The sequence below is a fragment of the Rousettus aegyptiacus genome, unplaced genomic scaffold, assembly GCF_014176215.1.
Source record: "Rousettus aegyptiacus isolate mRouAeg1 unplaced genomic scaffold, mRouAeg1.p scaffold_m13_p_2, whole genome shotgun sequence".
Lineage (NCBI taxonomy): Eukaryota > Metazoa > Chordata > Mammalia > Chiroptera > Pteropodidae > Rousettus > Rousettus aegyptiacus.
Window position 1 is genome coordinate 103,093,966 of NW_023416295.1, and position 72,089 is coordinate 103,166,054.

The 72,089-nt window shown below is 33.5% G+C and overlaps 1 pseudogene; it reads right to left on the reverse strand.

The window, feature by feature from the left end:
• Positions 1–37,677: 37,677 nt before the first annotated feature.
• Positions 37,678–37,796, reverse strand: LOC118613910 (annotated as a pseudogene).
• Between the last annotated feature and the right edge of the window lie 34,293 nt (positions 37,797–72,089).

A 72,089-nucleotide genomic window follows, 5' to 3' on the forward strand; every position in this document is an offset into this window, starting at 1 on the left:
ACTGCATTTGTCTATAAAAACAAATTAAGAGAGTAGTAATATTTAAAACAGCCATAGCAATGACACCATAAAATGTTATGAGATTAAAAGTTATTTTAATGCATAGTTTTAAAGTAACTTTCAATACATATACTTCCATAATATGTACTTTCGACAAGGCTTTAAGATATTCTGAATGTTAAAAATGTATTTGATGTACTAAGATGCAAGTACAATGTCATATTTTACCAAAAATATTCAGACGATCTTGGATGTATTGTCAGCAAACAATTTCATATTTCAAAGATGATAGGTAAACTTCTGGGCATTTTGTAATATTTGTAACAATATAATTATAAATATTATAATAATATTTACAAGAAAAAAATAAAAGGTTCAACGATTTATGAGCCATGAGAATTTTTTCCAATGATCTAATCTAGGCAAAATATGTAGTATAGTTTTCAATTCTATATTGGGTCCTACTTAACTCCCCTAAATATCCAGCAATTCACAGTAATAAATTTTCACAATCCTGAGGTTTGGAAAAATTGAAATATATTTTTGTTTCCCTAAGATTTTGTACTATTTAAAAAACATCTTTTATCATTTTCTTCTAACTTATAACTGATTTATTTTTTCCAGATAAAGCGTTGCAACTGAACTTTAATGTAACCGTGCTAACATATTTCCATTCTTGTGAAGGTTTGAACTTTATGTCATTGAATACACATTTTTTGCTTGAGTATAGCCACAGGTATGCCAATGGGGAAGGCCAGCTCTATTCTCCCCTTTCCCCTAAAGATTCTTCACACCATCCTTTAGGAAGAAGGGTGCTGCTATGATAGATCAGGTATAAGAATATTTTTTAACTGTTTCTAAAGAGCTAGAAGTGGGAAGATAGTCACCATGTCAAGTAAATTTTAGCAAGTTAAATATTAGCATGCAGACATGAAACTTCCAGATGATCTCATCAGATGAAGCAAGGTAACCTTCAGGGCAGCACTCTCCTGGGATGCAGCATGTTATCTCCACTCACATGCCTCAAGATTTCAGTGACAGGGTAGTTCTGTCAATTAGGACAAGCCCCCAAGTAACTGAAATTACTCTGTGACTTAAATAACAAAGATGTGTTTTTCACTCATGCTAAATGCTCATTGCAGGTCATATGGGGGCAGAAGTAGATGTAACATCAGTATCAGTCAGTTATATAACCTCTACTTTTAGTTACTTACAATGCATGCTAATGCATTATATTATGAATTGCTTCTATTTTATTATGAATATTAATGCTACACTTAAAGTGGCAATTTACGTGTGTAGAGAAAAAATGTTAAAATAGTCATGCAGCTATTATAGTCAGACGTAGTGTCTAATAATATCAAACATGAAGTACAAAGACATCTTTGATGTTTTTCAGAAGAAAATCATTTTGTTGGTGGGAATTAAACTAGAAATTGATCTTTCTTCCAAAAGGAGTTGAGATAGAATGTGCTATACTACCTCAGGGCCAGTAGAAAACAGAGGCCATATTCAGAGGACAAGACAAATCCTGGCTAACGGATAACTGATAGCATTTTGAAAAGCTGGGTATATTAAGCAGTTATAAGGATTTGATGGCATGTGATTATTGCTGAGCAGAGTATTATTTAATTTCTTTTTACCTTTCAGCATTTTTCAAGTATTCGAAAACAGAAATGTATATTTCAGGAAAAAAAAGGAGCAATCAATGAGTCTTATTTAAAAATTTTAATCCATTTAAAAATTTTAGTGTAAGGAAATAATTTAAATATAAAATACCATGAGGCATGAAGAAGTCGGTCTAAAGAACTTGGATGGAGGTAGAGGGGCGGGGAAGAGAGTGAGGGAGAGAGAGAGAAAAAGATAGGAAGAGGGAGGGAATTCACTTACAAAAATAAAACTTCTCACAAAATCTCTTAGCAAAGTAGGTCTCCACTATATATCGTTTGTTGTAGGTGGTACACATTATTGTTTCTATTAACCATATAGCAAAATGTCAATAGTTCTAATTCCCCACAGTTGGTGCCATCATTACAATAAAAATTTGTTGTCTGTTGTAAAGTCATAAATTAGCAAATCCCATGCAGGTATGGTTATTCATCGTGCTTTAGGTCAGGTGAACCCAAATTTATAATTTTTGCCAAAGTCTGGAGCTCAGAATACAATGATAAGGAGAAAGAGTGCTATTCAGGTCTTTTCCCTAAAATATAACAAATTTTCAAAAGGACATTACTGTTAGTCTCTGAAAGGCTAACCCTAGACATCGAGGTTCATAGAATCAGCAGAAATTCCTTTGCTCAAGCTTGGCCTGAGAGCAACAGAACAGCCTCTCTTCAAGGAACAGTACGATTGTGACAGCAAAGGCATCTGTAATCAAGAGCTGAAAATAATGACCTTTTCTCTGTTTCATGAGTACCACACAAGCTTCCAAGATCCTCACGTGTCTCTAGAGATGGGAGACTCCTCTCTTCAATAATATGAGTTTGAATTTCTGGAACTGCACAGGAAGAGCAAAGATCTAAGAAACAGATTTTAAATCAAAAAAGAAAATGAGATCGCTTTGCCTGAGGAGGGGCCATTAGTTTTGTTTTAATTGAAATATTTGACAAATAACATTGTGGAAATTTAAGGTATACAACACGTTAATGTGTTAGTTATCTGTTATGATTCCCATGGTAGTGATAATTAACATCTCTATCACATAATTAACCTAAAAGAAAAAAAATGAGGAAGGAAGATGAGGTCCCTAGCATCAATCTACTTTTGACATTCTGCTTCCAAAGCTGTCTTAATACTAAAGAAGACTATTAAACCCTTATTTCTTATGATTTTTTCCAGGATAATTTTCATTTCTTATAAAGACTTTCCATTTTAATTTTCCTTATATGTTATTATTGCCCCCAAATTAATTCATAAGAACTTAAATAAAGCTGGACATGTCGATAGACCAAAAAAAAAAAAAAAAAAAAAAAAAAATGTGGTGACATTTCTTACACACTTGATTTTATGGCATAAGATTTTACCTGTTTGTTTGTTTGTTTTTTGTTATGGATATTTATTCCTTTTATTCATTAAAAATACTTACTAAGTACTTACTATGTATTGGGCATACTAGTTAGTACTGGATAAATAGTTATATACAAACCAGCCATGTTCCCTACTTTCATGGAGCTCAAGGTGTATAGCAGGAAAAGAAGTAACAATTAAATAGTAGATATATTGATTCTTTGAAGGAAAAAGATGGGATTATGGGAGAGAATAAGCAGACAGACCTCTTTTAGAATAGAAGATGGTATCCATGGATTTCTAAGTGATGCACCAGAGACATGAAGTATGAGGGGCAAAGGGCCATGAGGCAGGAATTTAACAGAGGCCAGCATGACTAGAGAACAGTGAAAACTGGGCACAGTGACATAAGATATGGTTGGATAGTAGGCAGAGCCTGAATTTGGCAGGGCCTTGCAGATCATGCTATGTAATTTGGTCTTTATTCTAACCACAGTGGGATGTTTTTGGAGGATTTTAAGTAGAGAGAGGTGATGTGGTTAAATAAATGTTTTTAAATGACTGTTCTGGTTGCAGTGAGAAGAATGAAAATAGGGAAGATTAAGAAGGCAAATGAACTGGCCTTCTAGCAGTGCAAATTTGGACATGCAAATGGTGGTCTTGTCAAGAAGTGATAATGGTGTGAAGTGGAGAAGTGGTCAGGAAGATATAAACATATATTTTGGAGATTAAAATAAGAAGAGTTGAAGGTTTTAACACCAGATTTGGGTGAGTAGATTGGGAGGAAGGTGATGTCCCAGTTTTTTCACTTGGTGGATGCGAGAGAGTGCCATTCACTGAGAAAGCTAGATCTGGATAAAAATTGAAGTGCTTGGGGGCGGGAAAAAGATCTGTTTTGGGATATGTTAAGTCTGAGATCTTTATGAGACTTACTGTCCAAGTATTAGGATGACGTTTAGACATATTAGCCCCGAGTTCAAATGAGATTTGTGGATGGAGGTTTAAATCTGAGAGCCTCGATATAAATGTGATATTTATAGCAATGAGTATGATAAGATCACTTAGAGAATACAGAGGGAGAAGAAAGGAAATATATATGGAATGTTAACAAATGGCATGCAAACCTATCTACAAACTAAATTGCTAGGGAAAGAGCATGCAATTTTGGGGTCTGTTATAATTGATTTTACTATAATTCTGATAAATTTTAACAATTGGAATAAAACAGAAGAGGATTATCTACTATTGACCTTGGACTGAAGGTTTACTTCCTTTTCCATGGATATCAATGTCATTAACAAAATTCCAAATGATTTTCTAGGATTCAGTGCATTTAAGAAGTAACTTGATTAGCTGAGCCACTGGGGAGTAAATAATAATTTACCATGATAATCAACTCAAAATTGATTATTACTTTCTTGAGCACTCTTAAATAAGGTGTTAAATTAAATTTTCCTTTTCAGATTAAGAGTAGTGGCTATGTTTTCTGGCTCTGGAAGTGTATTAAACTACATGAAATATTTTATTACAGAGTATAAGCAAATCAGATACTGTAGAATTTCTCAGGCCAAAAGAGTTTATAGGAAATTAGAGTATTATTGCTGGGTATAAACATTATTATGTTAATTACTGTCTTCAAGTATTTAGTGGCAAGAAAAACCTTACAAGTTTGCCAAGGGTACTTTCAGACAGAGCTGTACATCTATTTTTGAGGAAATACTAGGCAGACAACTTCAGACGCCCTCAAATACTGGAGCCAGGAAATATCTCAGGATAAAAAACCTTCCACTACATTTATCATATTAAAATCCAATTATGCACAGAGAAAAGATAAAGAAACATGATAAACTGAAGAATAACATATGTTAAACATAGCAAACATATTATAAAAAGGCTTAAATATCACATATTAGTTAAAAGCATTTACACTTTTTTGGGGAAATCTGAAGAAAAGCATGCAGTGAAATGAGAAACAAACAAACAAAAAAACCTCTTGGCATTTTTAAAAATGCATTCTAATTCATAAAAATATAAAATCAGCTTTATTTTAACTAATAAATTTGCTATACATGACCTTCACTGATATAATACATATCCTATCCAACTGCCACCTTATACAAGGCTGCAAATATCATAGGTATTTAGGTATTATAAATTGTCTCAAGCTACATCTCTGTAAAAGTCCTAAGCATTAAAATAAATAAATCGGAATATATTGGTGTTTACAAAATTCTTTTTAAAGTAATAAATGCGGGTGGATTACTTCAGTTAAATACATTTCTTGAACTGGCTTATTTTTTTTTAAGACAATGGAAGTTTTAACAAAGTGACAAAATTAAGACAATTCAGTTTGTAGACCATTAGGCTTTACATTTGAAGATGCACTGTGATTAGAGAAAGAGACGAATGTCAATTTGATTTAAAAAATGAGATTAAACGTCAAAGATATACTGCTGGGTATTGCATGTTAGAAAATCACAACCTTAGATTTTATACCTACACTTAAAAGCTTAGCTGGAAGTCTAAGCGTAAAATATGAATGTGGCACAGCCCTGGGTCAGGTCATCCTTGGCTCTCACCTACCCTGTTGCAACAGCTCTCTAAGGAGCTTTTTATTTTCCCTGAGAACTATTTTTTTGAGATTTTATCCCTGGTCAACTGTGTTGAACTTTCTGATCCTGCTCTTTTGTTTAATCTGATAGTTTAGCCAAGAATGATCGCATTCTAAATCTTTACTTGCTGACATTTTATTCAGCCTTCAAAGCTCTTCACAGAGAATAAATGTCCCATGTTCCTCACTATTAGACATAATTTTCCTGGTGCTTTTATGGACAATATCATCACAATGGCAGCATCATATGTTCAACACCTACTTTGCGCCAGGCACTGTGCTAACTACGAGTGTTAAATACTTTTTTCCAATTGACAAAAATCTTTGCAAGGAAGATACTATAATCCTTACTTCATAAGAAAAGAAAGCTGAGTCATAAGGTTATGAGCTATAATTATTAGGTGACTCAAAGAAAACCAATTAACTTTCTGTCCAATGTTACTTGGTTAGTAAATAGGGGAGAAATACTTGGAACAGAAGCCTGCCTTTAAATTCCAGCAGTTAGCCTGAGTTGTCATTATATAGGATCATAAGCTCCCTCCAGGCAGAAATTAAGCTATATTTATCTTCTCATTCTCTAGCATTTAGTGCAGGCTCTAGCTTTGCGTAGATGAGAGTGTCCATGAATAAGAGCTGAATGTGTGGGATCCTCTTTTTATTCTCTTTGGACTAATTAATGTGGTGAACTATCAAATATTCATCTAGAATGGACAATATAGTAAGACATGAAAAGCATTTTGTTAATTTATTTGTTCGTGGCTGGATAGTTAAAAATCTTTGGAAGTATAACTTTTGGATATACGTAACTATCAAGAATTTTATGTTGCTCTGTTAGCTAGTTTCTCCTGGAGGAGTTCCTTTAACTGATGAGGTCGAATGATGTAACAGGCGACTTGGAGTTTGTAGTTTGGTCTTACAGGAGTTGAGATTGTGAAAGTTGGCAGAACCCATCCAATGGAGTGGGCCTAGAAAGCTTCATTGCCTGTCTGGATGGCAGATACAATAAGGCAAAGAATGTATCAGCCCTCTTTGGAAAGAGAGAGGACTTTACCAGGCAAGGAACAGTGACTTAGAAATTCCTTAATATGGCATTCCAGGCCTGTAATGATTGAACCCCTGTTTCTAGCTCATCGTGCCCATCTTCTTGCCTTCTAATCTCCAGTCATCACGAGAAATAGCATTTATATTCCTCTGAATAAGCCAAGCTCTCTCTCATCTCAGAGGTCTGGAAAAGCTATTTCTCTGCCTAGCAAGCAATCTACCGAGCTCTCATTTCTCCATACCGTCTCCCTTGCCAGGAATGTTTATTTATTAAAAGACTCAGATCACCTTAAATGTCACCCCCTCTAGGAAGCCTCTCTATTCCCTGAAAGTAGAGTAGGTCTCCTAGCACCTTGTGCTTTTCCCTATCGTAACACTTGTCACACTATTCTTGCACTGAACTTCTCTCACACACTAGACTCTTATCATGTCGAAACCTATTAGATTATCAGTTACTAGGATGATTAATTTTATATGTCAACTTGGCTAGGCCACGGTACCCATATATTTTATCAAACGTTATTCTAAATTTTTCTGTCAAGGTATTTTTTGGATCAGAGTAACAGTAAAATCTGACTTCCTGGAGGAAGAAGAAATTTTTTCACGTCTTTATACTGCAAATATAAATCTACCCTAGGTCTCCAGCCAGCAGGTCTTTCCTGAAGATTTTGGAATTAGTAACCTCCATAATTGTGAGAATCAATTCTTTAAAAAATCTCTCTCTCTCTCTCAACTGCGACTAATGCAATTACTGTTGTATCTTCAGCGCTAAGCGTAGTGCCTGGAATACAGACTTGGTCAAATAAAATTTGATTAGGTTACATAGATCTGACTTGCAAGAAAGAAAATCAATGCAGACATAATACCAAGACTTCTCTCTTAAGATTCAGGGACATGCACTCAGGTCAAGCTACTGCACACAGTGATTGGTTTGTTAAACAGAATTCCTTTCTCATGATCTAGTACAAAAAAAAAAAACCACAGAAAATAAAGGATCCCCATCCATTAACATTTTAGCCAATGGATTGCATGTAATTGGCACTCTGAACAAACCTACTTTTAGTAGTCGTAATGGTACTTAGCCAATGGTCTTAAATGCAAAATTCTTAAAATCTGGCAGAAAGAGGCAAGTGCCTGATCTTGGTGGGATTATGTCAGGGTTCTCAAGTCATTAGGAAGGAGACACTCTCAGAAAGAAAACTCAGATGTCTCCCAACATCTTCATCACGATCATTTAAAATCTATCGCACATCCTAGAATTGTAAGATTTTAGACTTGGACAGAATTCTTAAGAGTATTTGCCAACTCAGGTTCTTAAATATCCAATGTGAATGAGGAAATGGTTATAGAAAATGACCTAGTAGACTTTCTTGTTAGCCAGTCAAGTTAAACTTCTCATCTAGAGTAGCCTGGGCATTTACTAACCCAAAGAAATGTTTGGATGGGTTTGGATGAAAGATTCTGGCTAGAAGTTAGGATTTACTACAGGCAATTCATGACTCTTACAGGCAGTAACTTGTATTTTGTGTGCAATATAAAGAATGGGGAGGTCATTGGCCCAATTTTAACTCATTTCTTTAAATGAGATTGATTTGTCCAGCTTTTCACTAATTTTGATAACTTCTCTGTTTTTTTTTTTTTCAGAAAGAATCAAACAATACAAGCAAAAAAAATTATCAAGCAATTAACAAGCAATGAAGCTGGCAGCATCAGGTAATAAAAGATGAGAAAGGTGAAGGGAAATGGAAATTTGCAAATCCACAAACTGGATAATACATTCCAAATCCAGAATCAGCAGCATCTTTTTTTCCCCTAATAAACAGTTTCTTAGTTATATGTTCTAATTTATCATCTAATCTTGTTAAAACTTTCATTCTACTTGCAGAGTCTTAACTTAGCTCCAAGTTTTCTTTCTGTGTTCTTTTGAAAGGTTTTTCTGAAAGAGCTTATAAATAACTAAATATATTTTGGTTTTCTCAAACAAATAAAAGCCATGGGACAAGTTTCCTATGGATACTATATTTTTGCTGCAGGTATGCTCTTTTGGGCTCCTAGACCCACTTAACTCTATTCTAATGTGTTTGTGTATATGTGTGGTAGGGGCGGGTGGAGAGTAGATGCCTAGGGCAAGGCATTGGGAAAGGTCTTGAAGTTTCCATGCCCTTGCCAGGCATTCTACTCTCCCAGCCCCTCCAAGTATTCACCAACTTAGAAGCCCTCCGAACCCAGTCCTTTATGGTTTTTGTAGCTTGACTGATTAAACCATTGGCCACTGGGGATTGATTCAATCTCCAGCCCCTCCCTGCTTCCCCACCCCAGGTCCAAGGGTGGGACTGAAAGTTCCAACCCTCTAATCACATGGTTGGTTCTCAGGGCAACTAGCCCCCATCATAAGGTGTTGTCTAAAAGTCACCTCATTAACAAAACAAGACACCTTTATTGCTCTCATACCTTATATTCCAAAGGTTTCAGGAACTCTGCACCAGACAGGGGTTCAAAGAAGACCAAATAGCTATGCCTTATTTAAATTACAATATCACACATACTAAAGCATATTTTGAATGTGATCTACATAGTGTCAAAAATAGGTCTTCCCAATGTTATTTAATGTTGCAAATCAGTTAACCATGTGCTGTCCAATAAACAAAACAAAGTTGTTTATTTGGAAACTAAAATAACAAGCAGCGCATTCTGCATTAATTTTAATTTCCCATGCATTCCTCAGCTTCAAAATTATTTATAGAGTTTTTCCTGGAATAATTTGTAGTTTCGATGGTAATATTTAAAGCTACAGGAAGTGGCTTTTGTATCTTTCAATGTGAGGGTTTTTCTCTTTTCTTTCTTCATCCATTTGAGGGAAAAAAAAGGATGTGGATAAAATGATGTAGAAAGCATTTGAGTGGGAAACTGTGGTCCCCACTGATTAAGAACCACAGAAATAATAACTCTCATGCTGTACTTTATGAACTATGCTTTTGCATGTATTACCACAATTACTCTCAGAATCAATGCCAATGTTCAGTGATGATCAAGTAAGAAAGAATCTACTTCATTAAAACAAAGCCCCAATCCACTTCCTTTCCCTTCAAGAGTCCCCCACCATTTTTTTTTTTTTTTTGGGTTCTTTCAGTTGGATTGCTGCGTCACTCTCTCAGCAGGAGATGCAGAGATTACATATAAATTCCAGAGTACTCTTACAGCCTTGTGCGTTTTGGCATGACTAACTCAGAATAACCTTGTCAAAGAGCTCTGCAATTAAACTCTTAATTAAAACACAATATCTGTCATAAAAGCCGCCACGTTAAAGTGCATGTTTCCAAATCTATAAGCAGTGCCTAAAGATCAAAAGCAAATGATACAACAAACAACAATAAAATATGACCTTTGCATACTAGTTTTAATGTCAAAACAACTTTGTAAGAGTCATTACTGATGTTCTCTCTTTCTCAACCAATTGTCTCCTTAAAATTTGTAATTTTACCTTTATCTCTTTTCACCATTCTCATCTTGAGAAATGCTTGTTGTTTTCCTTTGGTGCCATGGACCATTTTGATCCAAGACCCTTAAAAGAATCATCTGGGATGATCTGTCTTCTCTTCCTACTATACTCTGACTTAGTAAATCCCTGCTCATCCTTAGCTATGAGGCCAAATGTAAAAACCTTAGAGAGAACTTCTTTATATTCCCTACCTCCAGTCTAAGCCAGTTTCCCTTCTGCATGGCTCTCATAACCCATTCACCTTTCCAACTTCCCAACTTAACACAGGTTCCAATTAAATATTTAATAATGGAATATGCGGTTAATAATTTTTTCTTCACTAAACTGTATGATCCATGAAGAGAATGACCGTGCCTATTTACCATCCTTATATCCATAAAACCTAGCAAGTATCTGCTAAATGAATGAATGGATTGGTGGATACTTGAAAGAAAGAAAGAGGTAAAAATAAAAAAGAAATGGATGAGTTTTCTTCTGGTAGATAAATTCTCTAATTCCAGCTACTGAGGGTATCATAATATATAGAACAAGTTATCCAATAGAAATGAGCCACATGTGTCATTTAAAACTTTCCCATCGCTACATTTTTAAAAAGAAGCAAATGCAATTAAAATAATTCACCTAACATATCCATAAGATTATAATTTCATGATGCAATCTATTTGAACTATTTTAATGAGGTATTTTACTTTTTTCCCATATTAAATCTTCAAAACCTAAATGTACTTTACTGTTCCAGCACATCTCAATTTGAACTAGCAGTATTTCAAGTTCTCAAGAGCCACATGTCCTTGCAAAGTCTGGAGAGGCAGCGAAGCAGATTTGCTAGAAGATTACGTGCATGCAGAAACATCCTAGAGGGAAAGGCCAAGTACATTTTAGAGGACAAAGTTGAAAAGACACTGGATCAAGATAATTGTCTAAGTGAATGAAGAGGAAAATTTTGAAAATAAATTGTCCTACGTTTATTTGGGCTAGTATAACAGTAATACCACAGGCTGGGTAGTTTATAAACAGAATTTTATTTCTCACAGTTCTAGAGGCCAGGAAATCTACTCTGGAAGATTCAGTGTCTGGTGAGGGCTAATTTGTGGTTCACAGATGGTCCTCCTTGTTGTAACCTCATGTAGCAGAAGGGGCAAGGGACCTCTCTGGGGTCTGTTTTATAAAAGCACTAATCCCATTCATGAAGACTCAATTCATGACCTAAATACCTCTCAAAAGCCTTATCTTCTAATACCAATACATTGGACTTTAAGTCTCAAATATTAATTTTGGGGCAGGGGAGCACAAATATTTAGTTGATAGCAAGACGAACATTTCAGTTTACTGTCCGGCCCTTATCTTTTCATCTTTCCCTGTAAAAGATTCAGGAAGCTCTCACAAAAAATAAAATCATTTTTTCACTAAAATTTCTTCCAGATAATAAGAACACATAGCAGCTGTGAGAATGCCACATGAGAAGGGGGAGAGTGGGAGGGGACCATGATGGTTTAGGAAGGAGACCCAAAGGGGCAGGGGCAACAGTTTTTGTCAGTACTATTTTCCCCCAGATAATGTGCTGAGTGAGAAGTATTATTTATAAAATCCATCTATTTTAAAGCCAGCTAGACCTGGATTTTAATGGTGATTTAATAGTAGCTTTTCACTATGCCTACATTCTCATCTGTAGAAGAGATAGAATTATATCTAATTGAATAAATATATGAGAGAGTGCCATGTTTCCCCAAATATATTACATATATGTAGGGTTATCCATCATCCTGGTTTGTATGGTGCTCTCTCATTTTTAGCACTGAAAATCCTCTGTCCCAAAATCTCTCAGTCTTGGGCATACTTGGATATTTAGTAACCTTGTGTACATGTAAGATATTTTTTATGGGAATTCTTGTAATTTTAATAATTATATATATTAATATTTAAAATGTAGTTCTATAGACCAAAAAAAAAAATACCAGTTATTATTTATAAAGTTAGAGCTATAGTGGGTAGACCTGTGGGAATCTAACTGAGACCAGCAGTACAATTTACAGCATAGTGTTCAGGCATGAATGTCTATGAATATTTCAAACCTTCGAAAACTGAACTCTGAGAATAACTCTTCAGAAATGTGACTAATTGATATAATGTGTATCACTAATGAATATTTCCATATACTCGATTTCCTTGCACATTGCTGAGGGTTTTTTGTTTTGCTTGCTTTTTATTAAAGAGCAAAATTTTGGTTCTTGTGGCAAAATTTTGATGATAGGAGATAAATGAGAATTAAAAGTATGGAGATCTGTATATGTAAAGCACCTTTCATAGGCCTAGCATATAGTGATGCCCAACAATGTTTTGTTTTGTTTTCTCTTTCTTTTTGTGGTAAGAAAACTTAGTAGAAAAAAGACACTGAAATCAGACAAATCAAGGTTTGAATCCCAGTACCGTCAATGACTGATTGGTAGACTATATGCATGTTACGTACTCCTTTCGGGTCTCTGTAAGAGGATCCAATTCAAAACTCCATGAGGATTTTCAATTTTTTCAAGATATCAGTTCTTCTCAATTTGATTGCTAAATTCTTTCAATGTAATCTTAATTAAATCCTAGCAACAATTTCTGGCTTGTAAGTAGTTATAAACAGATATAATGCTTTGTACCAGAGAGGGTGAGGTTCTGTGGTAGAAAATAAAGAACTGAAAAATAGTGACTCATATATGTTTTCCTTATTCATATAAAGTAAATCCAGGGGTAGGCTTCCCAGGGAAATATGAAAGCTTCACATTGTTATAGATCCAAGATCCAACTATATTTTGCTCTACTAAATGGGATTGCATCTGAAAACTCACCTCATAGTCAAATAGACCTGCTGGAGTTCCAGCCATTACAACTCCATTTCAGGTAGCTACAGTAATCAAAACAGTATGGTATTGGCAAAAGTATAGACAAATAGATCAATGAAACAGAATAGAGTCTAGAAAAAAGACCCACATAAATATAGTCAACTAGTCTTGGACAAAGGTATAAAGCAATACAATGGAGAAAAAGTAGTCTCTTCAACAAATGGTGCTAAAACAGCTGGACGTCCACATGCCAAAACAAACAAACAAATAAACAACAAAAAGCAATGAATCTAGATATAGGCCTTATGTCCTTCATAAAAATTAACTTGAAATGGATCACAGACCCAAATGCAAAATGTAAAACTATAAAACACAATAACAAGGGAGGATGTGATGACTTTTTAGATACAAAACCAAAGACATAATTCATGAAGAAAATTAATAAGCTGGATTTTATTAATATTAAAAACTTCTACTCTGCTCTGAGAAAGAGATTGTCAGGAGAATGAGAGACAAGTCACAAAAGATTGAGATAAAATATTTGCAAAAGATACATCTGATAAAGGTCTGTTATCTAAAATATATATTTAAAAAAAAACAACTCTGAAATTCAACAATAAGAACACTAAGAATGTAATTTAAAAATGGGCCCAAGATGTGAACAGACACCTCACCAAAAAAGATATACAGATGGCAAATAAGCATATGAAGATACTCTAATCATATGTCATCATGAAAATGCAAATTAAAACAAGATACCACTACATAGCTATTAGAATGGCCAAAATCCAGAACACTGACAACACCAAATACTGGTGAGAACGTGGAGCAACAGAAAATCTTATGCAGCGTTGGTGGGAATGCCAAATGGTTCAGCCACTTTGGAAGGCAGTTTGGCGGTTTCTTATAAGACTAAACATATTTTACCATACGATCTAATAATCATGCTCCTTAATATTTACGCAAAGGAATTGAAAATGTATGTGCACACACAAGTCGCATATGGATGTTTATAGTAGCTTTATTTATAATGGCCAAAAAATTAGAAGCAACTATATGCCCTCAAGTAGAAGAGATAAACGGGTACATCCAGACAATGGAATATTATTTAGCGCTAAAGGAAAATGATTTATCAAGCCAGGAAAAGACAGGGTGGAACCTTAAATGCATATTACTAAGGGAAAGAAGCCTATTTGAAAAGGCTATATGCCATATGATTTCAACTATATGACATTCGGGAAAAGGCAAAACTATAGAGATAGCAAAAAAATAAATTAAATAAAATCAGTGGTTGCTAGGGTGAGGAGGGAGAGAGGTGAATAGGTGAGGCACAGAAGATTTTTAGGGCATTAAAATACTCTTTATAATATCATAACAATGGATACACACTATTATACATTTGTCAAAACCCACAGAATGTACAAATCCAAGTATATACCAATATAAACTATGAACTTTGGATAAATATGTGTAAATGTAGGTTTATCAATTACAATAAACGTACCACGCTGGTGAATGATGTTGATAATGGGAGAGGCTGACAATGTGTGTATGTTATGGCAGGGGATATATGAGAAATCTCTGTATATTCCTCTCACTTTTGCTGTGAACTTAAAACTCTTAAAAATTAATTTTCTTAAAAATATATAATCTTGAGGATTCAATGAGACGATTGATGTAAAGCAAAATGTCTACACAGAGTAGGCACTTGGTAAAATTAGTCCCCTTTTATCCAGTCTTCAAAGTTCCCATCAGATAGAAGAATCTGTGCAGTCTTAAATTTTCTTTATATTCTCTAACTCAGGGAAAATTTCACATCAACTTTAATTTTTTTCCATCTTCGAGCATTGAGATATAATAGCAACTAGGACTGTTAGAACAAAACTAAACAAAACAACTCAAATGTGATATAAAGCCCAGTGCAGTTATGACAGTATCGACTTAATATGTTCCAGTTGCTGGGGGACAAAAAAAAATATTTAGATGTCTTGGAGCTGTAATATGCTTTCTCAGTGAGTCTAGAAAAGCTACATTTCCATGTCTCTCAAAAATCTTTTTACATGTAACAGTATAATTTTCTTCCTCAGGAGAGAATGAGAGGAGAGAGGGAAGAAAAGTATAAGAAGAAAGAAGAGAAGAAAAGTAATATTTTATGAGTGCCTTCTATGTAACAGGAACTGTGTTAGTACTTGACATGAACATTTAAACTGTAATGATTATATAAAATTCAAATTCATATAAAATCAAAGATATTAGAATGCATCTGCTCTTAGAAGTTAAAAAAAAGATAGTGATGGCCCAATATTCTCATAATAGCTAGTTGTTTGGTTCAAACTTTTAGTTCTAAACATTTCAAAATATATTTTTATCTTTATTCTCAAGGGTCTGTTATTTTTAACTTTCCAGTATTAGCTGTCTTGTATAAATATTTCTATTGATATTAAACATTTTGAAAATAATGTTAAAAAACTACTGTCAATGATATAGTTAAACATAAAAGAGGAAATTGCGTGCACTTTAAATTGCAAAATAAACCCTTCGGTTCCCATCTGTGTACTGCTATCATTAACAAAATCTTGTGGTTCTATTTTAATAGGACATTTTTGTCTCAAAAAAACATGTTGGAATCCTTTGGCCAAAATCTTTGCTGAAAACTATGTTTCTGTGAGAATTAAGCCTTAATGTCCTAAGACTTGTCACGTACAAAGCATTAACTCATCTTCTATGAATTTAGAATGATACTAGCTATATATTATGTATGAAAGAATTGAAAATAGTCACTAAAATAATTTTTCTGTCATATTTAATCTTCTCAAAGTACACCAGGTGAGAAAGATTGTTAGGTCTTTTCTTAATAAAACCGTATGCTTTTCAAAACCACGTTGCCAGTAAATAAAATAGGTGAATGCAAAACAGTGAATGTCAACTAATATAGAGGTCATGTAAAATGAGGAAACAGAAATCTAAAAACTTTACTATACCATTAGTAGCATTCTTTTCCACCAAAAGGCACTGACTCATTGAAGAAAAAAAAATATGAATTAAAAGACAGCTGAGAAAGCAATTCCAGTGTTTTTTAGAAAAAAATACTAGAATTACTGGATGCTTTTTTCTTTTCTTAAAGCAATTCTCAATAACAGTGAAACTAACATGCATAAAAAGCAACTGTGAATAATGAACAATATAGCAATCTAATAGTTTCAGTATATGGGTAATCAAAAAGAGAGAAAGACAGAAAAAAAAAAAAAACCTCCCCAAATTCCTTCACATCTAAACTCTGAATATCACCCACTCTCCATATTATTGGGCAAAATTATCACCCACATAAGCACCAAGTTCATAAAAGGTAGCCAGCCTAAACCTATATTAAGGGTAATAGTCTATTTATACTTCTCCTACCAAGAATCATTCCTCAGAAACCTCATTCTGGAAATCCTCTATACTTGGCATAAGAAAACCAATGCTCAGGTCCCATCTGTATCATCATTAGAGAAAATGACATCAACAATTTACCGAAAAGAAACAAACTTGTTTATAGTAAGTAGCGTTATGTGAATGGCATTCTAGAACATTCTAATCAACGGTAGCTCTACGAACAAAGGCCTGACACTATAAGAGTGTATGGAAGTGCAGTCCGGTGGAATTAAATGCAGAGGAAGTTAGATGGGGTGAAGACAAAGATCCAGATATGTTTTGAATGGGCGAAGAGGTGATATGAAAACACAGGAGAAATCTAAGTATTATTAACATAAATATAGATTTGCCAATACTACATAATCTTATCATACCATGTTTTAAAATTCTATTTTTGTCAAAATATTGTAACGATAGACGTAGCTCATTATTAAAAAATGATCATCATATAAATGAATTGACAAAAACATTCTTACTAATCTGGCCAACCAATTCAGACCTACTTGTTCTAGAAAATATCTCGCTTCATTTTCCAATATAATAAACCATTTAATATGACTCTTCATAACATCTACCTGTCTACTAATTCTATCATCTGTGTCATTTTGTTTCTGTATTGACTGAATTATTCTCATTGTGGCTTCTAGTTTCCTGTTTCTTTTCGTATCTGTTATTTTTTATTGGATTTTATACATTGTGATATGTTGTTGTTGAGTATTGGATTTTTGCTTTGGCATTCTATAATTTTTTTCTGGAACACAATTAAGTTACTTGATCCTTTCGGGACATGCTTTTTAGCTTTGTTATTTGCTTCCAAGCAGTCTTGAGTCTAGGGCTACTTCAGGTCCACTACTGAGGCACTCCTCTTCTGATGACTCTATTCAATATTCTGTGTGTTAGGAGGCTCTCAGTTCAGGTACCCCCTACTTGCTGTGGCCTGGAAACTCAGTGCAGGCAAAATAGGGAATTCCATGGTTCAATTCATTTGTTTCCTTGTCTAAGGAATCACTGTCCTGCACTGCCTGTTGTCCAATATACAAAAACCATTGTTTCACATATTTTCTTTTTTTAAAGTTGTTTAAAGGGGGAAGGGAAGGTCTCCTTCTGGTATTCTATTGTGACAAAATATGGAAGTGTTACTTCCCCATCTGAATATATCTTTATTCAGAAAACCTCAAATTCAGCCAAAATACTCTGCTTCTAATCTCATATATCATTCCTAGCAAAAATTTGTTATGATAGGGAAAAACATGAGACATCTCCACGAGTTAATATTATTAACATAACAACATTATACTACCCAATACTTCAAATTTTCTCCTTTTTTTTTTGGTATCTTAAAATTTTTATTCTTGATAAGGATGCCATAAAAATATTTTAGATATTTAAATAGTATTCTGTATCATTCAGGGTCCATTCAGGAGAAAGAAACCACTCAGTAATTTCAATAGGCATGATATGAGAAAAGAAATATTAACTATTTCCAGGGAATTAGCTACTATAAAAAGATGCAAGAGAATTTTGAAGAATATTATAGGACTGGTGAAGAGTACAGAAGGAAAGAATAAACTTGAAGAGAGGCCTGTTTCCCAAAGTGGGATTCAGACCTCTTTGGAGAAGGTATGGTTGCAGCCTTGTGGATAGTGGTGAAGTTAGCAGCGTTACCAATGGGTCAGAGTTGGTCTATGATCACTAAGCCAAGGCTGGTAGACAGGAAAATGTAGGCTGGAACTGGCATACTTGAAGGTGAGCACTGTTATGTGTTCTGCATGCTGCTGCTGCCTGCCACACACTGAAGTAGGCTGTTGAGAGTGAATGTGCCTGAATGAGAAAGGAAACCCCTTCCTCCTGTCCTCTTACTCCATGACCCTCTACTGGCAAAGGAGAAATACAGACTGAGCTCCAGGATCACTAGCAGGGGACTAGAGTTAAGAAGCAATACTCTTGTAACTGGCCCATGTAATGGTTTCTTTATTTTCCCTTCTCTTTATTTCCTGATAGGATAAGTATGATTATACAAAGAAGGAAGGAAATAAGAACCAACTTAAATGGCTCGACTAAAAACCACTCTGAGGCTAAACATATTTAGTAAATGCGAAAATTAAAGATACCAAAATTAACATATTTGAAACAATATGTGTCTGGGTATCCCCATAGAAAGTGTTTGTACATCTTTGGGATAAAATTCCTCTATGATTTAGCTCATGTCTACCTCTCTACATGCATTTCTCCCTGTTATAGCCGTATTAAACTCCTTTCAGTTTATACCACACATTCTGTTGCTTCTCACCACCGTGTCTTCTCTGTTTAGAATTTCTACTCCATATCATTTCAAGCATTACCTTAACTAGAAAGCTCTTCCCTGGCTTATTTAACTGTACTGAATTAAATGCCCCTCCTCTGCGCTTCCACAATGTTAGCTGTTTATCTCCATCATCACTTAACTTATTATTTTCACTGCACTATTTTATTGTTGATTACACGGACTGTGAGTATTAATCTGTATGTCCAGTATTTAACAAAAATATGGTTTTATGTTATAAGTAAATAATAAATAAATGAGACAGTCATAGTTATCCAGGAATGATTTTATAGGCTCTTGAAGAAGAGCATTGTAAAAGAGATGTATCCAGCAGAGATATAAAATACGTGTTTGATAAGATTTGGTGATAAATTAAGGAGGTACGGAAGAGAAAAAAATGCAGAAATGCTTACATGTTTTCTAATGTTTTAGTTTAGTTAAATCGATAGGAATAATATTGTTAGAGCTAGTAAACACAGGAGAAAGGCAGACTCGGGCTTGTCAAACAGCAAATTACATTGACTATATATTGTCATATTAAAACAAAAACAAAAACAAAAATAAGGACACTATTGACTTAAGAGTAGGCAAAGTTTTTCTATAAGGGACCAGAGTAACTATTTTAGATTCTATAGGTCTGTGGGTCCCAGGTCTGACTGGTCCCAGGTCTGGCTATGATCCAGGCTTGCAGCTAGGAATAGGACCCCGTATTTAGAATATTACGTTAGTGTAGTAGGGTGCCTGTGCCTAAAATAAGCAAACATAATTCAACTTATTGTATCACGCATGTGTGGCTGAATGCCACTAGTGTACTTTGATATATATGGAGCCCATGTGGTCCACTAGGGAGCAGAAGAGCAGGAGCAGAAGCACATGCTCCCTGCAATAAAGTTGGTGCCTGCCTCATGTTGTCCCCTTGAGCAGTCTTCCAATTGGGTGTCTTGCCACTGAAACTTTCCCTTCTCTATCAGCTCAGTGCTGAGAAGGTCATACAGTCTCTGTCAGAGTACTCAAATGTGCTATTTTAGCTCAAAAACAACAAAGGAAAAACATACAAGTAGTGGTCTGGATTTAGTCTATGAGCTGCACTTTGCCATCCCATGTGCAGCTTTGCAAAATGCTTGAGAACTAGTGCATTTTCTTGTAAACTGATAAAGGAAACAATCAAGGTTTTGTTTCGCTTTTCCTCTATCACCTGCATCTTGTAGTTACCAAATAGCTGATGACAGGTTTCTTTTTTAGAGAATCGAAACAAATAACAGATGCAAAAAGCAATAAAATATCATCATTTTACAACCCCAAGTGAATTAATGAATCCACATAATCATCAATGAATGCTAGTATCACAAAAGAGAACTATCCAAATATTGTATATCGCCTTAGAGAAGTATATATACTATCTATGAGCAATCTTGCCAAAAGTATAAAACAATCAAGCCTCTACCTCTAATTACCAATTCGTGGAGTTCAGAGAAAGATGTTAAGTGATAACATAAGGATAGACTCAGCAAAATCTAACAAAATTCAGTTGGATAACAAGAGACTCTATACAATAGACTGGTTAAAGAAAAGGAGGCTACTGGTTTGGTTTCCAGTCTGGCATGCAAGAAGCTGGAAGTTGCTGCTGCATCATCGTAACAAAAAGTAAAAACTTGAACTGAAAAAAGCAACAACTCTTTCTTAGTTCCATAAAAGAAGTGAGGTCACAGGGCAAACTGCTGTCCCCCAAACGGTAGAGACTACCAGGAGAATATAAAGAATCACAACTTACCAGAGTAAATACCCGGGAGCACAAACCTCTGCAGGAGCCAGTGCAGAAAGGAAATCAAACTGTAATTGACAAACTGCTGGAAGCTCGGTGTGGACAAGTCTGAGAGAGAAAGACAGGGGGGGAGCCCATACACTGTGAATTTTACCTCTAAGAGTAGAACCAGGTTCTCACAGTGAATACCAGAGAAAAATCACCTTGTGCTCCTGACAGAGTAAGGGAAAAGGAACCATTTTGAAATACTCCAGAGCACTATGTTCTTAACAAGGTCTGCCCACAGGTGAAACTATTTAACTGGAGCCTTACCTGCTGATGCTTTACCAGAGCCTAAGTGACCTGCGGGAGGGAAACCAATTAAGGGAAAGGTAGGTTGCAAAGTGAGAAGCCAGAGTGAGATTCACAGCCCGAGTACAAGTTCACTAAAAGACTAAGACCTATTCATAGGACTAGAGAGAATGCTTCTCCTCACCATGCCTTACCACCACATTACCAAAGGCCTTATTTATAGCAGTTTCTTTTATCCAGTATATTATTTCCAGTTAGTAAGAAAAAATTATAAAACAAACATGATAAAGGGCAAGAAATAGTTTGAAGAGACAGACAGAGCAAGCATCAAAACCAGACTCAGATGTGGCAGACACGTTGAAATTAATAGCCTTGAAAGTTAAAACTGTGATTGAGATGCTAAGAATGCAAACTTATAGAAACAGAGTAGATGGCAGATGCCAATAGTTATGTGTGGGGGGTATGGGTGCAAAAGAGAGGAGGAGATGTTGGTCAGAGTACAAACTTTCAGTTATAAGACAAATAACTTCTAGGGATCTAATGATTTCATTTCACAATGTAATCATTTCACAATATATACATTCATCAAATTATCACACTGTACACATTGAACTTACACAATGTTATACGCCAAATATATCTCAATAAAACTGAGGGGAAAAAAGATGCTAAGAGCTCTAAGGATAAAGCAGACGGTATGCAACAATAGATGGGTTATGTAAGCAGAGAGATGGAAATTCTAAAAACCGAAAGGAACTGCTAGAGATCAGAAACATTGTAACAAATAAAGAATGTCTTTGATGGTATTATTAGTAGATTGATCACAGCTGAGGAAAGAATCTCTGGGACTATCTCATTAAAAATCTCTAAAGCTAAAAAGCAAAGAGAAAAAGGATTAAAAACAGAAGAGAGTAGAGTGAAATATTTAGTGTTGAGGAAAAAGAAAAACCCACTAACACAAAATTCTGTACTATGTGAAATTATTCTTCAAAAGTAAAGACAAAATAAACTTTATCAAACAAACAAAGATTGAGAAAATTTGGTGTCAGTAGATCTGCCTTGCAAGAAATGTTAAAAGAAATTCTTTAGACAGAAACTGCTACAAGACAGAAACTTGGACCTACATTTAAAAAAAAATAGTATCAGAGAGGGAATAAATGAAGGTAATTCGTTAATTGCTCTAACGAATAATGGTTTGTTCAAAATAATAATAATAATAATGGTTTTTTCAACTATGTATGTATGTATGTGTGTGTGTGTACATATATATGCTTAGTTGTAAGTAAGATAAATGAGAGCAATGATACAAGGCACACAAGGAAGGTACTATGATTGTTTTGTTACTATAAGGTACTCACACTATCTGTGAGCATATCAGTTACACTTTTTATAGTGGTTGCCCTAGTTGTAATATACATTACAACTAATCCAGTCTATTGTCACATAACACTCTATCACTTCACATGTCATCTAGCAATCACACTCCTTGATATTTACCCAAAGGATTATAGCAGCTTTGTTGACAATTGCCAAAACTTGGATGCAACCAAGAAGTACTTCAACAGATGAGTGGATAAACAGTGGAAAATCCCGACGATGGAATATTACTCAGCACTAAAGAGAAATGATCTATCAAGAGACATGGAGGAAACTTAAATGCATATTACTAAATGAAAGAAGCCAATCTGAGAAGACTATATACTGTATAATTCCAACTATATAATATTAGGGAAAAGGAAAAACTATAGAGACAGTAAAAAAAAGATAAGTGGTTTGCCATGGGTTGGGGAAGGGAGGAATAAATAGGTGGAGCAAAGAAAATTTTTAGACAGTGAAACTATTTTCTATAATAATACATATCATTATACATTTATCCGAACCTATAGAATGTAAAACACCAAGAGTGAACCTAAATGTAAACTGTGGATGATACGATTATAATGTGTCCATGTAGGTTCATCAATTGTAACAAATGTCCCACTCTGGTGAGGGATGTTGTAAATGAGGGATAATGCATATGTGGAGGCAGGGAATATATGGCTAATCTCTGTACCTTCTACTCAATATTGCTGTAAATCTAAAGCTGCTGTAAAAAATAAAGTCTATTTTTAAATTTAAAATAAAGAAAAATATGAAAAGGAAACTACTGATTAAATATATGATAATTCTTTATTTGTATACTGAGTAAAAAAATAAATATACAGAACTTTTTAAATTAATGTGACAGCTAGAGATATTTAAATTTGAACGCTGGATATTTGATAATTCTGAGAAATTAGGTTAAATTTTTTTAAAGTATAATAAAATCGTGAGGTTTTTAAAAAATAATCTTTTTCTTATACACAACTAAAATATTAAACAGATGAAATTGTGTGGTGTCTAAGATTTTCTCTGAAACTGTCAAGGAAATAATGTGAGTGTGGCATTAGGATAAATAAAATTGTTATAAATTAATCCTTTTAAATGCAGGATGAAAGGAACATGAGGTGCATTATACTAGCATCTCAGTTTTTGTATATAATTAAAATTTTCCTCAATAAAAAGCAAAACAATTCAACAATATCATACACATACACACACATATATATAAAATGCATACTGTTACTGTAAATTATAATAATAAAATTAACACGCTTGACTACCGAGTTTAAGTTATAAAACCAATGCTATTACATCTAGCTGATTTTCCTCCCTAATCTTGTCTCCTTTAAGTCTATCCCTAGTGGTAACCATTATCCTGACTTTTTATTATTCCCTACAGCTTTCATCATCATTATCATCATTTTATTGTGTTCAGAAGTCACACTAAATATTTGGTTTTACTTGTTTTGAGCTTTTAAAAAAATGTTGTCATAGTTTCATAATCTTCTGGAATTTGCTTTTTTCTCTCTGTTATGATTCTAAACTTTATTCACATAGTTCATTTCACTTAATTTATAAAGTTATGTGAGAACGTTTATGGCATAATTATAATTAATAATTTAAATATCTAGTATCTAAGTAAAACAAAAAGTTCTGGAGAGAAGACAACATGACTTTTCCAGAGTTTTCTCATCTTCTAACAAAAGATAAGCCACATGATAGGTATTTAATAAGTGCACATGTAATAAATATGAACAATAAATATTTGTATGAAAATATAGCTAACGTGCTTCAACAATTACAATAAGAAAAAAGCGGACGTGATTTCCTCATGAAAAAATATTATTTTAAAGTTTTTAAGGTAATTTAGCTATAAAAAGGCAGAAGTTAGAGATTCCTATACTAAATGAAGTTGAGTATCGACTAAATCTTTGACTCGAGGTCAACTGCTAAATTATAACATACAGCATTAAAATACATACTTTTTCAAAGAAAATCTCATTTTATAATTTAATTACATAAAATTTAAATTCTTATTTTAATATTCAGAGCAAAAAAAGTAACCAATTGTTTTAAGAAATGAATAATAATAACTATTTTAGTTAATTTAAAACTGATAGATGACTGGCACTAAAAATGAGGGATGCCTTGAAGTCAAAGTTGATGAAGGAAAGATTAGTCTTCAAAAAAGAATGACTCAAGTTTAAACATTTCTCTTTTTCCTATAGGAAAGATTTTATACTTGGGATAGAGGCCAGCGATTTATTAGGTTAAGTTTTCTTTCAGTAGCACTCTGGTTACTCTCAGTATTCAAACACAACCACTTCACTGTACAAACTCAAGCATCATACTTTATTTTTATTACTTTTAGGAGATTGTCATACTATTGAATTTAGAAAGGGAAGACTAATATCCTCATTGATATTATTGTTGACCAAAGCACTTCTTTGCAAGAAGCATGAGTCTTGGCCAACAATGGCTATTGCTTCTTTAGATAAAGCCTTATAAAAAGTTTAGAAGGAAAATGATGAGCCACAATTTTAATCTAGCAAAGGAAACCATCGCTTAGCATTACTAAGAGCTTTTCAAGTCACAGTAAAATTTGATCAACCCGAATATAAAGATAAGTAGATTTATGTTAAATATTTTGTCTCCTTTCCAGTTGTCGTACTGTTTGGTTCTTCTTCTGTTTCTTTCAGAAAGAGAAATTTGCTACTTTCAATGAATTTAAGAAAAAAAAAGACAATATTATTGTCTAGGTTTAGAATTTTCATCTCTTCCCTTCAGTTGTAAATCTATTGGTTTTTTTTTTTTTTGGATACAATCGTGGACATAAAGATATGCATGAATCCCAGAAATTGGCAGGTGCTGACCCTTTGAGAAAGTATATGTTTTCTGCCTTTAATAATTATTCCCATTTGGCTACCGTTTTTTCATGATACTCATGATTGAAGCCTCAAGCCTGCCAAAATTTAATAAAAATTGTGTTATAGGTTAGGCTTTGTTGTTGTGCCTACCATCCGGTATGACAAGAAATGGTAAAGACATGTTAAATGGAACTAAAATAAGGCTTATGGTTATTGAAATAACCACATGATGTATTGTGGCAATGTGGAGTTTCTCAATAGGCCAGAATTATACTGATATTAATATTTATACCCCCTTGGGGATTTTAAAAGAGTCAAAGATAGTCAGAGTCACTGGGCCCATCAAGCAACCTCATCAGTTTGCTTTTAGTATATCACATTGATATGATCATATTCTCTGTATGGCATAATATGAAAATGATTTTAAAGCACTGATCTAACATATTAAAAATTAATCAAAGGAATTCTTCCTCAATAATTACATTCTGAATACTACTGCTATTAATTAAATATTAGAATCATCATTTTTGAAGTAAATGTACTTCAGTATATATCAGCTCCAAAAATATTTTGTAAGTCAGTAAATCGATATTAAAATATAAAAATCCTTCGCATTACCTCAAGAGAAAAATAAGGTATTACACTATCCTTACTCTTAGATGATTAGAGATATCTTATCTATCTAAATAATTTCCTATATTATAAATAAAACTTGGATCCACAGGACTTTAGAGTACTATAACTGGTAAGTACACAGGCAAATATAAAAGATATTTTTTGTTATATGAATTTTTAAAAGATAATCAACTGTTTAAAATAAAAATGGTAGCAATATAGTGTAGGTTTTCTAACAAATGTGGATTAAAACATATGACAGTAGTTACACAAAACTCAGAAGAAAGAAATGGAAATATACTATAAGATTTGTGTATTACCTAAAAGAAGACTTTACTAAGTTCAAGACGTGCACTATAAGCCATAGAGCCATGTCATTAAATAACACAACAAAGAGTGTAGATAACAAGGCAACGAAAAAGATAGAATAGAATCAATGAATACTAAATTAATCCAAAATAAAGCAGAAAAATGTGAAAAGAGGAGATAACATGTGGAACAAATAGAAAACAAATAGCAAGATTATAAATTTAAACTCAACCATATCAATAATTACATTGTAAACAGTCAAATCATCTCAATTAAAAAAAGCATTAATTATCCGATTGGATTTTTAAAAAAGCAAGACCCATGTTATGAATGGAATTATGTCTCCTTATATATTCAAGTCCTAACCCAGACTACATCATAATGAGATCGTATTTGAGAAAAGATTTCTGCAGACATAATCAAGTTAAAATGAGGTCATTAGGGTAGGCTCTAATCCAATATGATTGGTATCCTTCTTTATAGGTACAATTTGGAGAGACAGTCAAAAGACAGACACACAAAAGGGAAGATGATGTGAAGACACAGGAAGAATGCCAGGTGAAGACAGAGGATTGAAATGATGCATTTATAAGCCAAAAAATGCCTGAAGCTACGAGAGATGTGCAGAACAGTTCCCTCTCTAGCAACACAAGAGGGAACATGGCTCTGCTGATACTTTGAATTAAGACTTCTGGCCTTCAAAAATGTGAAGCAATAATTTTTTGTAATTTCTAAAATAACTTTTTAAAATTACATTTAGCAGACTACTCCACCATCTTTACCAGAAGTTATAAATTTCTGTAATTTTAACACTTCCTTCTCAATAATGAATCAAACAAGTAGAGACAAATTATCAAAGATGTAAAAGACTAGAAAATAAAGTTATTAAACATATCTTAATTGACATTTATAGAACATTACAGCCAACAAGAGCATAATAATTGTTCTTTGCAAGTGTACGTGAAAGATAGACCCTATTCTGAGCCATAAAAGAAGTCTCAGTAAATTTAAAATCACTCATGTCATATAAAGTATGTTCTCAATCATCTCAATTGATGCACACAAAGCATTTGACAAAACTCTCACATCAATTCTTACAAAAGCTGTCAGCAAACTAGAAATATAATTTCCTTAACTTAATGAAAGGTATTGAATGTTTCCTATTGTTAGTATAACAAATGTCACAAATTTAATAGCTCAAAACTATGTAAATTCATGTTATAGTTCTGGAGGTCTAAAGTTTAAAATGAGTTGTCAGGGCTATATTTCTTCTAAAGGTTCCAAGGAAGAATCTATTTTCTTTTCTTTTCCAGTTTCTAGAGGCTCCCTGCATTCTTTGGCTAATGATGAATGGAGAAATACATTGTTGTTTATCCATATAATGAAATACTATAGAACAATAAAAAAGAAATAAACTACTAATACACATAAAAACATGGGTGAATCCTAAAATAATTCTGAGTGACAAAAAAAAAAAACAAATAAAAAAATACATGCACTATGATTTCATCTACTCAAATTTCTAGAAATTATCAAGTAATCTATAATAATAGAAACCAAATTAGTAATTAAGTAAGCATGGTTGGGGGTGAGGGTGGAACAGGAAGGGCGGTGTCTAGAGTAAGATATTACAAAGGGGCATGAGAACATCTTGGAGAAAATGGATATATTTATTATCTTGATTGTGGTTATGGTTCAATGAGTATATACACATGAGAAAATCTAAAATTGTACACTTAAGTAGGTACAGTTGTAAGTCAATCATATCTCAATAAAATGATTTTAAATCAAGTTAAACAATTCTTTAACAGTTTTTGGTCTTTTATGTTCTAAGAGCTAAAATTTATATTAATAAATAGTAAGCGTGCTAGTTTATATTGTATCTGGAATTTGAATACATATCCAAAATTTTTTACCTCAAAGATCATGTTACCAGATGCTAACTGTGGATCAGATTCCACAGAATTTAAACAGCTTTGGAACTTCTGAAGATGAACCTAAAACAAATCAGAAAGTTCAACTTTGTGAACTTAAGGAAGAACTAAGATCTATGTGATTGTTTGAGGATTCTTAGATGTTAAAATCACTCGGGTGTCTGAACACATTTATTTAGTGCTTTCAAATTCAATAAACAAAATGGTCATCACAAAAAGCCTAGTTAATATCTATCTATACACCTGAAACTAAACAATGTTATATGTGAATTATACCTCAATAAAAAATATTCAATAAACAAAAACAAATTCGTTGCTGGGAAGGGAGTAGGGGAGAGGTTCAGATAGGAAGGGAAAACTAGTGGTGAGGTTCAGTTATTTTGTGAGTATGAAAAGGTAATACTTCAGATGTTACACTGCAATAAAGATTCTTAACCTGTCATCCAAGAATCTTAAGGTTCCAGGGATGGGCTCAAAAACATGAAAATGTTTCACAGACACATGTATATTTGTCCTGAGGAGACAGTTCATAATGAGAGGCTTCATAATCCAAAATATTAATTACTATTCCGTGATTTATACCAAGAAAATATTTATGGTAAAATTTAATGGAAATATTCCAAGCTGTTTGGTCTTCTGTTCTTCATTAAGACAATTTTACGACTAGCTGGCTGATTTTTACAAGCTTCATAATACATTATGGGTCTCTTTTGCAATGAAAAATAGGTTCTCACCAAGTATGCTATTAAAAAATTTACACATTAAATGCTAGTCTTGCTAAACAAAAGTGAACCAAATCTTTCTAGCCAGTTCTTCTCTTATCACATGTATAGGATTATCAAATTTATTGTGGACAATCAATAGTTTATAATGTCAATATTATTACTGCAAATATCCTGTTGGGATAACATTCAGTAGATTAATAGAAGCCTCAATTTCATTTAAGGTAGTCAAACAATTTACCTAAATGAACCACCTGCATATGTATTCTTAAGTCCTTACAACATTTTAACATTTTTCAAGATATTTTTAAATGGTGATGGTTAAAGGTAAATATACTCATACTATGTGTTAGGAAATACACACATATCTGAGTAAGCCTTCACCAGTCTTCACTTCTGTTTCCTTATTAGTCCTCTTTTACATTTTTTTCTCTCTCAGCTATTACATGATCTATAGCTATCATGATCTTATTTTTTCTGACAAAATCTTGTAATACATTGGTCAGTTAAATAATTGATCAATAAAACAAGATATATAAAATCAGAACTGTTCTGGAAACTTTAAGTCCCCTCAAATCACTCTTCTCCAATCATGACTGTAAATATCTAGATGCTAAGAGCATACTCCTCTGTGTAGTGCTACTATTTGGATGTATATTTCCATCTATCTCATCTACCCCAAAATGTTCTAAGCTATGTCTTAGAAATGAGCCAAAAAACTGATTAGAACCCAATTGTAATTTTTCTGCTTTCAAATATTTATACTTAGTATGTTCCACTCAATATTTTTTTATTTATCCTCTACTCTCACCCTATTCTATCACTTTTCTCCAATTCTTATTAACATCCAATGTTAACACCATTTTTATAATTTTTAAAGCCAATTTCTTAGCGACCAGAGCCCTCTTCCAGTCTCTCAGCTGTAGTTATATTCTCAGCTACGCTTTTATGTACCTTTGTTTAATATCAAGAAGCATGTTTGTCTCCTTTGTTGCGTTCAACTGCAACCTCCTTACCCTTTCTCTTCTACCTTGAGAAACAAGAAATGAGATTCTGCCCATGTGTTTCTTTTCTATTCCTAATCTAGTTCAAATAATTGAACTAGATTAGGGGAAATAATTTGTCAGTTAGATTATCTCAAAAGAGGAAAATGTGAAGATTGTAGCAAAGGAGATAAAATACATAAGCATGGTGCATGCAGAAGGCACTCAATTAAATGGTTTTAGTATTAGATGTTGCTTATTATTCTGGTACTTAACTATTGTGTAAACAGTCTGAGTGTACCTTGATTTTAATTTCTGTTCTGAGGTCAAAATTTTTTTGTTTGCTTGTTTATTCATTTTTTGTATTTTTTCCAAAAGATGATTTTACTTTATGGTTACAACTCAAAAGTTACTCCAGCATATATTTAAATGTTCCTATTTTTATTGATTTTTCTGAAATGTGATAGGCATTTTGGACACCATGTAGATCCTTTCACAGCTCAAAAAATTGTTTTTTATTGAGTTTTTTATTATTAGTTGTTCCGGTATGTTTTTTTTTCCATGCTAAATCTAATATATATATATATATATATATATATATATATATATATATATACACACACATATATATAGATAGATAGATATAGATAGATATAGAAATAGATATAGATACATTAATTCCTTATTCTTTATATGCCATGTTCTCATATTCTCTATCATAATTTTCTTATATTTGCTCTTTTCCTCTACATTCTGAAAAGGCTTTGGAAGGTTCTTTATACAACTGACTTAATTCTATGCAATATCATTTTTACTTGTTTGCCTCCACAATGAATTTTAACCATGCTATCTTTTACTTAGTTCCTTGAAACCCTTTCTTAGTCATTTCTCTTTCTACCTCTTTGTGTTATCCTTTTAGCTGATCATGTTTTCTCCTTATGAGTTTCTGCTCCTGTTTCAAAGAGGATGAGACTTCTTATATTCTACTGGGAATGTCTACCTATTTTCTAAACCTTAGAATAAATTATATTTTAGGTTATTTTCAAAAATATCCTCTTCCTGTTATTTTCTAGTTGCTACTTCTTTTCTCTTGCTCTGCAGTATTTTTACATTGCTCTCTTTGGCTTCTTTTTCTTTACCTATCTTTGAATGAGGCCAAACCTTTTCAGTTTTTATGTTTGTCAGCAAATTGCATGGATTGCCCTTGGTCCAATTCATATATTCTTGGATAATGGTTAAATCTCTTTCAAATATACAGCTGGAAAAAGTTGATATAAATAGCTCCTGAATAAATTCTCAGTTTCTTTCAAGGATATACCTAGTTCAATGGCTGTTATGCTTCCTACAGAAAATTTCCTGTTCTCGCCTCTGAATGATAAACCATATAAATTATTGCAATTCCCAGGACATATTCTTAGGATTTCTGATAGCCTCCAATCCTTACTACAGTGTTTTATTTATGGAAACTACACCTCTTATGTAGTAATACTCAGTTACTAAACCTCCATTGTCCAGCTTATTTTCTGAGATGTTCTTTCTTTGAATTTTCTTTCTTTGTTAGGAGGCCAAAAAAAAAAAAAAAAAGGAAAAAAAAAGAAAGGAAGGAAGTGCAACAACACAATAAATGCATAATAGAAGGACAGTATTTCAATATTCTACTTGCTACTGGTGTCAAGTATCCAATCATTGAACCTGCAGTGGGCAGGTGCAAAGTATCATCCTTATTTACAAAGTGAAATCTGGGTGACCTGTGAAGTGAACTTTAGTAAGATTTTTGCTCCCTAATCATATATTCTCACATACTAAACAAAGACTTCTTCCAAAATTTCTGACTTTAGATTGTCTGTGGACTTCAGTGTTCAGTGCTGCTTTATAACAATTTCTACCAATATCTTTATAGATATTGCAGTGGGAAGTATGAGAGAAGGCACAGGGAACTTACAGCCAAATGCCATTTAAGTGAAAAGTCCAAGTGGGGATATTTTTGCTTCATTAATTAATTAATTCTCTTTCTTGTTAAACAATATTAAAAGTCAGTTTTATTTTGGTTAGACACTTATTTAATAATTTTATTCATAGGCATCTTCTATAATTTGTTGATCTAAAATTCCCAGGTTTCTCTGTGTTATTCTTGTGTTCTTGTTATATGTTACTACCAAGTGTTATATTGCAGAAGTAACAAAGGAGAAAAATACAGAAGTTTGATAGCATCTGATTAGTTTACTTTTTCCATAGTTTTCATCTGAAGTTGTTTATTTTTGAAAAAAATACTGGAAAAGTAATTAATGAATTTTGGAAACCTACGCTGACAAGCACTGTACTAAGTGCCTTGATGTCTTTTCCTACTTAAATGTTTGAGAGAGAGAAAGTCTAACAACCATTAATACAGATGAGACAAAATGAACCTCAGAGAAGTCAAGTGAGCTGTTCAATGTCGTACAACTTGTAAGTGGAAAACTAAAATTCAGCCCAGCCCACTCAGATAGGGAAAGCTACTGAGTCTCTGGCCTTTCCAGATACCATAATGAACATTTAACATAGAAAGTGATTCACATATTTATATTTCGTGCACTGTCTTTAAGCAAATTCTTAACCAATATAAACATTAAGTGAATTGTGCTGATAACACATTCAGCTCTTTGTTATTCTGCCTTGTGCTAAAAGACAGAGTTTAGCAAAGGGAATAGATACAATACTTTTGAAAAATTTTTCTGCTCTCTCATAACACCATAAACTGTTCATAAAATTAAAATATTTAAGTCATTATTTCCTGCTTATTACATAATAATCTACTATTTAAAAATACTTGTTTTGATAACTGGAGTCCGTTTTTAATGATTTTGGGAAAACTGAGGCTTCTGGATAGGAAGACTTTGAAAGAAATTTTTGGGGCCTATTCCTACTCTACCATCTGGAAATGTTAGGGTTCCTGCCCCTTAGTTATAAAATATTCAACCCTAGCTCCCAGCAGGGTGTTACACTGCTGTTTTCTTCTAGCCCTAAAGCCTGCTGGGAGGAAATTGGAGTAAACTTCGCTGGAGTAGAATTAGTATGAATATGTGGGCAAATATGGATTAAAGTTATAACCCTAATGGTTGAAAGGTGGCAACAGTGAAAAACAGACTCCATAGAAACTCAGATACAGGCTATTAATGAGCCAGATAGAGAGAACTTATGGGAGGTAAAGTGAGCCACAGAGCTGAGCCATGCCAGGAATTCAGCTTCAAAACAAGACACAGGAGAACAAGGATGAGATCCAGCTCTGGAGAAATAAACATAGAAGAGTGTATTCAGACACAGACTCAAGCCAGCTGGTTGAGTCAGACAGTCTTGCCATCACAAAGTTGGAAAAGCAAAGAAACCCTGAATAGTAAGATGGCTCGGCACAAGGGAAACGATGTCACCCCGCCTCCCACCATGTACGTAGGAAAACACATTTTGTAGGAATGTACTTGTCCTTTTACAATGTTAGGGGATGAACAAAACAGGATATGTAGCTTTGTGATCTTGTCAAAAACACATCTCATTCAGGCATTGTTTTATAAAAAGTCAGGTTTCTTTTAGCAGTTTGCATGCTGACACTTAAGAGAATTGCAAATCTCCATTTTATCTTTTTATTTGATTATTTCCCCCCCCACACACAATAGCTAAAATAAGATCTTTGCCTAAAGGTTGAACAAAGATGTGAATTTTGTGAGTAAAAAGGGCAATTTATATTATAGAATTGATTTTAGAAGAATAAGAGAAATACTAATATATATTGATGGTCTATTACATATGGGATGACCATGTAATTACATATAGACAATATATATTATTTAATGGGCATCTGAAACTTGGGCATAAATACATATCAAAATACCTACTGACAACTTAGGGCTAGAGAACAATATGATTCAGGTGTCAATGCTCAACTGCTTCCAAGGATAATTGGTAACACTCATCCATTCTTCCTCTTTTTTCTTACGTTAGTCACAGAGACAATCCATCCTGGACTGGTCAAGTCCTTTTCCTAGAGGTAGTATATAAGTCACACCTATTTATCTCTAAATTAAACATAAGTTTTCAAACATAAGGCATAAGAACAGCATTCCTATTAGTTCTCTTGCTTTAGCTATGTCTCTGCTTCTTTGGTACAACAGAGCTCCTTGCAAATGGAAGGAGTTTACTAGGTTCACTTTCTTTTGAGTCACTTTTGGGAAAATGTCTGTACCGAAATAACTTTCAATGCTTCCCTGGAAGGTTGCTCATAGTTCTGACTATTGGTGGGAAAAGAACAATGGCCAAGGTCTATAGAAAAGATTCTACCTTCTACATTCCTAAAACACTCTATGATTATTTGATTAAAAATTGAAAAGTTGACTATATCCTTTATAATACAAGTTATCCAAATCAATTTCGTGATTTTACTATTTAATCATTTCATGCACTCTGTATTAGCTGTAGAAATTAGGTGATATGGAAATGTATCAAGATTTCCTCTTAGAAGTTATTTGATAATAGTATTAAAATTTTAATTGTACATGCCCTGGCATTTCTGGTTCTATGAATTTGTCCTTATATATGTACAAATCCTTAAAGATATACACACAAGCACACTTGTTGCAGCATAATTGGTGTTTTTGAAACAGTTCAAATGCCCATAAATAGATATCTGATATATTAATTATAATATACCATGCATTTTTTAAATGAATGAGGTAGCTTCTATAAGAGTCATTATAAAAGATACCTAAATTATATTAGATAAACAAGGCATGGATTATTGCATATAATACAACCACATCTATATTTAAACATATATGTCTTTGAAATGTGTGTACATAAAGCATTGCTAGAAGGACATGAGAGTTATGGTTTACAGTGCTTTTCTCTAGAATGTATACTAGAGGTCAAACGAGGAAAGGACGTTTTTCAGTATAAATGTTGGCACAAAAAATCATATATTATTTTTATAATAAGAAGTTTAGCATATATTTTTCACCCAATAAACCATAAAATTTGATAAAAGTACGCACTCCTAACTCCAAGCCCCTAAAAAGGGAAAGGTCTTTTTAGTGAATATAGTGATCCAAGAAAGAAATATTGGCATCTATTTCCCATCCCACTTCTCTCCCAATCTTGATTTTGTGTAGGACCCTCTTAAGGTTTAGGCATCCCCCAGAGGATGACTGTAATTAAAAATGAAAGATCATGTAAGTGACATCTTTTGATCTTGACTTGCATCTTTAGTTTCCTAGGGCTGCTTTAACAAATTACTACAAACTGGGTGGCTTAAAATAACAAAAATTTATTCTTTCATAGTTCTGGCCATTAGAAGTTTAAAATTAAGGTGTTGGAAGGCCATACTTTCTCTGAAGGCTCTGGGGGAGAATATCTTCTTGCCTCTTCCTAGCATATGGTTATTGTGGGCAATCCTTGGCATTCCTAGGCCTGCAACTGCATCATTCCAATCTCTGCCTCAGTATTTACATGGCTTCTTCCCCCCGTGTCTGTCGGTCACTGTGTTTCTTCTCTTTTTAAAATAGTTGGATAGGATTGGGGCCCATCTTAATTCAGTATGACCTCATTCTAACTTGATTACATCCGTAAAAACCCCATATGTCCAAACAAGGTCACTTTCACAGGTACTGGGGGACAGGGTTTCAGCATATGTTTTCTGTGGGACATAATTTAACCCATGACTCCTTGATTTTTTTAGATCCTCTGTATTAAATTGCTTATTTTATAAGATGAATCCTAAGGGATTGGTGTGACAGCTGAATTAACAATATTGATCCCACAGCAATCTCAATTTCTAATGGGGCTCAAAGCCTCTAACTGTTTCCCTCTCCGTCCTCCTCACGAACAAGCCTCTCAGAATGTAGTTATATCAGAAATGAAGGTATATCTTTCCCTGGGCTTAACACCTCCTAAAACCCAATCTGAAGAGTTTCAACTACTTGGTTCAATTACTTTATATAATTTAGGATGATAATAGAAATAAAACATTTTTATGACTTAGACTTGCTACATAGAACAAACACTTTCTGATATAGTGTGTATTTAAATATCTGAAACTAAACACACAGAGTAGAATTATTCTCTGTTAACAAGGGGAAATAGCCATAACATAAAACGTATCAGCAATGTCATGATACATACAAGTCAAATACCAATTTTAATTTTTTCTTCCCTCTTCAAGAACAGCTGATTACAAAAAGCAAATTTCGTGGTCTCCTACACACTCACAGAAGTAAGCCTGTGTGAGCTTGCCGTGTTAAAGCCCTTCTGCTCTTTGACTTTCGAGAAATCCCTTTGGCTGCTTAATTAATCCTATGAACATACTGGGCCTCCAGCAATCAGGACACCACCCTACCAGAGCACCCCTCTTGCAGCAAACTCACCATAATGCTGGATAATACATTTTTTTGAAAGTTTTAAATACAGGCATACCTTGGAGATACCATTTCAAGCCACTGCAATAAACCAAGTGTCGCGATAAAACAAATTGTAATCTTTATGCCGGTGGAAGGTTTTGCCTTCAATATATAAAAAAGGCAACATTTGTGAAGCACTATAAAGTGAACTGCAATAAAAGGAGGTATGTCGGTAAATAGCTGAGCTGTGAGGAAAAAAATCCCAGGTGTCAGAAATCCAGAGAAAATTTAAAGCAAGAGTGATAAGTACCTAATCTTTGACCTTATAGAGACTTTAACAGCTAGGAGCTAGTGATTTGTTGTTGTTTTGTTTTATTCTATTTTATTTTTAATAGATAATGCATCTACATGGTTCAAAAATAATAACTCTATAATAAATAGTATTTTTGTCCCTATTCATCCCCCTTCTTCCCATAAATAAATTATTAATTTATTATGATCCTTCTAGTGTTCCCTAGGCAATAATAAATACACATCAGTGTACATTTGTTCTTCCTTTATACACAAAACGTAGCCGATCTTTTGTATGCAATCTTATGAGATTTGCTTTTCTTGTTTCCAGGTAATAGTGTATCTTGGAAATATTTCTACATCAGAACTTAACATTTCCTTGGTCTTTTAAAACACGGCATAGTATCCCTTTGCGTGGAGAGCAATTATTTATTGATGAACACAGGTTGTTGCAATATATAAACTTGTAATTAGACTATCATGTACGTTTATAAATATGTCTGCAGGATTAATTCCTAGACGTGGGATCCTTGGATCATAGAGTAAATTTGGTTTATTTTGAGCTATTGCCAGAATGCCCTCCACAGAGGTTGTACAGTATGACAGTCTGACCAGCCTGTAAGGAATGTCTCTTCCTCTGCAGACTGGCACACAGGGAGCATGTCAAGTTTTTGGATTTTTTCCAATCTTATAAATTTGAAATAGCATCTCACATCTCACATTTGCATTTATTTTATTATGTATGATGATGAGTACTTTTAAGGATTTTTATTTTTATTTTTCTCTGAACTTTATATCTTTTGTCCCTTTTTCTAATGGACAGTTGTGTTTTTGTTGTTGATGTCGTGGAACACGTTGTACATGAAAAAATTATATAGGGACTACATAGGGACTTCCCAAAGTACAGAAAATACTATATAAAGCCTATACTCTAAAAAGGATGACCTGCAAAAAAAAAAATCAGAAATACATGATTTATGAAAATCTATCCACTAGGTCAAGGAAGAGACAGAAATTTCTGGGTGTTTCTGAGAAGCCTATTTCTGATTACTCTAGGGACGAATAAAAATCTTTCTGTGAGAAATTTCTGTGAGACCATATTTATAGTACCTTCTTGGCATGGAGATTATCAAAGCTTAGAGAGTAACATGAAAGCTGTTCTAGAGTCAGTGAAACTCTAGAATGCACTGAAAATTCTGGAATCAAATAAATAAAACAAAAGTGTTTTTAATGGGCTATAATCATGGGAAAATTGAATTTTGGATATTTGGGGATTTACTTTGCAGTTTTGACCCAGGAACAAGTTGTTTATTGCAAGCCTACAATTTGCTATTCCTTAAAATAGAGCAAATATATATACATGTGAAAAACAATGTTCTTTTAACATTATTGTTTGTTTGTTTGTTGGCGAGGCAACCCTTGGTTGACCTCACAGAGTACAAGGACCTTGTCAGTTTACAATCCCTTATTTTTTTTATTTTTTATGCCTACAGCACCCAGTCTTCCTAGACCGTCTCCCATCCAAGTACTAACCAGGCCTGACCCTGCTTAGCAGCCAAGATCAGATGGGATCGGGCTTGTTCAGGGTGGCATGGCCACAGACTCTTAACGTTATTGTTAATTTAACCTATTTTTAAATATTGTGAAATAGTTTAAACCTACAGAAAAATAATAGAAGCCCAAATACTCTCATGAGTTAATACATTGTTTTAAGACACAGGTTAGGCTACTTATACTATGAAACAAACACCTTCAAGAACTCAATGGCTAAAAGTAACAAAGCTTTATTTCTACCTCATACTTCATATTACAAGGAGTCAGCAGAGAAGTTCTACTCACTGAAGTCCCTCAGGGTCTCAGGCTGACAGAGTCCTCACTATCTCCTTCATCCCAACAAAAGTGTTTTGTGTTTGCCACACCTGTGGGAGAGAGCATGAAGATTTGTACACCTGGGGGTAACACAAATCACATATTTGTATATTTCCTTGGCCTGTGTAAGTCACATGGCTATGCTTACACTCAAGGTGTGGGTTAGGGTAACCCTTCCTTGTACCTACGAAAAGAAAGAAGTACCAAAAACATGAGCAAGCATTTTTTTTTTTTCAGCAAAAGACTCAATAAAGAGACTGAAAAGACTAAAATAAATAAATTTTAGTATGGTTAAGTCAGAAAAAAAGTACGAATAAACAATAATATGTGTGTAAAGGGAACATTGTTTGAAAGAAATTTAAAAGAATGTAGCATGAACAATGTAAATACTACTAACCAGAAGAAGCTCATACTAATGTCCATCGAAATAAACTTCAAGGTCATAACAAAATGAGTAGGAAGAACAGCTATAAAAATGAAAGAAAATGAATTCATTCTTAAAACTCCCTTCAAAGAAACACTAGAACATTTAACTTCAATTTTGTACAAATTCTTCCACAAAATTGATTAAGAGAAAATACTACAACAAATTCTAAATGGCTAGTAGAACTTTGACAGCATAACCAAATGGAACAGCACAAAAAAGGAAAATTGCAGACCAATGTAATTAATGAAATGTTCTCAGAAAAACATAATGACCCAAATCCAGAAACATATAAAAGACAATGTATAATGACCAAGATTGCTTAACATTAGAAAATCTATTAATATAAATCACCATAACATAATCTCTTCTAATAGATTAAAGGAGAAAAGTTATTATAACCAATACGATTAGTATTATATGTAAATCAACATACATTCCTGCTAATAAAAAACTAGAAATAAGAGAAACTGTCTTAATTTAATAAAAGGTATATGTAAAAAATCTTCAGCAAACATCACATATAATAATGAAATGTTAAGGCATTTGCCTAAAAATTAGGAACAAGACAAAAACGTTCTCACCTATTCAATATTACACTGGCGTTCCATATTATACTGGGATACTGTATGAATGTACAATATTCAATAACTGCACTATTGGAGAGAAAAATATGAAAATAATAAAGCTTATAAAGGAAAGAGAAATATGTCATTATTGACAAATGCTCTTGTTCTCTAAATACAGGGCTCCAAAGAATCAACAGAAACATTATTCAAATTAATAAGAGCATTCAGTCATACTGTCATATACAAAATCAATATTCAAACATGACTAAAATTTTATATGTGACTAACATAAATTGAAAACACAATTTTTGTACATTAAAAAATTACATGAATTAAGAAAATGGTAGTGGTACACACAGAGAAACTTGATCAATGTAACAAAAATGTGAGCCCCAAACAGATTCATGAAATCTGGAAATTCAAGCAATGACAGAGCTAGAAATACAAATCAGTGGGAAAGGAGATACTGTGCAGCAAATACTACAGAGACATCTAGTTATCCATGGGGAGAAAGGTAAATAAATACCCCGCTTCTCAACATCAAGTTTAGATGGATCAAAGACTTAAACACGATATAATGAGAATGTTTAATGACTTCAAGATAGGGAACGAGTAATTAAAGAAGATTTTTAAAATGCCAATCATAAAGAAAAAGATTGATAAATGTGGCTACGCTAACATTTACAATTTATTTTAACAAGAGACCCTGTAAAGAGAATAACAAGACCAATAAAAGCAAGATCTTGAAACAACCAAAATATTCCCAAAGATAAATAATTTCAATCCTAGAAATGTAATAAAGATATTGCATACATATTCATAAGTACAACTTAAAAATTTTTAATTGTGGTAAAATACACGTAACACAAATTTTGCCATTTTAGCCATTTTTAAGTGTAATAGTTCAGTAGTATTAAGTACATTCATATCATTGCAACCAATCTCCAGAATCTTTTCAGCCTGCAAAACTCTGTACCCATTAAACAACAATTTCCAATTCCGCCCTCTCTTGGCCCCTGGCAACCACCATTCTCCTTTCTGTCTGTATAAATTTGAGTACTCTAGGTACCTCATATAAGTAAAATCATACCATATTTGCCTTTTTGTGACTGGCTTATTTATTTAGCAAAATGTTCTCAAGCTTCATTGATGTTATAACATGGGTCAGAATGTCCTTCCATTTTAATGACAAATAGAATACCACATTTTGTTTATCCATTCATCCACTAATGGACACTTGGGTTCCTCCCACCTTTGGCTGTTGTAAATAATGTCACTATGAACATGTTCAAAAATCTCCTTGAGACTCTGCTTTCAGTTCTTTTGAGTACAGAGCTCCAAGTGGACTTGCTGGATCATATCGATCATTCTATTTTGCATTTTTTGAGGAACTGCCATAACATTTTCCATAGCGGCAATGCCATTTTACATGCCTACCAACAGGGCACAAGGCTTCTAATTCCCCTACGTTCTTGTTAACATTTCCTCTTTTCTGTCTCTCTGATAGTAGCTATTATGACGAGTGTAAGATAATATTTCATAGTTGCTTTGAGAGTTTGCATTTTCCTAATGATTAGTGATGTTGATCTTCTTTTCATATGCTTATTGGCCATTTGTATGTCTTTTTTTGGAGAAATTTCTGTTCAAATCCTTTGCCAAATTTTTAATGGGTTGCTTGTTTTTTTTTTTTTTTTTTTTTTTGTCGTTGTATATTGGTGAATTTTAAAATCTATAGACTTAAGCCAAATAAAAGTATAGAGAAATATATGCATTATAATTTTAGCCTAAAGCTTGAAATAGGCCAATTTAAATATTGTGTTGTTTTCTGACTAAATACACATTTGATAAAGCTATAAAGAAAAACAAGAAAGTAACAAAATTCGGGCTGTTGAAAGGATGGGGAAAGATGATTGGGAGATGAATACAAGCTTCACTAATGTTGTGTTTTATTTCTTAATATTCACATTATTCACACAGTTTCATATGGGTATTTGCATTATTTTTAATAGTTCTTATGTATTATGTACAATTCATTTTAAAATAAAAAATTACTAAGGAAGAAAACAAATGGTGAAGAAAGAGAGCACTCATAGATTAAAAGCATGGGGATGTGAATTCTTCATTTAAAGAAAAAATTTACTAAATGAAGAATTTTAGGACATGGTTCCATACTGTAGTGGTTAGCATATCCACTTTGCACACAGAAGGTCCTGGGTTTGTGCCCCCATGGAGCCACAGTCCATGGTCTCCAGCCATGCCACCCTAAACAAATCTGATGTCTGATCTTGGAAGCTAAACAGGGTAAGGCCTGGTTAGTACTTGGATGGGAGACCACCTAGGAAGATCAGGTACTGTAGGCATAAATGAAAGGAAAGAAAGGAAGGAAGGAAGAAAGAAAGAAAAGAATTTTATGACCAGGTCATATAATGCATTTGTGTGAAGCCAAATTAAGAAATCAGTAATGTAAGAATTGCTGCTTTGTAATAATAACAGCAAACATTGAAACCAATGAAACACAAATGTATGTGTAAACAATATTTCAAATGGATTTAAAATATTGAATTCAGAGTTTGAAATCATGTTAAGATTATTAAGAATAAAAAGAAAAATGAATAAGCAAATGTCCCCCACCTTTTCATTTTCATCCTCCGTAAGGAGAATTGAAAATTATTGGAAACAAGTTAAATGCCCATCAATGAATAAATGGTTAAAACATGTCTGGTATGTATATATACAACAGAATATTATTCAGCCATGAGAAAGGAGGATATCCTGCTATTTGCAACATGTATGCACGGTGTGCACATAATGTTAAGTGAGATAAGTCAGACAAAGAAAGACAAGTACTGTATGATATCACTTATATGTGGAATCTAAAAAAGTCAAACTGACGAAATACAGAGAGTAACATGGTGGTTACCAGGGGATGAAGGGTGGAGGATAAAACTGGTGTTGTTTAAGGATACAAACTTGTAACGGGGAGTAAATAAGTCACATGGATCTAATTCACAGTATAAGAAATATGGACAGTAGTATTGTACTACAATCATCAAACTTACTAAGAGATTAAACTTAATTATCCCAACTATTAAAAGAAAGGATAATTAATTATGAAACGTGATAGAGGTGCTAAATAGTGCTACGATTCAATCATATTACAATACATAAATGTATAAAATTAGCATATTGCACACCTTAAATTTACGCAATGTTATATGTGAAATATATTCAACAACAACAAAAAGAAGAACGGCAAAAAGAAACATTTATTATTGCGGTTGCTGGGGCACCAATTTATTTCTTTGTCCATAATTAAAGTAAAAAGTTAAGCCTTTATCCTGCCTTTCTGTTTGAACTGTGTGATAGAAAGAGCAAATAGCCCTAGTAGATGAAGAAAATGTTCTGTCATTGAAAAATCCCAGCTAATACAAGTTGGCAAATGATGTCATTAAAAAATTACAAGTTTTGCAGTTCTTAAATAAGTAAATGACTCCGGCAAAGGTCATCAAGGATAGTTAAAACAGAAAATAAATAAATAAGAAGCTAAAGGGGAAATTTAAAGTGAAGACATCAAGCTTTCACTATTTGAACCGAGTAAACAATTTCCGTGTCATTAAAAATCTGAAAGCAAATGCTTCCCATTGTGAGGTGGTGTGATCAGGGTAGAATGACTTTTGAAATGTACTCACTTAAAAAATAAAAAAGAAGAAGAATTTAAGTCTAATCAAGTTTTAAATCTAAATTCTCTGAAAATTTTGAGGTATTAAAGTTAGGTAATACCATGAGGAAACATTCCACAGAGCAGGTGAAATGGTTTCTTTATCAAGTCAGTTCATCTTCCTTTCTTTGTAGAATGTTACAGTTGCTTCAAAAGGGATTTCCCTGCTTCTAAATTTTTATTCTTCTTTACTGCGCAGTTACACAGATAATATAAAAATTTTTGGCAAGCTATAAAAACAGTCACTAAATAACCAACTATTAAGTACCTACTGAGCTTAAAAATATAGGCAGATAAATAAAGACAGATAATACATATAATTCCTTTCCTGCCCACTTTAGCCTTCATCTCTTCTAGGGAAAGGCAGAGATAGCATGCCTTTTTTATTTCTTGTGTCTTTATTTTTCCTCTTTGTTCTTTTCATTTTTCTCTTCTGGTCATAGATGGCTGAAATGTCCTGGACTTTTGAAAGGTTTTGTTATATTTATTACTTTAATTATTCTAAATATAATTTAGATTAATAGATCAAAGTAAAAAGAACATCATAATAAAATGTTCTTATATCTAGTTCACACAACTTACATGAAAAGTATGAAGTAGTTTTAACCATTATTTTCCAAATTTCATGACGAAACCTGTTAATGAAGTATGTGCTCAAGAACGCACACTTACGAAGTAAAGAAGTAAATATTATTAAACTTTATACTTCTATGTTAAATTTTTCTTGCCATTATAATCATAATATGTCCATATTTTCAAACTAATTCTCAAAATTTAACACTAACTATAGGTTAGAAGAGACACCTGAAGATAGTTACCTGATCAGAATTACTTTATCCACAATATTTCCAATGTGGAAAAGAACAAAATATTTGCTGCAAATAGCTTTCTAACATTTGGAAAATTTTAGTGATGATAATTTTGTTAATTTCTTTTTACTCTCATACAAGTCAATATATCCAGCATGCTGAGAAAAAAGTATGAAGCAGATAAGTCTAGAAAATGAAAATTATTTATAGTGTTAGAGTTCTGATTTTTAGAATTTTTTTCAAATTAATGGAGTGTGTTTAGTTAATCTCAGGCATTATATCTCTATTATAAATGTAGGTCTGATCTGGAGGGAAAGATTTTATACAACTCTGTTTAATGTCCTAAGGAAGCTAATTGTTCCTAATAAAAGTATTTGCTAGATTGAATTCTCTTAATGTGTTTAGAAAGTTTATAAATAGTAAAAATGCAAATATTTCAAAAATGCAAATATTCATCAGTAGCAAATTCTGTCAAAGTTTTAAGGAAGAGAAATGTTTAATGTTACTGAAAATACTTCAGATCAAAAAAATAAGATTCTAAAGTCTTCACAACATAAAAAAGAAAAACTATAGTTCAAACACAATATCATTCCAAAACTTTTAAATAATATAATAGCAAATAGAATTAATCTGAACAGTAATAATACAGTATAACAAAGAAATTAATGTCAGGAATGAAAGAAAGATTTAATTTTAGAATATCTATTAATATCATTTTTATAATAATAGGTTAAAAGACAAAAATTTAATCATTTTCAGAGATATCAAAAGACATTTCATATATCTGCCAAACGTTAGTATTTTTAAATCTTATTATTTTAAATCTTAGGTCTAATAGGTTATATCCTTGACTTCATATTTAAATGTATATAAAATTAAGAAACCATCATAACATTAAAATTCAAAGAAAATATTGTAACATCATCTAGAAAGAGACAGAGACCCAGAATTTTCTCTCTTTCCTTATCTGTTTATGGGAGAACTCTTAGGGGTGACCTGAGGGAGACACATTGCAATGTTATAGGTGACATGAAGTTCTTGGCTGAGGCCCAACCGAAACAGACCATTTCCAGAGTTTAATGGATTGCTACTGTGCCTGTTCAATTTTATGACTTGTGGGTCAGATCAAAAGCATTGCATCATGATTTGATATCCCATGGTCCCCAGTCGCATGCCAAGAATTACTACTTTAACGTTGAGTAGGTTCTACTTTCTATGCTCTAAAAGGTATGGCCTTGCTCTAGAACTCCAAGGATCTCTAACTCTTCGGTCAGCACACGCCAGAGATTCCTTATCTATCATACTCACTTTCTACAACGTGGTACTCGCATATTGAATTCTAGAAAAACAATTTTTGAAAAAAATACAAATAATCAAAATTGATCCAACTAAAAGTAGAAAGCATTAGATCAACAATCATTAAAAAATGAGAAGAGTAGTCAAAAGTTATGGTCTAAAATGCAAATTTTATTATTGGAAACAGACTTAGAATTTTTACATTGGTTGATTGGGTTATAAAGTAAGTCCTAATACATTTCAATGTAAAGGTATTCTATAGCACACATTTTCTGACCACAAATTAAGTTATAAGTAGAAAATCTAAATTAAATTTTTTTTAATATTTTAAAATATACTTTTAACCATAAGTTAAAATAAACTCATGATCGAAAGGAGAAATCAATTTATAAATTACAAAATATTTCAAACTGAATGAAGGATAAAGATAAATTAACTTGAATTCTGCTTGTTTGGGTAGGGAACATAGGATGTTAGAAGTATGAGAAGTGAAACGATTGAGTTTTGTTAAACTTAAAGATTACATTCACAGGAGTTGAGGTAACTAATCAAATAATTCTGTAAAACAAAACAAAACAAAAATCTCCACTATCCTATAAAGCAGTAATATTGTAGTAATCATTTATCTTAACTTTGAACAGGCATGCAAGTTCAGTCTTAATTAAAATTGTTAAATAGACTAGGTTTGCTTTCGAAGGCTTCCTAATCCTTCTTTTGGGACTCCCCTTTTTGTTTTTGCTCTTTTTCTATATAGGAATCCTAATACCCCCTCTTTGCTCTCTTCCTCAAAGTTTCACTCATTCAGGCACTGCTGCATGTTCCAAAATAGCTTTCATACTTTCATTTCAAAGTTTAAAAAATTCTGTTGTGACTTACAGCATTTTCATCATACTGTTGGAGTTCACATGTGCAATGCACTCCCGTGGGTATTCTGACCATGAGAGCTTTGACTCTTCCTTTTCCTCTCAACAAACAATTACAGGATGCAAAGAACTAAAAAGGAGGTTGGTCCAAGAAAAAGAAAAAGTATCCTCTTTAGTTTTTAAAGTATACCATTAGTATCAGTATTAGTATTTATTAGTATTTGTATTAGTAGTATTAATACTAGTAGTAAAGTTGTGATGCTTTTCAACTGATCAGTACATCAGTGTGTGAAGACATCATAGTGAATTAAGAGTGATGACTTAGAGGAATTAATTCTAATTAGGCCAATTCACCCTAAAGCAAACATTACTGATGATCTCTGTTAGAAAACATAATTTTTTTTCAATCATTTTTATTTCGAAACGTCAAGATGCAAATTGAGATATTTCATGCGAAATAACTATATCTTTGTCTGTTTATATTTACCCTATTTAATTATAAATAGGATAGTCAACATTTTATTGGGACAAGATGTTCTGACTTGCCTAGCCCCTGTGGGAAGGAAGTCAATTTACCTAGATGACAATACATTTCTTTCTATAGAATTGAAAAAACAGTAAAGAGATAGATAAATACTGAAAGAGTTAAATTATTTGGATGTTCTGAGGATAAATATGTACTAATATATAATAATACACAAATAGAATTTTCTAATCAGAAATGAAGGCGGTCAAGGAGGAAGAAGAAGAAAGAAAAAAGAAAATTAAGGGAGGGCGGGGGAGGCAGGCAGAAAGGAAAGAAGGAAAAGAGAGAGAGAGAGAGAAAACGAGAGAGAAAAGGAGGGAGAAGAAAGGGAGAAAAAAATTAATGGCAAGACTTTGTGTCTTCAACAGATCAGCTCCTGGAGGAGGTAGGACTAAATCTTATGTGTTATTGCTTTTGAATCTTCTGTACCAGTGGTTACATAGTAAGCACCCAATAAATACATGCTGGTTGTTAGAAATAATTAGCCTTCAAATAAATGAGATATATGAGAAAATTTTTGTTTTCGTTTAGAAAAGTGAAGCCAAACAAAAAGGAAAAAAAAATCTGAAGCTATGAAAAAAGGAAAAAAAATCACAATAAATGTATTTTTCACAAAGTTACACAAGCTACGGTAGAAGGGGTTCATTCTTTTCCTATGAGATGGTTCCATTTGATGCTGTGCTGTCAGCATCAGCCCACTGGTACCCTGCCATGCTCAGGCCACTCTTAGGTCAGACTATTGAGGAGAACTGAAACAAAAGGAGTGATGAAAATTAGAGCATTCTTCTCTGCTTTTCCATTGATAACTTTAACGTTTTTCTAGGCACATAAGTTACTTTGCCACATATTACTTTCACGATTAAGTACTCAGAGAATTTACTGTGCCTGAAATGACCCAAAATGTGGGAGAGGGTTATAATTCTAATTTAGTCAGGATCTGAGTAAATCGACAAAATCTAGATAAGTCTAAAATCAAGAGATGGTTCTTGGGAAAAGACTCAGAGAACATTTTTTTCCTTGTCCTTGCTCCGAAATTAACTATCATTCTTTCTCTGATAACCAGCTCATATAAATAGATTTAGAATATAACCATAAGGAATCAATTAGTTCAGCAAGCACATATGAATGCATCTTATGTCGCAGGCATAATATTAAATTCTGGGATGGAAAGGAATGATCCCTTCTTTCTCTAGTAAAGAATGAAGAGGAATGAATGGATTCTGATATTTCACAACATATCCAAACATTTACTCTGTACTAAACATATAATAGTTATGAAATTAAAGCAATGAAGAAGACAGATACAGACCCTGCCTAAAGAAGTTCAGCATCTAGTGAGGACACAAAGTATACGAAGCAATTAAGTATAATTTAATAGCATTAAGGAGATATAAACTATATACTATAAAAAAGAACCGATTATTGTAACAGATCATTTGCAATTCAAAGTCAAGTACAACAACAGAGGTATAAATATGTGAAGTGGGAGCATAAAGGGCTTCAAAACACTGAATGAAGTCAGAGAAAGGCTTTCCAGAGAAGGTAACACTTGAGCTGGAATGGAAAAGCTGAGTAGAATAGGCCAGGTGAAAAATTACAAGTAGGAGTTGAAGAGGGAAACAACATATTAGAAGCCGTAAATATGTTAACAGGTCTATCTTGGTCAGGAAACACTAAGAATTTTCTTGAGAAGAATAGTAGGGTACATATCAAGGGGTGGTGTAAATAATACCAGAATGGGAGATTAGCTACCAAATGTCACAGGTGATAGGAGCAAGATAAAAAAGTCTCACATTTTTCTGTAGGCGAGGACCCAAAATAAGTACTTAAGCAGAAGAACATAATCAACATTTTCTTTTTCTTTCTCGCTTCCTTTTTTCTTTCTTTCTTCTCTCTCTCTTCATTTTCTCCTTGCTTCCTTCTATCCCACCTCGTCTTTCCTTTCCTTCCTTCCTTCCTTCCTTCCTTCCTTCCTTCCTTCCTTCCTTCCTTCCTTCCTTCCTTCCTTCCTTCCTTCCTTCTTTCTTCCACAGTTAAGTAGAGTGAAGTAAAAAGGAGACATTGATGGAAGAAAACCCAGTTAGGTGGTGATTGGTAAAGTTGAAATGAGCAACAATAAGCATCTGGAGAAAAAGTAGTGACTAGAAACGAAGTGGTAAAAACAAGATGGAAAAGCATTTCTGAGGTAGAATTCATAGGGTTTGGTTACTACATGAGTGAGTTTGTTTGGAAGGCAAGATAACAGGGGTCAAATAAAATGTAAGACTCAGGAAGACTGAGAAGATTTTGAGCCTGAAGCCTAACTAACATCATTGACTTAAAGGGATGATTCAGCAGAACGGTAATGTTAGGAGCAAGGAAAGTTTTAGAAATGAAAAAGAGGTCTCCTTTGCAAATTTAAATTTTAGGTGTCTTTAGGAATATTAAAGAAATGAAAGAGGACATTTCAAATGGTCGAGTTTCCAGCGTATGACTCAGTGCACAGGGAGAAGTTTCTGCCTGCTCTGAGAATAAGAGTAGTATGTATACAGAAGTCTAGAGGTGGAGAGAGAGGAAGTTGAGGGAGTTTTCTAGTGAACACTCCTTCCTCTGATAAGAGGCATTGTTACTGGCTGGGTTCAGTATGAAGGTAGGCTGAGGTTAACAAAAGGGATTGGAGACCAGTTGAGTATGGGAAATAAGAAGAAAAACTTACCAAATGCAAGTGAAAGATTTTCCATGGAGCCAAAGTCAAGATGAGATTAAAAACTCTAAATTTATTGTGTCATGATGGTTTACAGCAAAAGAGGAGAAAGTAAATGGTTGGGTTATTCTAAAAGGTAAAATCTAGTTCTTCCATGGAAAGCCACAATCAGAAGTTTGTAATACTTTGGCACAAGCTAATGATACATGTACTAATATCTCTGGGATTTGTAAATATGTTAGATTTATTAGAGAGAACTGAAGTGCTTTTGTGGCTAGAAGGAACCAGACAGACTAACCTGAGCTCTATTGATCATTAAAATATCATTACTAACAGTTAGCAAACAGCTATACTAGATCATCTGGTGTTATTTTGACCAGTTTTGAAAAGTGAACTTTATCTTAAAATATATCTCAATTACAGATACAAAGCAGCTAATGCTTGAATTTATTGTTTTTACATATTGTCTTTTCAACTGCAGTGATATTCTTAGAGTGTTCTGTTTTCAGCCATTCTCTGAATAAAAACACATTCACATTATGAGTTCTTATTGAACATAGCGAAAACTTTTTGCTCCTCTTGGTCTTTAATTATTACCTTGAGTATTAGATAGTATGACGCATAGTGACTGGTCATTGACCACTGTTGACCTGGCTCCAATGAATATTAAATATAGATGGAGAATCTGTAATAAAGAGCAAAACACACAGGCAGCTATTTTATTCCTTTGTCTCCTGATTCTTGAAGCGGAGAGAAGTGACAACAGAAATGTAGCAGAGCACAGATATTCACTGTTCGATATGCACATGCTTATCTTATTGGTCATGTGTGACCTTTTTCTGAATGGCACAAAAGGAATTGCTGGAGATACTGAGTCAAAATATTTGTGCTCAAGTTTATCTAAGCAGATGAACCTCCTTTTATCATGAAAAATTATATTTAGTGTTCTTTTGAAAGAGGATTAGCTCCTTTAACGGGTAAAAAGATGTTTTGTCAACAGGACAATTCCAGGAAATTATGCTCAAATTTGGAGGCCTGAGGTAGAGGTACAAACATCTGTAGTGTACTGAAATTGACTTATGTGACTATCCTTGAAGTTATCTAGTTTCCAGAGCTCCCATCTCCTGATTGTAAGCTCAAAATTGCCTCAGAGTATATGTAAATGTATATGACCCTTCAGAATCTATAGCTTTTTAGAGTTCCCTTATTTTTCACTTTAATGTCACATATGTACTTTTACTATCCTTTTATATCTCTATTCTAGAGATTACAACATGCATGTTGAATTTAATATAAGATATTACACTTTTATATTCCTTTGTCAGTTCTAGAACTTTAGAACACTTTAATTCCATTTCTTTTAATGATGAATTGAACTATTTTTCCCAATTCTTCACTCCTTTTCTGTGATAAACACCCATAATCTTTGCATCTGATGTTAGAGTGCCCCCACTAGAGCAAGCTGAATATATTTCATGATATATTGATAGTCGGCTTAGCCAAGCAGTTTGCTTCAGCCAGTGGCATGTTAGTGGACATGAGCAGAAGTTTTAAATATGCTAAAATAATTTGTCTTGTATACTTGCACCGTTGTCATTACCATGAGAAGGGGGTGCCCAAGAAACCCATGGTTGCAGAATCAGACATACGGAATATACCTGATATCGAACTGCAGCCTGCAGTGAAGCCCAGTTGCACAGAGACAAAGTTCAGCTAACCTGTGGACCCATGAGTGATGCCATGAGTGGTATGTGTGTGTGTAAGCCACTAAGGTTATAAAGTGTTATTACAGCACTAGCTAATTAGTAAAATTCCTGTTTAGTTATTTAGTATTTTATTAGAGAATAACTGAAGAAAAATTGGCTTCTACTTAGTGATAGTTTCAGCAAACTTTAAAAATTTCCCCAGTACTACAGTTATTCATTGTTCTTTATTTTTTCCTAATTGCTGCATATGTAATGTTAATTAAGTGATTCTTTAAAAAATATCACTGTTACATAAATCTCTCCTTGAATAGTTATTCAATTTTCAAACATTTAAAATTTTTACACAAATTTTCTACTATACCAATAAGTGTATTATTTATGTAAGTTTCTGGGTATTTTTAATCCCATACTCTGTAAATTCCCCTCTTGCTTTTCCTATCAACCTAGAATTTGCTTGCTATTGAATGATACTATCTGTAGATCACTTTAAATAAAATATATTTTGTAGAAAAGACTTTTTTACAGCACATAATTCTGTCAAATCAGATAATTTATGTAATATTGAATACAGATTTCAAAATTGCTAAACCATACTTTGTCCCACAAGGAGTGAATTATTAAATTGCATTCATTCGACCTAATGAAAAGCAGCTCGATAAAAATCTGAACTGAAGATAGTGTTAGAAATGTAATGAATTATTAAAAAATTATTTTAAAAAGAAATGTAATGAATTAGAGTATACAAGTTAAATATGTTAAATTAACTATTGTTAATTTAATATTTGGAACATTATGGAATGTTTGGAAGCCAAGCATACAAGTTTGGAAAAGGATTTATCAATATAGCTTAGGTTTATGTAGATATAGAACTATTAAAGGAAATTCTAGTCCCATCTATTAAAAAAAATAGCAAAGTGAGGGTGAAAGGAGGTCAATATTGGGACTTGACGTGAGATGAGGTTAACTCTTAGTAACTAAGATCAAAGAGTGAAAATAGAGAGAGCTCTTCTGTGGCTGAAGGTGAAACCCTCTTTAAAAGAAGAGAAAGTCATGGGTGTTTAAGGGGAAATTGGAGAAGTGGCACCAACATGGAACCACAACTCCAAAGGAAGAGAAAGCTTTGCTTCAGGAACTGTGCAAGTGAGATTAATCTCACTGGGCCCACCATGGTACCGGCACCTGGAATCTGTGGTAAGGTGTGGTGGTGATAATGCCAACGTTTATATCAATGAGATAAAATGGCAGCTGAGAAGGATCTGCAACAGTGTGCAATGGATTGGCAGTAGCAGGACCACCAGTGAAGAATTTGAAAGACAAGGAGAATCAGGATCTAGAAGGATGCCCTTGGTTCCCACAGCATGGTGGTACTGACAAAATAATTTGAGGTCATAGAGCTAGAACAGTATGTCTGGGGACTAACAATAATAATTTTCTATTATGTTGTCTGATTCTAATGATTAATTTTAATCCAAAGTAAGTAGATAAATCTTGTAACAAATTTAGATGCCTAGCTACCAAGCATGCATTTCACTTAACTGCCTCGATAAAGCTAGAGAGAGAGAGAGACGCAGAGGAGAGACTTTAAAATCAGACTTCCTGAATTTGAATCCTATTCTGCTATTCACTAGTTGTTTGACTTTAGTTGATAAATTTCTCTGTACCTCAATTTCCTCATCTATAAACTGCAAATAATAGTGGTAACACTTTCATGGGGTTGATATGATGATTAAATTAACACGTGTAAAAGACTTAGACCAATTCCTGGCATGAGGTAAAAATTAAATAAATTCTAATTATTATTATTACCCACTTTATCAAAGAGAGTATATGAGGCTCTCCCTTGTTTTCTTTCCCTATCCCCCTAAATAAAGACCATAATGAAAATACCAAGGAGTGGGAGAAAAGAACTAGATGTGACTCATGATAGATAAATTCTCAATACTTTTGCCTTTGTGTACGCTTGCTTGAGAATGTATAGGGAGTGAGAGAAATACCTCTCTTCTTTCCTTCTCCTGGCTACAGCCTGGGAAACGAGGAGACAAGAATGCTCAGTCTTACATTGTGAAAGAAAGAGACAGATGATAGAATTACCTTGGTGATGCCCTGGCTCCTGGATGGGTGGTATGTTTGCCTTCCCCTTATTCTGACTTTGGGAGGTGACTGCTTTCATGAAATAGTTGAGAATTAATACATTCGTTTTGAAATAAACATTACTAACTTTGGAAGGCAAGCAATTTTAAACTAATGGAAAATGACCAGAGAAAAATGCAAAATACAAATGATCAATGTTTGTTGAATAAGAAAAATTAAAAATACAAAACCAATGTTACTTCATGATATAATACTAATGTGTAATTATTTCTAATTTTATATATACTTAATCAAATACTCATGGGCTAGATGAGTTTCTATTAAGTATTAAAATAGTACAAATAAATGAAAATGTATAATAGACATCAAATCTTCCAAGGGACCACAATGTACCTGAATGAGATTTCCTAAGAATAAAATATTCAAGAAAATCTGAACATGAGAGCTGAGTGAATAAATTATGGCATGAAATGAACTATAATGTAGCCATTAAAATAATGCTAAAGATCTACATTTTTTAAAATCTAAATATGTTCATAATACATGTTCTCTGATAAAAACTGATTATAAAGCAGTCATATAGGTTTAAATAATTTTAATTATTTAAATTAAAGGGAGGGAGTAAGAATGTGCATGTCTCTGTATTTGTGTATGTCTACCAAACATTTTGAAAAATGTATATAAAAATGTTAATACTGGTCATCTTTGGATAAGAGGATTAACATGGTGTTCTTTCAAATTATTTTTTATTATCACTTAAGGTTTTATAACATATATTTATCATGTATTCAAGGAAAAAGCATTAAAAAAACCACTATTTTTAAAAAGTTTGATTTAAAAAAGTTAAGCTCATTCATAAAATGTAAAATTTGTTTCTGCTTTCATCTGAATCACTTTTGAAGGGCAGTTGAAATGGTGAGCAAAATTGATGGCAAAAATTAGGAGAATTTCACTCTTTTAATGTGCAAACTGTAATCAAATTGGACTTCCAGAAAAGATGATGGTTTGAGTACACATCTGCATAGCACATGAACCAAAATAACAAGCATGACAGAAAACAATAAAAGAATCTCCATTTATAAAGAAATTAGCAAATTACCAAAATCCCTTACTGTATAGTCTAAAATATATTTGCTGTTTAAAGTAAAGTTTGATCCAAGTAAAAGAAAAATACTCAGCTCCGACCCACATCTTCCACAATCAAGAGTAAGATGCTGTTTGGAGAAGAAAGTAAGTGGTATCCTCCAAAAAATCCTTTTCTTGGCGATTGGATCCCTTGTAGTTTGGGTGAGTTGCAGGAGAAGTGTGGGTCACCATTTTGGATTCCTTAGATCAAGGGTCCTCAACCCCTGGGTCATGGACTGGTACTGGTCCATAGCCTGTTAGGAACCAGGCCACAGAGCAGGAAGTGAGCAGCAGGCTGGCAAGTGAGGCTTCATCCGTATTTGTAGCTGCTCCCCAGCCCTAGCATCACTGCCTCAGCTCCACCTCAGATCATCAGGCATTAGATTCTCATAGGAGGAACACCGGCCCCTGGGGCCAAAAAGTACCTGTGGACTGCCCAACCTACACCATGAGCTCTGTGAAGTCAGGAACTGTAATGTTTGGTGTTAACAACCTTATCCTCAATTTCTGGCATTTAGTAAAAGCCGAATAAATATTTGTTGAATAAATGCCTCCAGTTGTTTTCCCTCCTTCATAATGGCAGCTGTGGAAGAAGAAACAAAGTGGCAATGTCATTTTAATGTAACACAACCCAGTTTCATAACCAGAAGGAAACAGCTGCTCAACTATAGAGCAAAGTTAATCAAACAGACATAAATAAATATTCATCCATCAAGTAAAAATCCTATGAGCCTTAGAGTATTTCACTGATATGGAAATCTGCCAGGATGACCTGAATTGGACTCTCTAAAATAAAAGAACAGCTAAAATCCAGGAGACTTAATGTTTGAAATAACTTGAAATCTCATGCTATTAATTATTGTTTTGTTTTTAAGGAGGATGTAAGGAATATTCCCAATAACTAAATTATAATGATTCCCATTGTAACACTAGACTAAATGACAATCTTGTTTTTCTAGATGACCCTAAATAAATTAGAGTACTAAGATATCTTCTCTGACACAGCTTTAATCAAAGACTTGTGGACTCAGACCAGCTCCTGAGAGATTGCACAAAAACTATATGAGATCACAGGTCTGGTATTAAGCTGTGTCCTATGCACAAAAGGTCACAGAAGTCCACCAGATTTTAGAAGGGACTCAGGATTTTATGGCCTTGCCTTCTAATAATATTTTTTACATCTTAAATTCTATATTTGTCGTTAGGTGCAAATTCACCAAAAGTCATATTGCATCTAATTTTGGTTAGACATTTGTTAACATCACTTTGACAGTAGCTTTCATTTTATTGTAGAGGAAAAAAAACATGACATGAGATGTACTCTTTATTTTATTTTTGCATTAGCTCACTTTTTAAAATTTAGTTTCAAGTATACAGTACATTAGTTAGACATCTATATAGTTCGTAAAACGATCCTCCTAATTGCACCCTTTCTCCCCTGAGCCTCCATCAAGCCAACGTATTAATGCTAACTTCATTCCCTATGCCGTGCTCTTCATCCCTGTGACCATCCATCAGCTACTAATTTGTACTTCTTTAGCCCTTCACCCCATTCTCCCAGCCTCCCAAACTCCCTTCCCTCTGTCTGACACCAAATTGTCCATTATATTTGTGAATCTGTTTTTTATTAATTTGTTCTTTTTATTCCTTAAATTTTGCATATAAGTGAAATCATATAGTGTTTATCTTTCTCTGTCTAACTTAAATACTTTCTAGGTCCATCAAAGCAATATCTTTTGCCTTCCTCTTCTTTTTCATATATAGGAGTCTTGTTTTCTTATCCTTTCAGCCATTCTATCTTTTGGGTGGAGCACTTAATTCTTTTCCATTTAAGGTACTTATTGATAGGAATGTAGTTATTACCATTCTTTATTCCTGTTCTTGATACATGTCTTTTCTTCTTAAAGAAGTCCCTCCAACATTTCTTGTAATACTGGCTTTGTAATGATAAATTCTTTTAGTTTTTTTTTTTTTTTTTGTCTGGGAAGCTCTTTATCTGTCCTTTAATTCTAAATAATAGCTTTGCTAGATAAATTATTCTTGGTTGTAGATCCTGGGTCTTCATCCTGTTGAATATTTTTTTGCCAAGCCCTTCTGCCCTGAATAGTTGCTTTTGAGAAATCAGCTGTCAGTCTTATGGGTTTTCCCTTGTATGTAATTATCTGTTTTTCTCTTGCTGCTTTTAATAGTCTTTCTTGGTATTTAACCTTTAGCATTTTAATTATGATGTGTCTTGATATGGGCCTCTTTGGATCCCTAATTTTTAGAATTCTCTGAGCTTCCTGGGGTTTTATGCCTATTTCCTTCACCAGGTTAGGGAAGTTTTCCATCATTATTTCTTCAAAAGGCTGTCCAACATCTTGATTTTCTTCAGTTACGCTGATCAGAAGAATATTTGGAGCCTTAATAGTGTCCCATATCCTTCTTAAATTATTTTTATAGTCTTGGCATTTTATCTCTTGCCATTTTGATTGCATGTCTTGATTGGCTTTCTTGTTCTCTATATAGGACATTTGATCCTCTTCTTTATTCACTTTGTATATTCCTTTGTTTATTCCATTTAATATACTTCATCTCAAATAATGTATTCTTCATTTCAGACTGGTTTTCTTTTATAATTCCCTTTTCCATTTTTATGTTTTTTTTCATCTCTTTGTTGAAGTTCTCACTGAATTTATCTACGCTTCCCAAAAGTTCATTGAGTATCTTTATAACTAGTGTTTCGAACTCTGCATCTGTTAGATTACTTGACTTCATTATTTCTGGATCTCTGTTCTGTTCTGGCATATGGTTTCTACTTCTTTGTCTTCCCATTTTGGCTGCCTTTCCGTGTCTGTTTCTATGTACTAAGCAAAGCTCCTAAGTCTCCCAGTCTAATTAGTGTGGATTTGTGAAGTAGGTGTCCAGTGGAACAGTCCTGAGATGGGTTCAGCTGCAGGCCAAACTTGGCCCCAGCCTGTGCCCCTCCAGGGTCACCAGTTAAGATTCAGCAAGCAATCCACAGATGCTGTGCTTATGGTTGCCTCAAAAGGCCACACCAGAAAACAAGGCCAGCTGCCTCCAGTATGAGTCTAGGCACTGCTAAGCAAGGAGCACCTGACTCACTGAGGCTATACCAGGATGTGGCTTGGGTGGAGCCATGAGTTGAGGGAGGCAGGGTTTCAGGGAATCCTCTGGGTGGAGCGACCTCTGTTATCCAGTTTGATGCTGTCTGGGCTATGGTGGTGCTGTGTCTGTGCACTAGGAGCGGGGAGGGCTTAACAGGCAACAATGGATACTGTTAGCACTATTGTACAGAGTGAAACTTGCCTGGGCCCTCACTCTGACAATGTCTCTCTGTAAGTCCCCGGTGTCCCCTGTGTGCAGCCGAATTGGCACTGGTGCTCAGAGCGAGTAGGTTCCTCACCATGAAAATCCGCTCGCAGATGCAGCCCCTTTTAGAGGCAACTGCTGCTGCCGCAGCCTCGGTCTCACTCTGCTGCTCAGACCGGGGAGCCCTGCGTCCTCATCCCATCCTACCTTCTGCTGTTGCAGGGTGATTTCTTGGACTTCTCCCTAGTTGTATGGCTTGTTCCTCTAGATCTCAGGCAATTTTTCCTTGCTGCAGCTCCTTGTTTCAATCACAACTTTGATTTAGTTGCCAGAGGGATAAACAGAGCCTCTATCATCTATGCTATTTTTTTTCTCTCAAGACGTACTCTTTTAACAAAAATGTAAGTGTACTATACAGTATTGCTACCTATAGGCACTGTAATGTATGGCAGATCTCTATCTTGCATGACTGAAATTTTATGCCTACTGAACAGCAACTCCTCATTTCTCCCACCCACAGCCCCTGACAACCATGATCCTGTTTTCTGCTTCTAGGAGTTTGACTACCTTAGAGAGTTCATATAAGTGGAATCATAAAACGAATGTATATATAACTCCGTATTTATAATTATACATGTATGTAAAATTACATCATAAGTCAAATCAAAATAAATAAGAAAATAAGTGCAATATAAGTGTTAATTGAGACTGTAGAAAAACTAAATAACAAGATACCAAATAGAAATGCCTTAATTATCTATATATGCAACATATCCTTGTTCTCAACAATCTACAACTATAATAAATTTATATTTATTTACTTATTAAAAAAAAGTCATAACTTACTTAGCTATAAAAATAATTCATTTGTCTTTTTTTTTTTTAACTCATCTCTGGGTGAAGAGTAAATTATATACTTATAACAGCCAAGATCTTAAAGCAGAAATGTATTTCATAGGAATATAGTGAATAAATAAGGGAGGTCAAGGCATAACTTAAATAACTGAAAATTACTGTGGCTCACTTAAGCAAGAAGGTTGAATTTATTAGATTATTAAGATAGCACAGAGAAGTGAAAAACACTGAAAAATCATCCTCCTTTGACAATGTCTGGGGACAAAGGCTGCTCTGAGTCTTCAGCATTAGAAACTGTTCACTCTTCTCTTGAGTGTTGATATTAGCTAACCCAGTGCTAACAATCGTCATGCTCCAGGTGACTCCATTCAAATTTTATATTTCAAAGAAAGAGAATTAGATTTGCGAACTTAGATTGGATATCTCTGTCCTTGATAAATCAGCCCGGCAAGTGTTTTTGGGCAGATGGTGGTGACAATGACACAACCACAGGGTAAAAACTGAAAACTGAGCCATCGCTCCAATTTGTATCACTGCAGTGGGTTATCCCTGTAGTCAGAGCATGTTCTTTGGGGTAGAAATAGATGACGGTGCATAAAGAGCCATCCTGAATGTGGCTTAACCACAGGTGGGATTGATCTAGGACTAAACCAAGGTGTTATATCTCACACTTATCTGAATAACCAGACTGTAGTATGTCAAAATCCTACAAGCTTGACTTGGATTTAATATTAGAGCTCTTCCCTCTTTCCTTTTCCTCTAGCTTCTATTGCGAGAAACAGTGGTTACCTTTTTCCTTGCTCCATTTTTCTCAAGGTTGCTTAAGAAGTGAAACCTGATTTCTCACTGACTTATGCAGTTCTGTGTTTAGCTCATTAGATGTGGAAGGACTGCATCTTGTTGTCTCAGCACTAACACTAGGAATCAGACGATATTGAACTACTCATTTGCTAGAAAATGCAAGATCATGTCTACCTCTTTTAACCAAAATGGAACATAAACATAGTCCAACATCTTATAATTCTCAGACTTTCTCCCTTTTTAAAGTGAAATAATCATAAAAATATTGTAATACTTCCCTTATACAGGAATATCAGAAAAGATATATGGTCAGGTGTTTTAGTTATTTATTACCTCATAACTTATTATTCCAAAATTTTTAGCAGCCTAAAAAACAAACATTTATTATTTCACTGTTTCCGTGAGTCAGAAATCTGAGTGCAGCTTAGGCAATGCCTCTGTCTCAAAGTTTTTAACGACATTGTAGTTAGGGTATTGGCGAAGACTGCAAGCTCACTTGAAGTCTCAATGGGAGAAGATCCTTTTCCAAGTTATCTCAACATGGTTGTTGACAAGATTTAGTTCCACGTGGCTTTTGAAATGATAGCCTCGGTTCTTTACTGGGTGGGCTAGAGGCCTCCCTCTTTCCCTTGCCATATCAGTAGTCCAAAACATACCATCTGGCTTCCCTCAGCAAGCAAGCAAGAATGTGAGAGAGACCGCCAAGACAGAAGCCATAGTCTTTTTGCAACCTAATCTTATTAGTGATATCCCATCCTCTCTGCTACATTCTACTTATTGGAAGCTAATTACTATGTCCAACCCACACTTAAAAGGAAAGAATTACACAAGGGTGAAAATCCCAGGAAGAAAGAATCATTGAAAGCTCTCTTAGAAGCTGCTTATGACACCAGGTAAAACTAGACCTGTGATTCCTTTAATACTGGAATTACAGATATATTCTGACATTCAGAAAATAGAAGCAAGTCATAAGCTAAAGAACAGTAAAGTAATAGTAAAACAGAGCTGGGACTTTGGGTAAAAAAATGAAAGGTATTTATTATTATGGTTCTATAAACCAGAAGGGAAAGTGATTCAATTGCTAAGACAGATTTTCATTGGCAAGCATGAGGAATTTTACACCACACATTGACTAGGCCAGAGATTTCTGCACAAGTTTTAAGAGTGCGCCGAGTTATCCTCTACAATAGGTAGCTGCCAATTATGATTTGCGGCTATCAATACAGAGTTAAGTAAAGATATTGGCAATATAGAAAAGCCTTGGAAAAGAAATCTTTGTCAATACAATAAAAATTTGAACAAGTATTAAAATAATTTTAATAAGTTTATTAAGATTCATAGAAAGAAAAATGCAATAATTTAAACAATTTATATTAATATAAAAGCAAACTGGGGGGAAAGGAATTCAAGAGCTGTGAGCCTCTTTCAGCTCTATAGGAAATGAGCCAGTTACACCTCTTCATATGAAAAACAAGGAAGATGACCAAATTCCTTAACAATGAAATAAGTAATTATATTTAGACATGTTACTCTTTTTAATGAACTACTCTGATCCAGATACCCAGAATGAATGCCGTATGGGATGGGTAGAGTAGCTGAGAAACACACACACACACACACACACACACAGAAAAAGAAAATTGACAGACACTGGAAGAACAACTTAAAACATCCAATTTGGATATGTTAAGTCAAAATAAACATGTTTTAATTAAGAATTGGCAGATGGTCTATCTTACTCATCATGTTGAAGATTCATCCTGAAGATGACAGGAAGCTCCCTTGTATGCTTTATTTCAAAAAAATAATGGATAGATAAAGCTAATAATGATACACCAGTACCCTCTTTGGAAATACAGAAAAAAAAATTTAAGCAAACATTTTCAGATCACTTCAATAGAGAAGTTATAGGAACATAATGATTAAAAGCTTTACAAAGATGTCAACAAACAAGTGGCCCCAATATTCCTAGCAATTTACAAAGACTTATGGAATGTCAACAATGTGAAGAGCACTGTGTACTAACCAGAAGGAAGAAGCCAACAAATTATAGTTTACATAATTATTTTGTAATTATTTACAATAATATTTTTCTAATATTTATTATTTAGAAAAAATTGAAAAGAAGACAATATAAAATCACCAATGATAAACATGGTTAACATCTTGGTATGTTTTCTATTAAAAATTACATGTTTTTACATATGGATATGTATATGTAAATTTCAAATATTGATATATAATTTTGCAACTTTCTTTTTTCCTACGTATGATGTTAGGGTTTTTTTCTTACATTACTTAATATCCTTTTAAAAGCATGACTTTTTGACTATATCTAGTATTCTATTTATGGTTATAATATAATTTATTACATCCACTTATATAATGGATATTAAGTTACTTCCAATCCATATATTTATTTTGTTTATTTTTGATATTTATGCAAGTTAAAAAACATTGTAAAGAAAATATATACTGGTCATTTATAATGCAGCATACGATGCCTGCTTTTAAAGTTCCTACTTTGGTGGGGGAAAAAAGAGGTTTAAACAATTTCATTGACATATGGTAAATTCTAAGAGGCAAAATCAATTGCAATTCAAATACAGGCAATGGAGAACTACCTGTCTTCTAACTGTATAAACCAGTGAAGGTCTCACAGAGATCATTTGCCTGTGTCTTCAAGGAAGAATATGAACTTGTTAAATAGACCATGAGCTCAAGAACTCTAGACAGTGAATATCACATGTAAGAGTGGCATTTGAAGTGTGCTTTCCTGTTTTCTTCTTGAAACAGTTGTCTCATGATTTCCATGACTAACAAACTCTCCCTCTCTTCCTTTTATCTCTTTTCAGAGGAGGAGTACACATATTTTTCACTTTTTTTCTGTGTCCAACAGATAGACTTTAACTCCTAGCTCCCTGCCTCACTCCTCAACCCAGAAAAGATGGCAGGTTCTACTACGGTTGAAAGCCATTGGTCCATACTTCACGTCAATCTTCTGCTACCACTGAGAATTCAAAATCTTCTCTTTTTTCTCTACCAGTTAATTGGAAGGCAGAAAACTTGAGCTAGTTTTTCAGTACCAAATTTACCCACAGAAGAACTTTTCTAAGACATAGATGGGAGGTATGAGAGGTGCCAGGGGCTATCACAACACTCTAGTTATAGTTCATTTAGCTCTCGTAGGACTTCAAGAGTTCAGTAACAATTAAGACAATACTATAGTCTCTACTTTCTTTTACTCAATTTCTCAGTTCTGCACTTGACAAAGAAAAGGGGTTACTGTGTATTGACTACCTAAAATCTCAGTAATTTGTATATGGTTTGTAATCACATTTTGTGTGCCACGAAAAGAATTGGTGGTTGGTTGGATACAAGAGGTGAGGGAGAGAGAAGCTAAAATGATCCCAGGATGCTAAAAGAGAATCTTTACGGCAGCAGTGGCAGAATAGGGTAAATACAATGATTCTGGTTTTTTTTATTTTGTTTTTTTTGAGGGGATGGGGGTGGAAAAGGGTATTTAAGGTATCTATGCTGCTTCCTGATGGACAAGTCAAGTAAGAAGTTATAATAAGATTTATAGCCTTGTTATGTGAGATTTACAGCCATGTTATATGGCATGCCAAAAGTTCATTTCTGAATACAAAAGTTAATCATAAACCAATAAGGAAAGGAAGTCGATTTGCAGATTATTAGAGACAGAACAACATAATCAGAAATAGCAACAGTCTTATAAAAAGACTACTATGACCTAGAAGGAAAACTTTTAGTAATGAGAACTACTGAAGTCATTTTATTAATTTGAAACTCTGTATAATGTGAAGGAAAGAAGGAGCCATGACGATAATTGGCTGATATCTCGATTTTTAAAAAATGAAAGTATGACAGCCTATCTCATTTTCCTCTTCTGCCCTAATTTCAACAGCATTACTGTTACATCATTAACTGGAAAATGTCAGTGGCTTCAAGGCCTAAGTTAAATCTTACCAGGCTAGGTAAAGGAAGTGTTCTAGATTATAATTTAATGTGTAAACTCTGACAGAGGAAAGTACTCCAGTTTTTAAAGAATAATTTATGATTCAAAAGCAAGCAGGAAAGTACATAGCAGGTATGTGGAAGTATTAGCTACTAAAATAAAATATAGCTCCTGAGAGGAGTATATTTGCAGTGGGTGACGACCTTCCTTAACCATTTTTCTCTTAATAAATATGTGTCTATTTGTAGTACTTTGTCATTTAGCTAGCTCACTAAAAGTAACACGCAGTGTGTCACATAAAGCAGCATAATATATGTCAACCCAGGCTTCTGTAAATTTACAAACTTGAAAGGCCATTTTGCTATTTCACAGTGCTAACAAATGGTATTCTTTACAAATAGTATAAAAAAAATTGCAGGACTTTAAAAGAAGGAGTGAGAAATCACATCCAACTGAGCGACTAAAGAGGATTTCAGAGAGGAAGTCAAACTTAAGCTAGACCATCAAGAATTTTGACAGATGAGGCAGAAAGAAAAAGACTAGTAACATGGATATTTTTCAAAGTACATTAAACATTGTAAAATGAAATTGGATATTTTGAAATATCCCTGCTACTTTAACACCATTGGGTTTTAGTCAGTCTAACCTCCTGAGAACTCATAACCCAAAGGAAAATGAGCTCCAGGCCCTTTTTGAAAATTCATGGCACGCATCAAGGGCCCCATCAATTCTTTCCTAATTTGTCTCTGTTCTCATCCTCCCCCCCCAACCCCGCCCCTATTTGGCTCTGACTTTTGGCCTGGCTCTATTTGAAGCTACATGTTTTACTTTTAGGGTTTCAGTGTCTACATTCAGCCTCTCTAATTTTTGGCTATTAATTCTCCCTGATAATTTATTGATATTCACGCAACCCTGTGACATTTCCCACTCTAGGCTCTCTGACAGAATGGCTCTCCTTTGTTTTGGTCTTTGGGGACGTACGCCGATGACAGGAGCAGTTGGCACCAAGGGCAGCTTCACAGGAATTACGTGAGGAAGGATTTAGACAATGTCAACCATGGAAGTTATATTTGTTTTATTGCAATTTATTTTTTACTGGTAATAAAACAAACACATGCTCATGAGAAGGAAGCACAAAAAGAAGAGAAAAATCTGTCTGCAATTCTACTACTCATGACAAACATTATTGACCTGTTGATATATTTATTTCTAGTCTTTCTTCTGTTTGTTTATACACATATTTTAAAAAATAAGTGTGTTCATAGTACTTATACAGTTTATACCTTGCTTTTACATATTTATCATTTTATCATGATTATTTTTCAGTTTTACTAAATAGCTTTGACAAATGCTTTGTTATGGCTATATATTTTAACATACATGATGAAAATCTATTATTAGGCATTTATTTTTTTTTTGATTTTTTGTTATTGTACAAAATAATATCTAGTGGCCTACATATGTGCAAGTCACAATCAAGGAACAATAGATATAAAACTAAATGTAACTAAAAATAACACAAGTTTTACACTTGCATCTTGGAAAAAAAATCTTAGGTAACCCATTTACAGGTCACTGAAAGTTTTTATGACATCTCTAATCATTTGAGTCTATATAAATATCCTCTTACTCCTTAAAGTTTTGCCCGCTAAGTATAGCATTTTTCAATGGACCTTGTCTACAGCAAGTATTACTGTGATGTTCTAATAGTGATTTTCTATTTCCCTTATTTCTTCTGCATCGATTATTTGGAATTCTTCTATAAGGAAGACTTATCTCTTTCCTTTTCACCATTTATTTATTCAGTCATATATTTATATCAATATAGACTAATATTTTGGAGGGGTCATAATCCAAAAATATTGCTATTTATTTTTTTTAAATTGTTCTAGCATTGGCCACTGGGAACTCTCAGATAGGCTCCTTTGTCCCTTTGACAAAATTCCATCTCTGCATCCTTTTTTTCTATCATCTATCTATCTGTCTATCATCTGTCATCTATCTATCATCTGTCTATCTATCTATCTGTCTATCTATCTATCTATCTATCTATCTATCTATCGATCTATCATCTATCTGTATTTCCTTACTTTACAGTATTATACACTGTCATTTATTTTGAGTTTCCCCTGACCACCCTAGTATAAACCATTTTTCTAAAGAGAGCAGATCCCTTTTATTGGAGAATTATATTTAGTAGTCAAGATCTAAGGACTGGATATATTCATTGCTACTAGAATGTCACTGCTCATAGACCTTCTCAGCAAGCAGAGCTAGGAAATATGTGTTTGCATTAACTACCTATACACACATATCTATATTTATGTATGTATCTATCTGTATATATATTAAAATAAACATGAGTTTACGCTATTATCTTCAACTTTAATCGAACACTACAAGGTTCATGCTAGTCTTTTCCCCACTTGCTTATTTGTAAACTCTTTTTCTGAGAAGACTTATCCACAACGACAAGATCATATAAAAATTCTGTTGTGTAGCTGCTATACATCCGTGTTCTCCCTTCTTTCCTAATCCCCAGAATCTGATGATTTGTTGTCTATTCCTATAGTTTTTCTTTTCCAGATTGTCATATAAAAGAATCACATAGTTGTAGCCTTTTAGGAGTCTAATGATTTTTACTTAACAAAATGAAGCAGTGTTTCAAAATTATTTCTGCTAAGCCCCAGAGGATACTGAGGTATCACAGAAGTCCCTCCCAGCCGGAGGTGAGAGAGATATAAAATGAAAAGCACTTCAAGTCTTCTACCTCTGCTTGGTCAGAATAAATGTGCTTTTTTATCTGTTATATTTAGGTTTCCATATGATGTTTTCAAAATGTTTCTACTGGTTCGAAAGTGTTTTATAAACTCTGATTATTCTGAATTAAGACAGTATTAGTAGTAATGGAGAGTTTGGAGTAGTTGGAAAATATGTTAAAGAGGAAGAATTAAAAAAAAATATGAAGGTATGTCTACACATCATTTTATTGGTATGGATTCAGCATGGTGTTTGGCATGTGGCAAATTAAAGTTTTGCTTTCTGTAATTCTCTAGGAGTTAAAAAAATGTAGTTTTGATCCACGGTTGGTTGAATCCATAAATGTGAGAAGGTACGGAGGGCCAACTGTAGTTTGAATGTATTTAATAAATGTAACAAGAAAATTCCCAGGTACTTGGGTTAAAGAATAGATATACATAGATATCATTCATCAAGATAGATTCAGGAAAAAGAAGATTTGGAAAAAGAGCTAAATCCTGATCTGAAATTTTTCTAAGTGGAGAGGCCCACTAATCATTTGGAGCTCAGCAATTAGGTTTGAGTTAGAGATAGAGATTTGGTACTTACTGGCTCATAACATTAACAAAATATATGGATATGGATGAATATTAGAAGAGCATAAAAAAAGGGAATAATAATAAAAGCCTAGGATGCTACTATTTGAAACACTGATATTTATTAAGTTAAATATGGAAAGATCAGAAAAGAAACAAAAGAGCTATATTGCAGAAAATCCAGGAAAGAATGATATTACAGACTTCAAGAAAATGGAATCTTTAAGGAATAGGGTGTTCCAGGATAGGGAATGCAGTTAGCATTAATGTAATGGCTATGTGGAGAGCTAGAGGAGAGAAAGAGCAATTAGGGAGATCGTTTTACAAACTATATAAATGCCCTACCAATGTACTTTATGCAAGATGCTAATTAAATTATTTTTTTTTTTAAAGAAGGATTAGGGTGCTCAACCACATCAAAGATCAAAAAAGAGAAAGCGAAAGACACCAACAGAACTGTTCCCTCCAGTTTTGACTGTTAAACTTTTCTGGTGATGACATAAGTGTCCACGTCAGAAGTCAAAGGAATAGCAGTTGGTTAGCAGTAAAAGAAAATCAAGGCATATTAGAAAGAGTGAGTGTATAGCCTACTTTTTCTAAAAGTTTGAATTAGAAGACAAAAAGAATTAAGAAAGAAAGAAATGGTATCTGGAAATTTATATGGTTGGTAGGCAGCATTAAAATTCTATTCAAAAACATTTAAGACATGGCTCGGTTTTTCATGTGTTTTAAAAATAACTACTGTCATTTATTTCTCAAAATTACTCTGGTAAATGTTCATAAATGTTCTTTAGTTAAATTTGTACTCGTTATATAAGATAATAAAATTACATTCAGTTAGTAACAAATCTCTAGAATTTCTGGACTCAGATAATGTAAAAGTAAAAGGTTTTCAGAGATAGCAAAACTTAGAACTGGCTCACTAGGCCTGCTCAGGGTCCTGAAACTAAAGGCAAAATTTTTAAGTATTTCGGATAAGAGTCTGTTGGATGAAACTATTTTCATCTTAAAGTAATTATCAACTAAAACAATCAGACACAAAAATTTCAATGTTGAGCCCTGACTCTTCTGGAATCAGAAAGAAAACAAAACAAGATGAGCAAATGTTAAAACTAAGTGGGGATGATGTGATAAATTAAACCATGTGGAATTTAAAAAGAAAAAAAATATAATTTAAAGACAACAACTAAAAAATGGGATAAGAGTGAGAAACATTGGTTATAAATTATTTTGATTAGCATTCTGACACTAAACACATCTAGGCAATGAGTGTCAATGAACTCTGCACCTTAGGAACTGGGAACTTAATCTCCTGTAGCCTCAAATATCTAGACGGGATTAGAATAGTGACAGTATTGCTTGTGAGGATGAAATGATGTAATGAAAATGATGCTGTGAGATCAAAGTCTGTCACAAAGTAAATCTTCAACAAAAGGTGATGATGATAATGATTTCATTTCCTCAGTCCATTTTCTAAATTTACCTGATATAATACAGTGGCGGGGGGGGGGGGCGGGGGGGAAGGGAACCTAGGTATTAATGACAACTCTTTTTCAAGTTTATATAGTTTTAGAAATAGCAAGAGTTGCATCAGTGAAGTCAAATGGAGTGAACGTTCTCATATTTTTAATATATCTTTAACCCCCAAACAATTATGTCTGGAAAGCCAAAAAAAAAAAAAAAAAAAAAAAAAAAGAAAAAGAAAAAAAGTGCCAAGTGACAAGAATATCTGTAAACTATTAATAATAATAATAATAAAACAGAAAATCTGTTTTAAGTATTTGAAATTTACTCTGCACATTTAGGTTGATTCACACAGATTTGAATAGTTTACATGTATAGTCAAAGTTAAAATTTGTTTTGATATTTTGTTGGCTTACTTTTTGAGAAGTTTTACATTAATTTTTCATTGAATCTGAAAGGAAACAATTGTTTTGGAAAACTGCCTCTTGAAACCTTGACTTTTTTTTTTTTATCTTGATGAAAACACTATAATTCACTGATTAGTTTTCACTAAATTACTTGAACAGGTATACTTGCTTTAAAAAAAAAATTAACTGAAAAATGAATTTGGAATACCACCAAAATATAGAGAATTATCTCAAACAAACCTAGAGTAAAAAAAAAAAATTTAATATAAACTAAATAGAGATAAAAAGCTAATAGGCAGTAAATAGAAGACATCAGTTTTTGGCTTGAGGTTATTAAATGTACATTGATATAGATGTACATTATGATACAGAATAAAAGAAGTGGGCAAAAGATGATGTAATTTCCTAGAAAATATTCGAATAAACATGCAAATCTTATGCTATTTCCTCTTCTACTTTGAAATACCCTCCACGGGAAAGCAATTTAGGAATTTTATTTTTTTTTCTAATTTTAATTATTCTAGTACTGTTACGTTGTTTTCAAAGCCAAAAATAAAAGGAAACAGAAACGTAGAAACTAACCATTTTATCGTAAAGCACTTTCCTTTTGTATAGTTATGAAATTATGTTATACTTTTAAATATTTTATGGAGTTGGGTGAATTTTTCTCAGTGGTAACATTTCTAATTGATTTTTATCTCAGTGAGAATAAATTAATTTATAATTAAAATTTATTTGTAAATGACTAGATAATAACATATTTCATCAAGTGAAGTATACATCAATAAGCAGATTCCAAAAAATTTAACTTATCTTACATATAAAAATCTACTAACTTACACAGGAAGATTTTATGCATTAAGACAGGATTGGCACAAGTGTAAGTTAATAAGGTTGAGTACAAAATAAAAATCTTTGGAATATTTATATGTCAAATAAATGGTGGTATAATTTACATATCCTTCATTTTGCTTGTACTTCAATATAAACAAACAAAATATTTATTTATGTATTTATTTATATTAAAGTATATTGATTTATATTGAGGTATTTATTATTTATTTGTTTGTTTATTTATTTAAGTTTCTCACTTCATTAGGGCTTTTGCTTAAATACAAGCATTTCCAAAAAGTTTTCCCAGATTATTCTATTTAAAATAACCCATTACCTTGCCTTATTTTTGTTTATAACACGTATCATCATATAATACTTTATTATGTATTTTATTTGTTTCTTTAATATAAGTTCTATGAGAGTAGGGACTTTGTTTTGTTTCCTAGTGTCTCCCAGGACTTATTAAAGTGACTATAATATAAACATGTTCACTAGAAGATATTTGTCTAAATGAATGAATTATTGTTTGTCCCCCCCAGTAGACATTGTTGTTCAGGGCCAGGATATACTCACTCTCTAGAAAAATATTGTGACTTATACATGATTTGCTCATAATAAAGAACTAATTAATTTTATTTAAATGCTAGAAAAATCCCTTGAGTGTTCAAGAAGATAATATGGCATTATGTGAAAAATACTTAGCCTTTTCACTCCCTAAAATGTCTTTCATCCACTATAGGCATGTTATATAACATAAAGTAATGTTCAAAATTCTCTTCCAACCTTGGATAAGCTGGTTTCCCAAAGGCGACTATAAGCAAAAACACATATATTGCTACTTCTCAGTGCTTTACCACCAACTAAAACTCCTCTTCCTTAGTGGGATTATCTACATCTAGTCCCTACCTACCTGCCAATAACACTACCACCTAAAGACTTCAGGAAGACTGGATGATGTCCCATGACCACCTTAGGTTATAAAAATTTAATTTCTCTGTTACCCTCTTTCCAGTTTCCATTTAGTATTATGGATCTGACCGATTCCTTAACTTACATTACTCTCTCTCTAAATTAAGAAGTCAGTTAGATAAGGTACAAATTTCCCTTTTATGTCTTACCTTCTATGATTCCACATGATACAGCTCTTGGAAATTCCAATTAGTATATCATAGAAATAATATATTTTGACATACTTTTATTGAAAACATCTTTTTTTAAAAATTAATTGTAACTTTAAATCAAGAAGTCATTTGATTATTGATTACAACCATAAATAAATATTATCTGCTACTAAGAGCCAATGTTTTTTAACTTACTGCCATGTTCTAAGCTAAATAATTACTTGGTTATCACAGCAAAGCTAAATTAGAATTAATTTTACTTACAACTGGTTGATCCTTCTAAGAATTTTTATTTGTCTACATTATATTAGAGCATTTTATAATCTAGTACTCTGACTTTCTCTTCCAAACTGACATTTATTATTATATATACTGCTTTTTAAAAATCCCTCCCAAATTTATTCTGTCTGTTGTTAAGGCAGAGAGTTATTTCTCTTACAACTAGTACTATCTGCTAATTTAAAAGTATAGCGATTCAGGGAAATAAATCATTCAACTACTGGTAACATACTGTATTTCTTTCCAGTCATACAATTATGAAAAACCCAGATGATTATTTAAAGTTATAAATATATAAAGTGCTAAATTACATTGTCTTTACCACACATTTTAAAATAATATCACACTTTGTCTTTTTTGCTTCTGTTTTCACATTAAAATTGACATATTTCTACATTATCAGTTAATTTTCTAATTTTTATTATTCTAACAATTTTATTATTCTAACAATTTTTCTTATTTTAAAAAATTTCTGTTTTCAATCAGTTTATTTTATTTTATTTTATTTTATTTTTTTAGTTATCTACAACTACATAACAGAGGAGCTCAAAGCTAATGGCTTAAAACAATAAATGTTGACTGGGCTCAACTGGCAGTTCTGATATACTGTCACGTTGACTTGGGGCTTCAGGCATCTGAGAACTCATCTGGGCTGGAATGTCCCAGGAGCTCACTCACATGGCTGACAGTTGATGCAGGTTGTCAGGAGCTCTGGCCTCTCCAAAGGGCTTGAATTGCTCATGGCATGATGGCTGTCCCAAGAGTGAGCATTCCGAGAGAGGAAACAGAAGCTGCTATTTTTTTTAAAGGCAATTGACATAGTGTTGCCTCCATTGCATTTCATATGATAAGTAATAACAAGACTTAATTAAGGGGAGGGAAAATTAACTCTACCCCTAAATGGAAAGAATGAGAAAAATGGTTCCATATTTAATCCACCAGAATAATTATATAATTTCTACTTATATATGCATTATAATTTAGTCAAAGTTAAAAATAGTCTCTGTTAACCAACAAAAGGAGTAAACCTATTATAATTAAAGCAGAGACATATTTATGCAACTTTTCTTTGTGTTTAGGCTCAGCTTCTTGATGTGTAAGTTTATGTCTTTGTCAAAATTTGGGAAATTTCTTCAAATATTTTTCAACCTATTCCTCTTTTTACTCTCTTTCTGAACTCGAATAACACAAACGTTAACTCTTTTATTCAAATTGTCCCCAAACAGTAACAATACCACCTCTGTTTAGCTGTAACAAGGTATTCCTCCCTGTTAGGATGTCAAAGAAAGCTGAGAACGCTTACATGTCAGAGGAGGTTTGCTAAAGTAGAGATTTCAGTAAAGTCCAGAGTCTCATAATACAAGAATACAATAAAAAGTTATGTGCTTCTCACATGGCTTTCACTGACACTGTAGTGGGAGAGGGATGCTTACTATTGGATCATGGTGAATGTTCTGGCTTCCCACTTTTTCTCCTCCAACACTTTGTGTGCTTTGTATGGCTGGGTGGCAGTAGAAATCCAGATTTCACTAGGATTCCACTGAAAAACCAGGAGAGACAGTGCCTGGTTATCACCAGGCTCCCTACTTAACCTTCTCTGACACCACTCAGGTGAAGCAGTTGAGAGCGCCTTGTTACACCCAGGTAGGGGTGGAAGTCTAGAGCCCCCTTTGGGGTTTTGCTGACTGGAATGCAGTACAGCAATGTTTTTTTCTGTGGTGTTTGGTGGAAGTAGGGTGGTTAACATCTAAACGTTTTCTGTTTTACTAGGTTACCCTTTTCTTGGTTCCCCGACTAGAGAGAATTGGAAGATTTTGTACTTCGCTGTAC